General features: G+C 42.8%; 3 protein-coding genes across 3 annotated transcripts; 1 reads left to right on the top strand and 2 right to left on the bottom strand.

The window, feature by feature from the left end:
* The first annotated feature begins 13,205 nt into the window (after nt 1-13,205).
* Nucleotides 13,206-23,704, top strand: LOC141981879 (uncharacterized). The gene is made up of 2 exons (XM_074943507.1): nt 13,206-13,218; nt 23,190-23,704. Exons 1-2 carry the CDS (start codon nt 13,206-13,208, stop codon nt 23,702-23,704), a joined length of 528 nt encoding a protein of 175 aa, XP_074799608.1.
* On the bottom strand, nt 14,018-15,688 carry LOC141981567 (myb/SANT-like DNA-binding domain-containing protein 7). Its single transcript, XM_074943206.1, has 2 exons — nt 15,101-15,688; nt 14,018-14,521 (listed from the first exon to the last, which is right to left on the bottom strand). The coding sequence occupies exon 1, from the start codon at nt 15,685-15,687 to the stop codon at nt 15,151-15,153; it is 537 nt and encodes a 178-aa protein (XP_074799307.1). The 5' UTR covers nt 15,688; the 3' UTR covers nt 14,018-14,521; nt 15,101-15,150.
* A 9,877-nt stretch (nt 23,705-33,581) lies between the features above and the next one.
* Nucleotides 33,582-39,175, bottom strand: IRX2 (iroquois homeobox 2). The gene is made up of 5 exons (XM_074943207.1): nt 38,540-39,175; nt 36,569-36,974; nt 35,367-36,071; nt 34,600-34,667; nt 33,582-33,939 (listed from the first exon to the last, which is right to left on the bottom strand). The coding sequence occupies exons 1-4, from the start codon at nt 38,780-38,782 to the stop codon at nt 34,624-34,626; spliced, it is 1,398 nt and encodes a 465-aa protein (XP_074799308.1). The 5' UTR covers nt 38,783-39,175; the 3' UTR covers nt 33,582-33,939; nt 34,600-34,623.
* Nucleotides 39,176-72,089: the final 32,914 nt, after the last annotated feature.

Consider the following 72,089-nt stretch of genomic DNA (forward strand, 5'->3'; position numbering starts at 1 on the left):
TGGTATAAATAAAAGTACAGGCTTTAGTTCTGTGCCTGAACTGTGCAAGTTTCACAGTTGTTATACCGCACACTGCAAATTGTTGGGCAGTGTTGACTGACAATTGCAAAATATTTCTGCAATAGATGTTTAACATGATATGCATCACTTGCAGGCCATTAATCCTTTTGGAATAAAGTGTGTGAGGCTAATTGTTCCTGCAGGAGTGTGTGAGCAATTCCCATTTACTTCAGTGGGAAGGGTGTGGTGGTGTGTATATCTGCAGGGACAACTGAGCTCTATTTGTATAGATAGACCCGCAATTTTATGTTACGTTTATCAAAATGCACAGCTCTAAAGTGAGAAACCCATAAAATTTCCTAAATAAGATTTGTTACAAATAGTTTTTGTTAAATTCCATTCATTTTTGGATGGAATCATATGCCAATATTTGTTACTTTATATATGTTGTACCATCTCTCATCTCTCCTGTAAAGAGAATTCTACCCAGACTTAGACCTGTGTAATAATGGGAAGGTAATATATGAAATAGGAAGATATTTAATGTATTGTTTACTTCCTATTTTTAATTTTTGTGAAACAACCACTGATTGACTGACCAACTGGCTCAGGGAAAAGGCATTACAGATGCCTTTGGCAGGTTTACTACATCATGAAGTTTCACTCTAATTTGCTCATGCTCATGTATAACAATCCGTTCTATTTTCCGCTTAGGAAGGTGTGATGGGGCAGCGGCCCCTCACTGGCTGGCAAAGGGTTAATAGCAGCCCTTGGAGTGGCTGCGGAGAACCTAGCCAATCAGAGGAAGGCTTAGAAGCAGCCAATCAGGGCCAGACTGGGCCCTATAAGAAGGGCTGAAAGGCAGCAAAGAGCTCAGGCTCTCCCTGGAGCTTGAGGGAGAAGGACTGGCTGCCTGCAGAGAGAAGTATCTGGGACAGAGCAATACTGGGCAGGGTCAGAGGAGCAAGTGGAGATCCAGCCTGGCTGGCTCCCAGACTGAGGCCTTGATACAGGGGCTGTGTAGCCTATGGGGAAGTGGCCCAGGGAAAGCAGGTAGTGGCAGAGGGGAAGGAAAGGCAGTGAGTGGCTGCCAGCTATAGGGTCCCTGGGTTGGGGCCCAGAGTAGTGGGCGGGCCTGGCCCCTGACCTTTGCCCCACTGGCCACTGAGGGAAGTGGCCAGCCAAAGGACTGCAGTTTGCCCCTGAGTGATGTGCTGGACTAGGGGCTGCAGTTGGCCACTGCGGCAAAAGGCAAGGTGAAGGACTGCTGGTTCCCCCCAGAAGGGAGGAGAAAATGGAGTTTGGGGCACAGTAAGAGGGCCATGCCCTGAAGAGGACACTGTGGCCTGGGAGTGATGAGGGTTCCCACAGACAACAGAGATGGTGGAGAAGCAGTGATGGAGACACCACCAGAGGGAGGGGTGCCCTGCTGATGGACAGAGTTAATTCCCGGAGCAACCAGCAGGAGGCGCCATGGTGGTGAGCACCACCCATTACAAAAGGCAACAAAATAACAAAGTCCCAATCCTACCAATGCTTACACAAGCAAGTAGCTTATACGTTGTTCAACTGACTTCATTTGGACTATTCATCTGTATAAATTTAAATACAGGCACAGGAGTTCTCTGTGTGGTCTCGCATAGAATTATAGAAGTGTAGGACTGGAAGCAACCTTGAGAGGTCATCTAGTCCAGTACCCTGTACTCAAAGCAGGACTATATAATAATTAGAACATTCCTGTAAGGTGTTTGTATTTGTATCTGTATTACAGTGGCACCTAGTGCATACATGGAGCCCAAATGAAGTCAATTAGTTATACTGCAACAGCACCAACACTGTTCTGGACACTGTTCAAACACCCAGAAAGTGTGCCCAAGTGTCCCAAAGTGGTTACAACATAAGGACCTAATCGTCCAAACAGTTATGCATGAGATTAACTTTACCACTCTCAACTTTACCTGCTCACAAACAGGGAAGAATTAGTGGGGGAAGCAAAAGTGGATGGGAATCTGGGAGGCAGTGACCATGAGATGGTCGAGTTCAGGATCCTGACACAGGGAAGAAAGGTAAACAGCAGGACACGGACCCTGGACTTCAGGAAAGCAGACTTTGACTCCCTCAGGGAGCAGATGGGTAAGATCCCCTGGGGGACTAACATGAAGGGGAAAGGAGTCCAGGAGAGCTGGCTGTATTTCAAGGAATCCCTGTTGAGGTTACAGGGACAAACCATCCCGATGAGTTGAAAGAATAGTAAATATGGCAGGCGACCAGCTTGGCTTAATGGTGAAATCCTAGCGGATCTTAAACATAAAAAAGAAGCTTACAAGAAGTGGAAGGTTGGACATATGACCAGGGAAGAGTATAAAAACATTGCTCGGGCATGTAGGAATGAAATCAGGAGGGCCAAATCGCACCTGGAGCTGCAGCTAGCAAGAGATGTCAAGAGTAACAAGAAGGGTTTCTTCAGGCATGTTGGCAACAAGAAGACAGCCAAGGAAAGTGTGGGCCCCTTACTGAATGAGGGAGGCAACCTAGTGACAGAGGATGTGGAAAAAGCTAATGTGCTCAATGCTTTTTTTGCCTCTGTCTTCACTAACAAGGACAGCTCCCAGACTGCTGCGCTGGGCATCGCAACATGGGGAGTAGATGGCCAGCCCTCTGTGGAGAAAGAGGTGGTTAGGGACTATTTAGAAAAGCTGGACGTGCACAAGTCCATGGGGCCGGACGAGTTGCATCCGAGAGTGCTAAAGGAATTGGCGGATGTGATTGCAGAGCCATTGGCCATTATCTTTGAAAACTCGTGGCGAACGGGGGAAGTCCCGGATGACTGGAAAAAGGCTAATGTAGTGCCAATCTTTAAAAAAGGGAAGAAGGAGGATCCTGGGAACTACAGGCCGGTCAGCCTCACCTCAGTCCCCGGAAAAATCATGGAGCAGGTCCTCAAGGAATCAATCCTGAAGCACTTAGACGAGAGTAAAGTGATCAGGAACAGTCAGCATGGATTCACCAAGGGAAGGTCATGCCTGACTAATCTAATCGCCTTCTATGATGAGATTACTGATTCTGTGGATGAAGGGAAAGCAGTGGATGTATTGTTTCTTGACTTTAGCAAAGCTTTTGACACAGTCTCCCACAGTATTCTTGTCAGCAAGTTAAAGAAGTATGGGCTGGATGAATGTACTATAAGGTGGGTAGAAAGTTGGCTAGATTGTCGGGCCCAACGGGTAGTGATCAATGGCTCCATGTCTAGTTGGCAGCCGGTGTCAAGTGGAGTGCCCCAGGGGTCGGTCCTGGGGCCGGTTTTGTTCAATATCTTCATAAATGATCTGGAGGATGGTGTGCATTGCACTCTCAGCAAATTTGCGGATGATACTAAACTAGGAGGAGTGGTAGATACGCTGGAGGGCAGGGATAGGATACAGAGGGACCTGGACAAATTGGAGGATTGGGCCAAAAGAAACCTGATGAGGTTCAATAAGGATAAATGCAGGGTCCTGCACTTAGGACGGAAGAACCCAATGCACAGCTACAGACTAGGGACCGAATGGCTAGGCAGCAGTTCTGCGGAAAAGGACCTAGGGGTTACAGTGGACGAGAAGCTGGATATGAGTCAGCTGTGTGCCCTTGTTGCCAAGAAGGCCAATGGCATTTTGGGATGTATAAGTAGGGGCATTTCCAGCAGATCGAGGGACGTGATCGTTCCCCTCTATTCGACATTGGTGAGGCCTCATCTGGAGTACTGTGTCCAGTTTTGGGCCCCACACTACAAGAAGGATGTGGATAAATTGGAGAGAGTCCAGCGAAGGGCAACAAAAATGATTAGGGGTCTGGAACACATGACTTATGAGGAGAGGCTGAGGGAACTGGGATTGTTTAGTCTGCGGAAGAGAAGAATGAGGGGGGATTTGATAGGTGCTTTCAACTACCTGAGAGGTGGTTCCAAAAAGGATGGTTCTAGACTATTCTCAGTGGTAGAAGATGACAGGACAAGGAGTAATGGTCTCAAGTTGCAGTTGGGGAGATTTCGGTTGGATATTAGGAAAAACTTTTTCACTAGGAGGGTGGTGAAACACTGGAATGCGTTACCTAGGGAGGTGGTAGAATCTCCTTCCTTAGAAGTTTTTAAGGTCAGGATTGACAAAGCCCTGGCTGGGATGATTTAATTGGGGATTGGTCCTGCTTTGAGCAGGGGGTTGGACTAGATGACCTCCTGAGGTCCCTTCCAACCCTGATATTCTATGATTCTATGATTCTATGATACCAACCCAAGCAATCACATGGACTTCAACGGGTAATACTCATATGTGAAGACCTATGTCTGTAATTGTTCATAGGATTGCCCCCCCCCAAAAGATAATGAAGAACTACACTATAAAAACAAAGTCAGGAGGTTGGCTGGCGAACACTTTGTTAGTTCTTTGTTCTTTCATTTCTTTGTTTGTGCATGTATGTGTGTGTATTGTATGTTAAAAGAACATTAAAGTTGCAAAATCAAGCACTCAAAAGTTAGGAAATGCCATATTTATAGTTGCCTGTGCAAATATTGAACAGCTATATCATTCTCTGACCAACGACCATCCTGTACACTGCATGAGGTACAAGTCCTGTGGCAAAATTAGTATGTGATTTTAGTTAATTATAAGGAATTAATGCACAAGGGAGCCAAATTAGGGTTGCAGTGGCAACCTAAATACTGGCATCTCCTTAAATTTATAAGTCCTTGTCTTTACAACCATACTTTTAGTGTATGTTTTTTGCATATAATTTCCTAAAGTGGTTTGGGTTTTTTTTTTGTTTTGTTTAAAGCAGGGGCTCTCAAACTTCATTGCACTGACAACCCCCTTCTGACAACAAAAATTACTACGTGACCCAAGGAGGGGTGACCAAAACCTGAGTCCCACAACACTAGGTGGAAGAGCCAAAACCAAAGCCCGAGCCCCACAGCCCACAGGTATTGTTTTACCTATTTACAGGTTTAAAAAAGCTATTTTGTCCCATTTCAAAGATTCACTATCCTCTATTTTTAACTCTACCTGTATGTAAATCACAGTAGATATATATAATATATGTAGAGACCCTGTGCAAATGCCAGTAAGCTCAGTGGGCCAAATTAACATTTGTGAACCCCCAGACTTCTTTTGAGTAACACCAGTGATTAATTTGACACCATATGAGTTGTATATATATATAATTGAGTGTGGAATTGGCCCATGGATATCAAACATATCTTTGATACTTATTTTGAAATTTAAATTTGCTTATATTCCTGAGGTAAAAAGTGAATTGAACAGAATCTGCAGTTCTCTCTGTTCCTTCACAGGGTCATCACCTTGGATTTTAAAAGGTCATTTTCATTGCTTCTGTTGAAGTCCCAGTATATGTAGTTATTCCCCACAGCAGAGTTTGACTTAATGATAATTTAAGCGAGAGAACTGATTTAAGAAGGTCTTTTGCTTAAATTATCAGGAAACCCACCCCTTCCCCTAATACATGGTAATAAATTCGGAATATTTGGATGCAGAATATACTCCATTGTGTTAACTTTTTAACATATTGCAGTTTGGTCTCCCATCAAGGGATTAAGTTTGGGCAACTCCTACTAATTATAATGAAAGCTACATCCATAATCTTCTGCACATTGATGGAAAACTAGTCCAGTCCCTATCCCACCCCCATTTTTAATCTATTCTATCTTTAAGATTTATCTGCATAGTTAAATAGATGAAGTAATTTATCTTTTATCATTGATCTGCATGTGTATGATGTGTGAATAATATATAAATATTAGAAATATTAATCCCTTATACTAAAAAGCTGTATTTTATTCTTTGGCTATGTCTATTCTTTGCACCTCTTGCAGTGGCACATTGGTATGTGTAGCTACATGTCCCAGTGAAAAGCAGGGTATGCCCACACTCTGGTGAGTAGTTACATGTGTCAGTGAAAGGCTCTGGCAAAGGGAAGCCAATAAGGAAATGCTCAGCAGTGGGGACCTGCCATAGCCTTTCCCACTCCCTCCCCCTGCCACAACCTTTCCCCTGCTGGAGCCTTTCCCTGTGGCAGGGAAAGTCTCTGGCAGGTCCCTGTGGTGGGGAAAGGCTCCCACAGTGGGGAAAGGCCCCAGAAGTGGGGATCTGCCAGAGTCTTTCCTCACTGCCTCCCTGCTGCTGGAGTCTTTCCCTGCCACTGAAGCCTTTCCCTGTGGTAGGGAAAGATTCATGTGGGGAGGCAGCTGGAGGACACTACACTGCTAAAAGCAGCAGTGTAGATGGGGGATGCATTGTTTAGGTGACTATAGAACTATGTAGAGCACAGACATGGGTACATACCCACAGGGTTCAAACGTGCCTTTATTCTACTTGCCTAAGCAATGCCTCATTGTTCATACTGCTATTTATACTCGTGCTAGGGGTGAAGTAGTGTATGTACTCTATATGCTGCCGAAAGGAGTGAATAGTGTAGATGTACCCGTAATATGATGTCACATCTTTGAGTTACAACTTTTTAACTGTACAAATTTTCAGTTCTCCCTGAATGTAGGCATTGTCAGCATTATAGCATTTTGAAGCACTTCTCTCATCCCTTTTCTGCTTTTTACTTTCATTTTAGTTCACTCCTCCTTCCCCTCCTTTATTGTCTTCTCTAACTCGATTTGGTCACTATATGTTTGTTACACATGTACATTTAAAGCCTGATTCTGGAAAGAAGTTATGCATATATTACTTCTGAGTGTAGTCTCACAAACTCAGAGAAAAGATAGATAAGGTTGTCATATTGTCTGATATAGCATCATCCACCTCCATTTCATTAAAGACTTGCCTGGCTTTTCCAGCCAGTCAATTTGGTTAAGAGGACAGGCATCCATTTATCCTCTGGAATCTTATGGATATCACACAGTCTCTCAAAGATGGACAGGAATTCCTCAATGCAGTCAGACTCATGATGAATCAGACAGGTTTTCTCCCATTCCCTGCTGTTGAGAAGGGATGTACTCACGGGCTGAGGCTGCTCCTTTGGCTTCTGTAGGATTTCCAGATGCAGTGCGTGAGCTTCTTTCTCAGCTTCCAAATGCTGCATGCATCTCTGGTAGGCTCTTTCCTCAACTTTCTTGATTTCTTTCTTGTCCTTGATCCAGAGTTCCACCATCATTTTTTTCATGCTCACATGTTTTCTCATGTTCCAGGTGTCTCAGCCAGACCATTTCTGCTGCAGTAGCATCTGGGGCATTGAGGGGACCGGGGGGCGGGGCGGGGCGAGAAGGGGACTGAGACCCTGTTTTTTGGTCAAAATCTATGAGCAAAGCTCTCAGTTCCTGATCTGAGTTTTTCTTCTTAAAAGGATAACCCCCTTTGTGAGCACGAATGATCAAGGTCTTTTCTGACAAGACCCTCATGATTGTGATTCACCCATTGTGTCTAATCTTTAACCCTTAAAACTCTCAATATCAAATTTAATCTTTAAATAGCATTGTTCTGATCTTTAAGCTCAACTGACCTGTGGCAGGTGAATCCTGCACTGACTATGTCAATCATCATGCTGTATGGAGAGGCTCAGAACTGTGAGTGCCAATCTCAGGTCAGACTGTCAGAAAATAGGGTAGACACCGCAAACTGGTGGTATATTTCTATGATTAGATTTCACGAAGCTACCCACACAAACTGAACTTAGTGATAAAAGGTGATTAAAACCAAAAATCACACCACTTCAGGTTATTCTCAACTCCAAAGGGTCAGACACTTACCCTAGGTCATACATTCATAGACTTTTAGGTCAGAAGGGACCATTGTGATCATCTAGTCTGACCTCCTGTACATTGCAGGCAACAGAACCTCATCCACCCGCTCCTGTAACAGAACCATAACCTCTGGCTGAGGTACCGAAGTCCTCAAATCGTGATTTAAAGACTTCAAGTTACAGAGAATCCACCATTTACACTACTTTAAACCTGCAAGTGACTCATGCTCCATGCTGCAGAGGAAAGTGAAAATCCCCAGGATCTCTGCCAATCTGACCCAGGGAGAAGTTCCTTCCCAATCCCAAATATGGCGATCAGATAGACCCTGAGCATGTGGGCAAGACCTACCAGCCAAACACCTGGGAAAGAATTCTCTGTAGTAACTCAAAGCCCTCCTCATCTAGTGTCCCATCACCAGCTGTTGGAGATACTTGCTGCTAGCAGTCACAGATCAGCTATGTGCCATTGTAGGCAGTCATAGAATCATAGAATATCAGGGTTGGAAGGGACCTCAGGAGGTCATCTAGTCCAACCCCCTGCTCAAAGCAGGACCGATCCCCAATTAAATCATCCCAGCCAGGGCTTTGTCAAGCCTGACCTTAAAAACTTCTAAGGAAGGAGATTCCACCATCTCCCTAGGTAACGCATTCCAGTGTTTCACCACCCTCCTAGTGAAAAAGTTTTTCCTAATATCCAACCGAAATCTCCCCAACTGCAACTTGAGACCATTACTCCCTGTCCTGTCATCCGCTACCACTGAGAACAGTCTAGATCCATCCTCTTTGGAACCCCCTTTCAGGTAGTTGAAAGCAGCTATCAAATCCCCCCTCATTCTTCTCTTCCGCAGACTAAACAATCCCAGTTCCCTCAGCCTCTCCTCATAAGTCATGTGTTCCAGTCCCCTAATCATTTTGGTTGCCCTCCGCTGGACGTTTTCCAATTTTTCCACATCCTTCTTGTAGAGTGGGGCACAAAATTGGACACAGTACTCCAGATGAGGCCTCACCAATGTCGAATAGAGGGGAACGATCACGTCCCTCGATCTGCTGGCAATGCCCCTACTTATACATCCCAAAATGCCATTGGCCTTCCTGGCAACAAGGGCACACTGTTGACTCATATCCAGCTTCTCGTCCATTGTAACCCCTAGGTCCTTTTCTGCAGAACTGCTGCCGAGCCATTCGGTCCCTAGTCTGTAGCGGTGCATTGGATTCTTCCGTCCTAAGTGCAGGACTCTACACTTGTCCTTGTTGAACCTCATCAGATTTCTTTTGGCCCAATCCTCCAATTTGTCTAGGTCCCTCTGTATCCTATCCCTACCCTCCAGCGTATCTACCTCTCCTCCCAGTTTAGTGTCGTCTGCAAACTTGCTGAGGGTGAATCCACACCATCCTCCAGATCATTTATGAAGATATTGAACAAAACCGGCCAAGGACCGACCCTTGGTGCACTCCTCTTGATACTGGCTGCCAACTAGACATGGAGCCATTGGTCACTACCCGTTGAGCCCAACAATCTAGCCAACTTTCTACCCACCTTATAGTGCATTCATCCAGCCCATACTTCTTTAACTTGCTGGCAAGAATACTGTGGGAGACAGTGTCAAAAGCTTTGCTAAAGTCAAGGAACAACACGTCCACTGCTATTCCTTCATCCACAGAACCAGTTAGCTCGTCATAGAAGGCAATTAGATTAGTCAGGCATGACTTGCCCTAGGTGAATCCACGCTGACTGTTCCTGATCACTTTCCTCTCCTCTAAGTGCTTCAGAATTGATTCCTTGAGGACCTGCTCCATGATTTTTCTGGGGACTGAGGTGAGGCTGACTGGCCTGTAGTTCCCAGGATCCTCCTTCTTCCCTTTTTTAAAGATGGGCACTACATTAGCCTTTTTCCAGTCGTCCGGGACTTCCCCGGATCTCCACGAGTTTTCAAAGATAATGGCCAATGGCTCCGCAATCACATCCGCCAACTCCTTTAGCACGCTCGGATGCAATGCATCCGTCCCCATGGACTTGTGCTCATCCAGCTTTTCTAAATAGTCCCGAACCACTTCTTTCTCCACAGAGGACTGGTCACCTCCTCCCCATGCTGTGCTGCCCAGTGCAGTAGTCTGGGAGCTGACCTTGTTCGTGAAGACAGAGGCAAAAAAACTATTGAGTACATTAGCTTTTTCCACATCCTCTGTCACTAGGTTGCCTCCCTCATTCAGTAAGGGGCCCACACTTTCCTTGACTTTCTTCTTGTTGCCAACATACCTGAAGAAACCCTTCTTGTTACTCTTAACATCTCTTGCTAGCTGCAACTCCAGATGTGATTTGGCCTTCCTGATTTCACTCCTGCATGCCCGAGCAATATTTTTACACTCATCCCTGGTCATCTGTCCAATCTTCCACTTCTTGTAAGCTTCTTTTTTGTGTTTAAGATCAGCAAGGATTTCACTGTTAAGCCAAGCTGGTCGCCTGCCATATTTACTATTCTTTCTACACATCGGGATGGTTTGTCCCTGTAACCTCAATAAGGATTCTTTAAAATAAAGCCAGCTCTCGTGGACTCCTTTCCCCCTCATGTTATTCTTCCAGGGGATCTTCCCCATCAGTTCCCTGAGGGAGTCAAAGGGTATGTCTACACTACGGAATAAGGTCGAATTTATAGAAGTCGTTTTTTTAGAAATTGGTTTTATATATTCGAGTGTGTGTGTCCCCACAGAAGTGCATTAAGTGCATTAACTCGGCGGAGTGCTTCCACAGTACCGAGGCTAGAGTCGACTTCCGGAGCGTTGCACTGTGAGTAGCTATCCCACAGTTCCCGCAGTCTCTGCTGCCCATTGGAATTCTGGGTTGAGATCCCAATGCCTGATGGGGCTGAAACATTGTCGCGGGTGGTTCTGGGTACATACCGTCAGTCCCCCCTTCCCTCCCTCCCTCCGTGAAAGCTAGGGCAGACAATCGTTTCGCGCCTTTTTTCCTGAGTTACCTGTGCGGACGCCATACCACCGCAAGCATGGAGCCCGCTCAGGTAACCGTCACCGTATGTCTCCTGGGTGCTGGCAGACGCGGCACGGCATTGCTACACAGTAGCAGCAACCCATTGCCTTGTGGCAGCAGACGGTACAATACGACTGGTAGCCGTCCTCGTCATGTCCGAGGTACTCCTGGTCGCCTGTGTGAGGTCGATCAGGAGCGCCTGGGCAGACATGGGCGCAGGGACTAAATTTTTAGTGACTTGACCAGGTCATTCTCTTTAGTCCGGCAGTCAGTCCTATTGAACCGTCTTATGGTGAGCAGGCAGGCAATATGTCCTTCTGCACCGTCTGCTGCCAGCCAAAGATGTAAAAGATAGATGGAGTGGATCAAAACAAGAAATAGACCAGATTTGTTTTGTACTCATTTGCCTCCTCCCCTGTCTAAGGGACTCATTCCTCTAGGTCACACTGCAGTCACTCACAGAGAAGGTGCAGCAAGGTAAATCTAGCCATGTATCAATCAGAGGCCAGGCTAACCTCCTTGTTCCAATAAGAACAATAACTTAGGTGCACCATTTCTTATTGGAACCCTCCGTGAAGTCAACCCTGTAAGCCGTGTCCTCAGTCGCCCCTCCCTGCGTCAGAGCAACGGCAAACAATCGTGCATCTGAGTTGAGAGTGCTGTCCAGAGCAGTCACAATGGAGCACTCTGATTGGGCTAAAACATTGTCGCGGGTGGTTCTGGGTACATATTGTCCGGCCCCCGTTCCCTCCCTGACTCCGTGAAGGCAAGGGCAGACAATCGTTTCGCACCTTTTTTCCTGAGTTACCTGTGCGGACGCCATACCACCGCAAGCATGGAGCCCGCTCAGGTAACCGTCACCGTATGTCTCCTGGGTGCTGGCAGACGCGGTACGGCATTGCTACACAGTAGCAGCAACCCATTGCCTTCTGGCAGCAGACGGTGCAGTGTGACTGATAGCCGTCCTCGTCATGTCCGAGGTGCTCCTGGCCACGTCGGCTGGGAGCGCCTGGGCAGACATGGGCGCAGGGACTAAATTTTTGGTGACCTGACCAGGTCATTCTCTTTAGTCCTGCAGTCAGTCGTATTGAACCGTCTAATGGTGAGCAGGCAGGCAATACGGATTGCTAGCAATCGTATTGTACCATCTTCTGCCGGGCAGGCAAGAGATGACGATGGCTAGCAATCGTATTGTACCATCTTCTGCCGGGCAGGCAAGAGATGACGATGGCTAGCAGTCGTACTGTACCATCTTCTGCCGAGCAGCCATGACATGTGGATGGCTTGCAGTCCTTCTGCACCGTCTGCTGCCAGCCAAAGATGTAAAAGATAGATGGAGTGGATCAAAACAAAAAATAGACCAGATTTGTTTTGTACTCATTTGCCTTCTCCCCTGTCTAGGGGACTCATTCCTCTAGGTCACACTGCAGTCACTCACAGAGAAGGTGCAGCGAGGTAAATCTAGCCATGTATCAATCAGAGGCCAGACTAACCTCCTTGTTCCAATAAGAACAAAAACATAGGTGCACCATTTCTTATTGGAACCCTCCGTGAAGTCCTGCCTGAACTACTCCTTGATGTAAAGCCACCCCCTTTGTGGATTTTAGCCCCCTGAAGCCAACCCTGTAAGCCGTGTCGTCAGTCGCCCCTCCCTCCATCAGAGCAACGGCAGACAATCATTCCGCGCCTTTTTTCTGTGCGGATGCCATACCAAGGCAAGCATGGAGTCCGCTCAGCTCACTTTGGCAATTAGGAGCACATTAAACACCACACGCATTATCCAGCAGTATATGCAGCACCAGAACCTGGCAAAGCGCTACCAGGCAAGGAGGCGACGTCAGCGCGGTCACGTGAGTGATCAGGACATGGACACAGATTTCTCTGAAAGCATGGGCCCTGCCAATGCATGCAGCATGGTGCTAATGGGGCAGGTTCATGCTGTGGAACGCCGATTCTGGGCTCGGGAAACAAGTACAGACTGGTGGGACCGCATAGTGTTGCAGGTCTGGGACGATTCCCAGTGGCTGCGAAACTTTCGCATGCGTAAGGGCACTTTCATGGAACTTTGTGACTTGCTTTCCCCTGCCCTGAAGCGCATGAATACCAAGATGAGAGCAGCCCTCACAGTTGAGAAGTGAGTGGCGATAGCCCTGTGGAAGCTTGCAATGCCAGACAGCTACCGGTCAGTTGGGAATCAATTTGGAGTGGGCAAATCTACTGTGGGGGCTGCTGTGATGCAAGTAGCCCACGCAATCAAAGATCTGCTGATATCAAGGGTAGTGACCCTGGGAAATGTGCAGGTCATAGTGGATGGCTTTGCTGCAATGGGATTCCCTAACTGTGGTGGGGCCATAGACGGAACCCATATCCCTATCTTGGCACCGGAGCACCAAGCCGGCGAGTACATAAACCGCAAGGGGTACTTTTCAATAGTGCTGCAAGCTCTGGTGGATCACAAGGGACGTTTCACCAACATCAACGTGGGATGGCCGGGAAAGGTACATGACACTCGCATCTTCAGGAACTCTGGTCTGTTTCAAAAGCTGCAGGAAGGGACTTTATTCCCAGACCAGAAAATAACTGTTGGTGATGTTGAAATGCCTATATGTAGCCTTGGGGACCCAGCCTACCCCTTAATGCCATGGCTCATGAAGCCGTACACAGGCAGCCTGGACAGCAGTCAGGAGCTGTTCAACTACAGGATGAGCAAGTGCAGAATGGTGGTAGAATGTGCATTTGGACGTTTAAAGACGCGCTGGCGCAGTTTACTGACTCGCTTAGACCTCAGCGAAACCAATATTCCCACTGTTATTACTGCTTGCTGTGTGCTCCACAATATCTGTGAGAGTAAGGGGGAGACGTTTATGGCGGGGTGGGAGGTTGAGGCAAATCGCCTGGCTGCTGGTTACGCGCAGCCAGACACCAGGGCGGTTAGAAGAGCACAGGAGGGTGCGGTACGCATCAGAGAGGCTTTGAAAACCAGTTTCATGACTGGCCAGGCTACGGTGTGAAAGTTCTGTTTGTTTCTCCTTGATGAAACCCCCCGCCCCTTGGTTCACTCTACTTCCCTGTAAGCTAACCACCCTCCCCTCCTCCCTTTGATCACCGCTTGCAGAGGCAATAAAGTCATTGTTGCTTCACATTCATGCATTCTTTATTCATTCATCACACAAATAGGGGGATGACTACCAAGGTAGCCCAGGAGTGGTGGTGGAGGAGGGAAGGAAAATGCCACACAGCACTTTAAAAGTTTACAACTTTAAAATTTATTGAATGCCAGCCTTCTGTTTTTTGGGCAATCCTCTGTGGTGGAGTGGCTGGTTGGCCGGTGGCCCCCCCACCGCGTTCTTGGGCGTCTGGGTGTGGAGGCTATGGAACTTGGGGAGGAGGGCGGTTGGTTACACAGGGGCTGTAGTGGCAGTCTGTGCTCCAGCTGCCTTTGCTGCAGCTCAACCATACACTGGAGCATACTGGTTTGGTCCTCCAGCAGCCTCAGCATTGAATCCTGCCTCCTCTCATCACGCTGCCGCCACATTCGAGCTTCAGCCCTCTCTTCAGCCCGCCACTTACTCTCTTCAGCCCGCCACTTACTCTCTTCAGCCCGCCACCTCTCCTCCTGGTCATTTTGTGCTTTCCTGCAGTCTGACATTAATTGCCTCCATGCATTCGTCTGTGCTCTGTCAGTGTGGGAGGACAGCATGAGCTCGGAGAACATTTCATCTCGAGTGCGTTTTTTTTTCTTTCTAATCTTCACTAGCCTCTGGGAAGGAGAAGATCCTGTGATCATTGAAACACATGCAGCTGGTGGAGAAAAGAAAAGGGACAGTGGTATTTAAAAAGACACATTTTATAAAACACTGGCTACACTCTTTCAGGGTAAACCTTGCTGTTAACATTACATACATAGCACATGTGCTTTCGTTACAAGGTCGCATTTTGCCTCCCCCCACCGCGTGGCTACCCCGTAAACCTTCCCCCCTCCCTGTGGCTAACAGCGGGGAACATTTCTGTTCAGCCGCAGGCAAACAGCCCAGCAGGAATGGGCTCCTCTGAGTGTCCCCTGAAGAAAAGCACCCTATTTCAACCAGGTGACCATGGATTATATCTCACTCTCCTGAGGATAACACACGAACGGATGTTGCTTGAACGCCAGCAAACATACACTGCAATGCTTTGTTGTACAATGATTCCCGAGTACGTGTTACTGGCCTGGAGTGGTAAAGTGTCCTACCATGAAGGACGCAATAAGGCTGCCCTCCCCAGAAACCTTTTGCAAAGGCTTTGGGAGTATATCCAGGAGAGCCGCGAATGCCAGGGCAAAGTAATCCTTTCACATGCTTGCTTTTAAACCATGTATAGTATTTTAAAAGGTACACTCACCGGAGGTCCCTTCTCCGCCTGCTGGGTCCAGGAGGCAGCCTTGGGTGGGTTCAGGGGGTAACTGGCTCCAGGTCCAGGGTGAGAAACAGTTCCTGGCTGTCGGGAAAGCCGGTTTCTCCGCTTGCTTGCTGTGAGCTATCTACAACCTCGTCATCATCATCATCATCTTCTTCGTCCCCAAAACCTGCTTCCGTATTGCCTCCATCTCCATTGAAGGAGTCAAACAACACGGCTGGGGTAGTGGTGGCTGAACCCCCTAAAATGGCATGCAGCTCATCATAGAAGCGGCATGTTTGGGGCTCTGACCCGGAGCGGCCGTTCGCCTCTCTGGTTTTCTGGTAGGCTTGCCTCAGCTCCTTCAGTTTCACGCGGCACTGCTTCGGGTCCCTGTTATGGCCTCTGTCCTTCATGCCCTGGGAGATTTTGACAAAGGTTTTGGCATTTTGAAAACTGGAACGGAGTTCTGATAGCACGGATTCCTCTCCCCATACAGCGATCAGATCCCGTACCTCCCGTTCGGTCCATGCTGGAGCTCTTTTGCGATTCTGAGACTCCATCATGGTCACCTCTGCTGATGAGCTCTGCATGGTCACCTGCAGCTTGCCACGCTGGCCAAACAGGAAATGAGATTCAAAAGTTCGCGGTTCTTCTCCTGTCTACCTGGCCAGTGCATCTGAGTTGAGAGTGCTGTCCAGAGCGGTCAAAATGGAGCACTCTGGGATAGCTCCCGGAGGCCAATACCGTCAAATTGTGTCCACAGTACCCCAAATTCGACCCGGCAAGGCCGATTTAAGCGCTAATCCACTTGTCAGGGGTGGAGTAAGGAAATCGATTTTAAGAGCCCTTTAAGTCGAAATAAAGGGCTTCATCGTGTGGACGGGTGCAGGTTTACATCGATTTAATGCTGCTAATTTCGACCTAAAGTCCTAGTGTAGACCAGGGCAAAGTCCCATTATACCAGCCCCTCCATAAACTTATCAAGCTCAGTGTTGAAGCCAGTTAGGTTTTTTTGCCCCCACTGTTCCCCTTGGAAGGCTGTTCTAGAAAGTCAATGGATACTCTTGATCTCACACCAAAGACAATACAGGCAGCCAATTTTTCTAGTAAACTAATTAAAGGTCTATTAGCTAAGAAAAAGAAATTGGTGTTGTTGAGAAGTTAAAGCAGGTAAAATACATTACAAAGTGAGTCAAAGTTTGTGAGTTCAAAATGATAGTGTAAATAGAGTAATCTGCTACTTTTCCATAAGTCTGTCAGGGTTACCTGAAGTAACTTTGGGGATCTGTCTTGCATCTCTGTGGGTGTCCAAAAAGTTCGGAGATACAGGATCGAACCCTGGATCCATTCTTATAGCATGTTCCCATGTCAGCATCACAAAGGTCACATGGGAAGGCAATCTAAGTGAAAAAGAAGTTCAGGGGAGCTGGCAGTTTCTCAAGGAGACAATACTAAACACATACCTGTCAGCTATCCTGATATGAAGGAAAGACAGGAAGACCACTAAGAGGTCAATATGGCTCCATCACGAGTTTTTTAATGGCCTCAAAATCTAAAATGAATCCTACTGAAAGTAGAAATATGGACAAATTGCTAAGGGGGAGTACAAAAGAGTAGCACAAGCATGCAGGAACAAAATCAGAAAGGCTAAGGCACAAAATGAGTTATACCAGCAAGGGACATAAACGGCAATAAGAAGAGGTTCTTTAATACATTAGGATCAAGAGAAAGATGAAGGAAAGTGTAGGTCCTCTACTTATTGGGAAAGGAGAGCTACTAACTAACCAAAAAGCTGAGGGGTTTAATTCTTATTTTGATTCAGTCTTCACTAAAAAGGTTAATGGTGACCAGATACTCAACACAATTAATGTTAACTACCATGGGGAAGGAATGCAAGTTGAAATAGGGAAATAACAGGTTAAACAATATTTAGAAAATATTTAGAAAACTTAGATGTATTCAAGTTATCAGGGCCTGATTAAATTAATCCTAGGGTACTTAAGAAACTAACTGAAGCAATCTCAGAACTGTTATCAATTATCTTTGAGAACTCCTGAGCACAGGTGAGGTCCAAGAAGACTGGAGCAGGGCAAACCTATCTTTAAAAAGAACAAAGAGGACTTGGGGAATTATATACCTTTCAGCCTAACTTCAGTACCTGAAAAGATACTGGAACAAATGATTAAACAATCAATTTGTAAGCACACAGAGAATAATAGTTATAACGAATAGACAGCATGGATTTGTCAAAAACAAATCATCCCAAACCAACCAAATTTCCTTCTTAGACAGAGTGACTGGTCTACTGAATAGCAGGGAAGCAGTAGATGTGATATATCTTTATTTTATTAAGGGCTTTGACACAATCCCATATGACATTCTCATAAGCTAAGGAAATGCAGTCTAGATGAAATTACTATGAGGTGAGTGCACAACTCGTTGAGAAACCATACTCAAAGAATAGTTATCAATGATTCACAGTCAAACTGGGAGGGCATATCTAGTACGATCCCACAAGGGTCAGTCCTGGGTCTGGTATTATCAATATTTTCATTAATGACTTGGATAATGGAGTAGAGAGAATGCTCATAAAATATGTGGAGGGCACCAAACTGAGAGGGGTTGTAAGCACTTTGGAGGAAAGGATTAGAATTCAAAATGACCTTAACAAATTGGAGAATAGGTCTGAATTAAACAAGAAAGGCAAGTGCAAAGTACTTCACTTAGGATGAAAAAATCAAATACATAAGTAAATATTAAGAATAACTGGGTAGATGGTGAAAAGGATCTGGGGGTTACAGTAGCTCACAGATTGAATATGAGTCAAAAATGTGTTGCAGCTGCAAAAAAGTCTAATATTCTGGAGTGTATTAACAGGAGTGTTGTATGTAAGACACAGGAAGTAATTATCCCACTCTACTCCGCACTGCTGAGGCCTCAGCTGGAGTATTGTGTCCAATTCTAGGTGCCACACTTTAGGAAAGATGTGGACAAATTGGGGAGAGTCCAGAGGAGAGCAACAGAAATGATAGAAGGTTAAGAGAACCAGACATGTGAGTAAAGATTTAAAACAATGGCATCTTTTGTCTTTAGAAAAGACTGATGGGGGGACCTGAGAACAGTCTTCCAATATGTTAAGGCCTATTATCAGGAGGACACTGATTATTCCTCATGTCCATTAAACATAGGACAAGAACTAATGGGTTTAATGTGTAGCAAGGGAGATTTAGATTAGAATTAGGAAAAAAACTTTCTAATTAGAAGAGTAGGTAAGATCTGGAAAAGGCTTCCAAGGGGGGTTGAAGAATCTGTATCACTGGAGGTTTTTAAAAAGAAGGTTGGACAAACACCTGTTAGGTTCACTTTTTTCTGCCACAGCACACGGGGCTGAACTTGATGACGTCTCAAAATCCTTTCCAGCCCTATATTCCAATGATTCTGCGATTGATTCTCTAGGTCAGTAGTTCCCAAACTTGTTCCGCCGCTTGTGCAGGGAAAGCCCCTGGTGGGCCGGGCCAGTTTGTTTACCTGCTGCGTCTGCAGGTTCAGCCGATCACGGCTCCCACTGGCCGCAGTTCGCTGCTCCAGGCCAATGGGAGCTGCTGGAAGCAGCAGCCAGTACGTCTCTCAGCCCGCGCCACTTCCAGCTGTGCCCATTGGCCTGGAACAGCGAACTGTGGCAATGGGAGCTGCGATTGGCCGAACCTGCGGACGTGGCAGGTAAACAAACCGGCCCGGCCCGCCAGGGGCTTTCCCCGCACAAGCGGCGGAACAAGTTTGAGAACCACTGCTCTAGGTATTGTAACTCAAGTAAGTAACTGTTTGCAGCATTGAGCTGTATGTGTGTGCATACTATAGGAAGAGCTGGTAGCAACTCCTATGTTTAGGTTAACTACCACTTTCCATCAGTAATGGGTGTAGCCTCCTGATTCAATGGATGCACTCCATATGGCCATCCCAGGGACAGTCCCACTTACTCATAGTGGAGGAGGCTCACTCAGCACCCAGACCTGGCTGCTCAGAGTGGGGAGAGACCCTGTCATGAGTACAGCATCCTGCCTCTGTATCCCCACTGCCTGGAAAACAGGACATGCAGGGACATCACACCAGCTTTCTTTCCAGATACTCCTTCTAGGAGGTTTTGCTCTTCAGGCAGCACGCAACTCTGACATAATCGTGCAGCGATGTGAAAGGAAGTGGCACCACCATGATGTTGGGGCCTGGGTTATGGAGGCTGGGTGCTTCTGCATAATTGATTTTGTGATTTCTGTGGGTACAGTTGCACCCATGAACACCTGTTAAAGCTGCCCCTGCATTCCACTTAAAACTTCTTTTTTAAAAAAGCAGCAGGAATAATTTAAACACCATTGCATGAAGAAGGCCTTTAAAATTCAGCAGGAAGAAAAGCCTCCAGCTAATGAAATGCCTTTTCTGTGCCCCACGGAATTCCATGCAGGGTTTGAAAATATAAACTGTTGAAAATCATGATTTCCCTTCTCTCACTTGTGTTGCTTGGGAAAATGCTAGCAATCTGCCACAATAATAACTGAACAGGATCATCTGAAAGGCTGGCCCCACACTGCCACCAAAGCAGCAATACCTGGCAGCTGCTGGAGGTGAGGGTGTGGGAACAGAGCTAGGTGGGGCTCCTTGGGAATGAGCATATGGCCCCAGTGGCCCAACCCTCTCTCTGGAATAACAGCCTTTTCCTGCGACTAGTTACTGTAGTTAATCATGTAGTTCAAGTGATAGAGATGTGTCCTGTGGTGCTGGTAGGGTGCTGATCATGCATGATAAGGGGTTGCTACAGTTGTGCATAACAGAATTCAATTTTATTTTTTTACTTAAAAAAAAATAAGAAACTACATAAAAATACATTAAAGGAATGTTATTTTGGTTGCAAAGTCAAAAATTTTAAAATTAGGAAATGCCAGATATAATATTGCCTGTGCAACTTTATTTCTGCCCCCTTGCATATATGCATTGTGATACGCCCTTTAATTATATGTTCGCATACTATTTTTTCCACTGGGCTAGAAGTTTTAAGGTGTGCACCACCAGCGATACCTCCTCGTCCTTCTTTGGCTGTTTTCTGTGGAGCAAGGCAGGTACCTAATTCGTTCCCGCAAGAAACACCTTAGATGCCTAAGCACTCTGACTTGTGGTGGCTAGTTCCTGTTTGTGGACCGCAAAGCAGAGATAGGTGCCTCCTTGCAGCCTGGATTTAGGCATCTATCTCTTTCAGAGGGGAGGGTTTAGAGCACACCCCTCTGGTTGCCATCTCCCATTGGCTAGTTTAGGCATCTCCCCACCTAAAAAGTTTAGGCTTTTGCAGATTGCAGTCTAAAGCTCCTATATCTCCCTTCCAAACCATGCAAAATACCATAAGCTTACATTGAGACCACTTACCTTGAAAAGTACAAATGTACAAAATTAATCATTAATCCAAACAAAAACCACATTAAAAGAACATTAAGATGTGTATCTCAGGTTTACTACTTTCTCAGGCTTGGCTTCAGTAGTAAAAACTGGATTCTGCAGTACAGAAGTAGCTTTAAGTCATGGATTTTTCAGGGATATTGTGGCCTTACATTTTTATTGAGTCTAAGCCTCTAATATCTCCTGTTTTGCCTATGTATTGCAGGAAGTTCGTTTCTTCCGTAACTGGGCACTTTCTTGCTTTTCTTGGTTAATGTAAATATATCTTTCTTATTGTATGGCATTTGGAGGAATATAATTTGTTGTTGTTGGTATAGATAATGGAATGTTGATTTGAAAATGATTTCTTAGAGATGAGTCCAGCTCCCACTAAACTCAATGTATGGACAATTAAGTATGTTTATACTCTAAAAAATTGCTTTATACAAAAATGTCATTGTGGGGTTCCATTTTATAGGGTTCTCTAAAGGAGTTCCATATTAAATATATTCAACTGGCAAGAAAAGGATTTTTTTTCCTAATTACCTACCCTGCAAACTCATCATAAGATATGAAAGTTAAGTGGTTTTCTTTCTGGCTCTCATGTGATGACCAGTAATATTCTGCAGCTGAAATGTAATTATCACTGATTATGCAGGAACCAGAGAGAATTCATCCGGCTCTCCCATAGCTTCATTCTGTAGCGTTAATGAGAGTAAAAAGGAGTAAAATATATCGGTCAATATAGTGAGCGAATATAACTCAGAAGCACACCTCTGAGGGCTTATCTATATTACCCACAGGATTGATGGGCAGAGATCGATCCAGCGGGGGTCGATTTATCGCGTCTAGTCTAGACATGATAAATCAACCGCCGAGCACTCTCCCGTCGACTCCGGTACTCCACCGAGGCGAGAGGCGCAGGCGGAGTCGGTGGGGGAGCGTCAGCTGTCGACTCACCGCAGTGAAAACACCGCGGTGAGTAGATCTAAGTATGTCGACTTCAGCTACGTTATTCACATAGCCGAAGTTGCGTAACTTAGATCGATTCCCCACCACCACCACCCCGGTGTAGACAAGGCCTTAGGTGTATCTGTGGAGAAAATGAGACACTATTAGTCACTTTTCTTACTATAACAGCATTTTAAGGTCAAGTGCCTTTCACCATGTTGCCAGGTCTCACAATTTTATTTAAAGTCTCTTAATACTTGGTATTTTTCTTAAACCCCAGTTCCTGGAGTCAAGTGATTATGCAAGAATCTCAGCTCTTTTTTTAAAGTAAATTTCTAGTCCTCATATTTATGGAGAAATGCTTGAAATTGTGATCTGAGTGCACCTTATGAAAACCCAGTATTTTTTGGATTTTTTTTAATTATTATTTCTAAATTAATTTTGTGATTTTGGGGGGGCCTGAGTCATAATATTTGAATGTTTGGAGTTGGCAATACTTCTTTCAATTGTGTTTTAAACAAGCAGTGTATTTTCTCTATAAGACTCTTCCTAGCAAAGAGACCTTCCCCTCTCATGGAATAGCACACAGGAAGGGACAAAGGAGGAATAAAATTCAATGAGGATCCCCTTACACTTTGTTGCCCACAGATCATTCAGGGAGAATGGGCCACAGATTTACCCCAAGACCTGTGGATTCCCAGTATCTACAGGAGGTAAGAGCCATCCACAAAGAATGTCCTTGGGTGGGATCCATAAAGGGACTTAGGTGTTGCAACACTGAGCACCACTGTGCCTAACTTTTAGGCACCTAGAAAAGCACAAGAACAACACTGTGATCCACAAATCTTAAATTAGGCACCTACACTCCAATGTTCCCTCTACTTTTTTTCCATCCATGTGTGGAATAAAATTTGTTATGTGCACCGAGGGATGGCCGCCACCAGTAGAAACAAAAAACCTAGATATAATATATATTTTTTAAAAGTTACCATAGCAATAATTACAGGACAGGTTAGGCATTTTAGAACTCACCACAAACTGTGCTGGCTGCTGGGGAAATCTCAGAGACCATGCAATGGGAAGAGAACACTCCTTCAGACCTCAGACCGCAGCAGCTCTCTTCTGCTCCGAGTCCTGAGCCAGGCTGTCCCCTCTCCCTTGCTCTGTGGAGATGGGGTGCAGGGGAAGGGGGACACCCTGACATCAGCACCCTCCTCTTCCTCATCCCCGCTCTGCACAGCCAGCAGGAGGGTCCTGGGAGCAGCTGCAGAAGCAACGTGGCTGCAAAGCACTGTGGGGTTGGGCACCTGAACACACAATGCTGGATGTGCAATGCACTTGAATCACTCCTGGGTGGCTGCCCAAGCGCTCAGTTTAGACCGAACACAGCTACACTCTCTATATAATGAATGGGGAGAGAGAGGATCTACATGTGAATGTGATCTACAAAAGCCACCATGCTAGGCAGGGGGGCACCTAAGCTACCCAATGGAGATGCCAACAAGAAGGGTGTATTCTAAGACTCACCCCTCACACGGAGACAGGCACCTATCTAAATCTGGGCTGCAGGTAGGCACCTATTGCTGCTTAGTGAGCCACAAATAGGAGCCCATCACCTTCAGTCAGGTATTTTAGATGTGTAAGGTCTTTCTTGGGGCAATAGTGCCTGCCTCACTTGACAAGCAGACTGTTTTCAAGGTTGTAGCATCATGTCTGGTCGCAGAAAAAGGTGGTAAGAGTTTGGGAAAGGGGCGTGCTAAGCGCCATCGCAAGGTGCTCCGTAATAACATTCAAGGTATCATGAAGCCGGCTATTCGTCGTTTGGCGCGCCATGGTGGCGTAAAGCGTATTTCCGGATTGATCTATGAAGAAACCCGAGGAGTGCTGAAAGTATTTTTAGAGAACGTCATCCGTGATGCTGTTACTTACACTGAACATGCCAAGCGAAAGACTGTGATTGCCATGGACTTGGTCTATGCTCTAAAATGCCAGGGAAACTCTCTGCGGATTCGAGGGCTAAGTTTCCATCCCGCTTTAAAGTTGACATTAAAGAGTTGGGGGAGGAGGAGTGGTGGTGCCCACCTTATGACTTTTAGCCCCGTGGTTAGAATATTTGGCTGGCATGTGGGAGACCCAGATTCAATTCCCCCTTCTCTACGAGATGTGGGATTTGAACAGGGTACCTCTCACCTCACAGGAGGGTGCTCTAACCACTGGATAACAGAGGCATTCTCATAAACAGTAATTGGGCCAGAAAGAAAGAGAGAATGACTCTATAGGAGGTGGAAGACCCTGAGTCTAGTCCGGCTGCTCTAATCAATCTATCACTATTTATCCACAAATGGAACAGCTTCAGCAGGAGAGATTGAGGAAGCTCCATATCAGAATATCCCAGTTCTTTGGTCAGTGCATCCTCCTGACAGATGGAAGAGGTTCAAATGCTTTCTTTGTTCTGGCAGAGAGATGGGAATTGGATCTGGATCTCCTGCATCCTAGGTGAGTGCTCTAACCACTGGGCTAAACGTTATAATGTGGAGAACACCTTGTCCTCCAGCTGATTTTGACTGGGGCCCAATTTGGCAGGCCTGCTCAGAGGCTGCCTACCAGATCAGGCCCCGCATGTGACTTAAGCAGATGAATGCCAATCTTCCCCTGGTTTGTGAATAGCTCTGGAGTTTAGTCAGGAGATAACAATATAGATGGAGACAGCAATGCACATGCCCAGAGGCAGAATTTAGGAGACTAGGCAACTTTTACCCTGAAAATTTAGGTGCAGAATGAGTTTAGGCACCTACCAGGTTGGTGGAGGCTTTATTGATCACAGTGAACACAAAACTGGCATGCAGGCATTTAAGTGCCTTTGTGGATCTGGACTCTTGCCTCTCTGGGCTGGGTTTGGGGCCTGCCACCTCCCTAGCAGAATGGCTTTTCATCTCCAAGTGCTGATGGAAGGACGATATGCCCAGGCCTCTTGCCAGCCAGCTTGTCAAATGCCAGGCCCCAGCATCCCATGCAGTTCCTGAGTACATGGAAAGCCCTCTGCAAGGTCTCAGGACCTCAGGAGGAAGGGATGATGCGCTAGAGGCAGCTCAGTGCTTACCCAGCTCCATGCACAGATAAGGGGGGAACAATTTGAGCCCAAAATACCATAATTTTGTCCCAGCTCTGCTGAAGTGAGCTCTCATTCTTAAAGGAATACATCTCATTACAGCCAGCAGCAAATATTTAGCTTGCGAGAACAGCCCTATGGGAGGATACTGTAATTTGAAATATCTGTTTCTACCTTAACAGGTCTGAAAATCCCCCTCTCCAGTAATCAAAATGCCTGGGATAGAAATGATACAACATTTTGTTTCCTCTTTGCTGACACAATTAAACTCAATTTACATTTTCCTACAATTACAGGGCCATACCATGGCACCAGTTTGGAAGCAGAACTCCTCATTGAAATCAGTGGGGAGTCTGGTTTCAGAATCCATGGCAGGAGAGGGCCTACGTTCAGCCCCAGTCCCAGCCCCATGTGAGTCACCTATTACTTTAGACTGAAAATGCAAGAGACCCGTGGAAAGTTGAATCCCATCCATAGATAGCTAATGCATTCCTTTTCCCGACTCAGATATCTCACTGATAAAGGCTCCCAGCTGCTCTTAACTACCTCCCTTACAAAAGCAGCAAAGATCCAGACTAACACTGCTACCCCTCTGATCCCTTACAAAAGTAACACCGCTCAGGACACCTACCTCTTTAATAGTTTATAGACACTCTTCAGCTGCACAAGAAAATCCATTAATCAATTATAGATCAATTAAGGAAGAGAAAGCTGCAGCTCATTTGATTGCCCTGTTGTCCCTGCGACTCACAGATGCAGCAGCCACAAAACTTTGCAGACTGTCAGGCCTGTTATTTATTTTATTAGCCAGCGCGGCTCATTCCTTCCTTTCAGGAAAGGCACTCTGCAGCATTAGCTAGTCCGCAAAGCGGGGGGTGCGTTGTACTCAAAACAAGCACCAGGGTCGAGCCAGTAAGATGCTGCAGTTTCGTAAAACCAGACAAAGCAAAAACAAACACAAAAAGAAAAACATGGCGGGTCACATGCAACTCCAGTCTCAAGCAACATACTGCCCTGACTGACGAGTGTCTTTTAACAGGTGATATTCCCCAACCACCAACTCTGCCGTATTGTTTATGTTGTGAATCTGCGGCTCTCTCATCACGCACAGATTTTCATTTTAACAGGTTGTTTTAACAGGTAAAATGGTGGGAAATGTTTACTTTGGAAAGATGGAATTGTCTGGATAAGAAGGGTCAAAGCGGGGATAGAAATGTAGAAGCACTGGTAAGGACTTCTAGAAGTATATTTTTATTGTCTCTCTGGGGTATAGACCTTGCATTATGCTAATTACTCTTACAAATACCAATACCTAGTACACAGCAACGAGGATTTAGTGAATAATGCACACTGCCTCTTCTAAGACAAACCTGGAAAACTTGGCGATATCTCTCTCCTTCTATATTAGGTTAATCGCCGAGATATATTACACAGTACATAGGATTTCTGTAGCTTAATGAGTAGCAGGACAACTGGATTTATTTATTTATTTATTTATTTATTTTATTTGGTGTTGAGTGTTCCGAGGTGACTAAATTTGCCTTGTTGAGCCTTGTAAAATCCTGACTTAATCATGTAAACTTCTGTGTAAGCAAAATAGACGAAACTTCAAAGGGTCAAAAAGCCTTTAGGGATTTGTGCTGAGACGCCAGCAATAGATCCTAATCTGCCTTCAGAATTCTGGCTATATTTGTCCAAGGAGCTGGTACCAGCAAACTTTCTAAGGTAGAGATCGTGGGTTGATTCAGCCTTTATCCCCTTAGAGAGTATTGGCTTTGCGAGGCTCTACGCAGCGCTTCAACGCCAAGGGATCTATGCTTGCCCAAAACCCTCTAAAAATGAAGTACAGGAGTAATTTGAGATAATGACTTTGTAACAGGCTTGGGCAGACCTTGGACAGAAGAAGTGAGAGATGTTATCACCCCAGCATTCCTCTTAAAATGCAGGTTTTTTCCCCCCTGCTTATTCCCAGTTAGTCAAAGCTGCATTAACATTCCATCCAGGGCTGCTAAACAGAATCTTAATTAGTTCTGATACTCTTGTGCAAGGGGTTTATTCATTGCACTCTTAACTAATGGTTGCTGTCAGGGTAGGGTTTTTTTTTTTTTTTTCCTCTTTGGGGATATCGTGTTCTGCTGCAAAGCATGACAGAAATGTAATGTGCATGCAAAAAAAGCTTGCAGATCTCAAATCTTAGGGCTGAGGCTGACTCCAGCCCTGTCTAATGGTGAGACAATGTTAGGACTAATGAGAATAACTTCCACAACAGATATTGCCCTGCCTGTTATTTATCTTAAAATTTAATGGTGCGCTTTCTTTTTTCCTTGTCAGAAAACACTACGAACTTGCTAGTGTTTTAAAACGGTTCACACAACTCGCACTAAATTTGCATCTCTGTATTTTTATTGGTCGCCCATAACGTGGTATGAAGAGAGATCCATACGTGATGAAACATTAGCAAGTTACTCAACAGCGGTTTGCTCTTGCAGGACCTTTCTCTTTGCATTATATGTCACTTACACCCACATTTTACAGATCTTTTCCCCCAGAGTATCCTTTCTATTTATACTACGATTCTAAACCGATAACGGTGAACATTTGGACTGCTTATGATATTAACAGTGAAATTTACGTGATCTGAGCAGATAAGTATTATATGTAGTCACACACATAATTTGATGTAAACATCCCTCAAAGTTATTTGTAGTTCGCGCCTGAGTCGTGACAATAAACATCATAGGCACTCGGCACTAAAAAGAGAGAAATATAATAGGGACTACTCGCATTTGACGTTAAAGTAAAGTGACTGTTTCATTTATCAGCAACGGCCAATAATAGTTATTTGCCTATAAATCTACGTTTTGCTACACTTATTTCGGAAACAGATTTATAAGACTATAAATTACTGTTTATTTCATTCTGGAAAAAACAGATTTGCTTTCTGGAAATATGAGGCCCATGTCACTTAGCATGTTCACGTCTTGCTCTCAAATGGTAACGGCTCAGTCCAGTGAACTTGCGTAACATTGATTACTCACAAAGAGTTCAGGATAACTATCATGTAGCTAAACTAATTGAGACAATCATGCTAAGTTATAGTCAGTCTAAAAGGTACCATTGATGTGGTAATGCCTATTGAAAATCAGACATGCGACTCACTACCATTTAATTGCTCTTTAAACCTGTTATTACAATGTTAACTGGCTTAAGTATATATTGCTGCCTTTATTGCCTTGATGTGACAAATTAAAACATACACTCTGGAAACTGCATTCATTTGTGGACAGTTACAGAAAGGGGAGCTGGGTGATATCAAAGCTGTCAAGCTGAATTAATTTGAAAACGTTCATTTTGACTGCAATTCCCATTGCATTTTTGTTGCAGTGGGGAAACACTCTAGCGGCATACCGTTTTCCATTGTACTATTTGTAATGCATTAATCTTCAACGTTAAACTAACAATGTATTACATAAAATTTAGTTCAAGGAGCGGATCTGGGCAAAATAGATTTTTAGATTTTCAAACGTTGAACAAAAGGGTTCAAAGGTTAAATGGTTAAACTTGTATTATTATTATTATTATTTCAAGTATCAGGCCTGATGGATTTAACCAGACCCCCTGAAATCGTTGGGAGATGGCAAATCAGTGATTATTCCTGTCTTCCTCCATATTGTGCCTCCCAGCTGATTAGCAGCCTTAAAAAGGCTCTTCCACATTAAGATATATTACTAGAAGCAGTTTTCTGAGGAAAGTCTTAATTATTCACAAAGCACTGCATGCTTCTCCGTGCTAGATTTTTTTTTTAAATTCGTCCCCCTCTCTTCCAAGTTCTACTCAAACTTGTGCCTTTAAGACAGTTAACGTTACTGTATAACTTCCAGATGTGATTCACTTTTCAGATGCCCCACGAGACAAGCGTTGCAATGTACTTTTTTTCTCCTGCAACGTACCAAGTTCCAGAGCAGATTGCTTCCCATCTTAATCTACTAACGCTAAATTATCTTGCAGATTTTAAGGGTGGCCGAAAATCAAGCCCATTTCTTTTTTCTCCCGCGAGAAGATGGCAGGGGTTAAAATGTCCTGTTTGCCCTTTCTCTTAATCAAGCAGAGAAAAGCAAGAACTGCTGGCACCTTATGGGACTCAGACCTACTGCTGCTTTGAGCAGCCCGCACCCAACCAACTTTGATTAGCCTTTTTCCAGTTGCTGTTTATTTGGTTGTCATTTCTCCCTTTTCCTCCAGAATTGTTATTTATGCCCTGAAACGTGAACGTTGCGAGTTTTGCTATTAAATGGCGTCTTCTACATCGGGGTGCTTCTCTCCCCTGAGAGCTGGGCAGAAGGGGCTGCCAAAAGAGCGGGGGGGAAACTGTCTAAATCATAATCAAGTCAGCTTCGAATTCATTACACCAAAGCATTAACTAATTACCAGATCAGAGAGAAGAAAAATAAATATTCCTTTAAATAACTGAAGGTAATTATAACCCTGTTGTTGACATTAACGATTAATAATTGATCAGAAGTTAGACACAATAAATTGTCAATTTATCTCCGTATAAAAATGCACATACTTATTTTTCTGTACGTTTAATACAGAGCCCAATTACCGTATTCGCATAGCTGCTGTACAGGGAGCGAGACATACCGTTCGCATTTAGCCATTTCTTTATTTTTTTTTTAAAGCACACACAATTAATTTACTCAAGCACTTTATTTAGCAAAGTGATTTGACAATGCCGCCTATTGTAGTACGGTTGTGAGGAACTAAGGTTCAGGTGAGCTTCTCTCTCCTATTAAGGCTACTTATATTTCCCAGATTACAGCCATTAAAAGTAAAGTCCTGTTTCGGAAGCAAATGTCTTTTGCTTAAATCGGGACAGTCAAGTCCCTACATTTCATGGCTTTTATTTTTCTCGGGAAAATACAGTAGATCTTGCCCTGACTGGTACAAAACAGTGAAATTCGCCTGTGATTTATTCGGGGGGGGGGGGGGGGAATTGTTCCAGATTGCAGGAGTCCAGCTGTCACCTCCGCCAGACTGTTTACAGGTAAAACGCTCCCATAGAAAGGATACGTCCTGTCATAAGAACGCTCTCTGTAATAATTGTTTATGGCCAAAATATAAACTCGCTGTTAGAAATTCACCATTTTGTTGCCGTGTTTATTTAGAGTAAGCGTCAAAACAATATTCACAATTCAGAATAATTAAGTTGTCTTATTTATCTAGTATTCCCAGATCGGAATGCATAAATGCATTTGAAAATACATCCGGGACTCCTTTTTTCCCCCTTTACTTTTTGCTTTGTTTTTTATCTTCTTTATAACCCAGTAACGTACCTGAATTTCCATCTGCCGGGTTAAAGAGAAAGGCATGAATTTTACAGCACTTCATTTTTTTTTATCCTACAAGAAAAAGGATGTTTTTCGTTAACTCAATACGCAGAAGATTGTGCTTGAATTAGGGAAATATTTTAATGCATAACATTATCAAACGATATATCTGTAAATTAATATTTTTTTTGCAAACGTTAATACGCGATAAAAACCTTCGACTTAATCGAATTTCTGCTGCGGTTTATTAACTGGGCTAGGTGGAGGTTTAACTAATTTTAAAGTGAGATGTAAACAGTGACGGGAGAAGAAATTTCCGAAGCGGGATGGTTTGGGTTTTTTCGTTCTAGCTGGCTAGGAATGCCTGTAATTAACGGCTGTCTCCTCTGCCGGGTCTGGGGCCCGGTTTCTCATTCCTTACGTACCCTAAACTCTCGAGCCCGTCACTGGCAGTCTGGGAAGTGGGACGCTCAGGAAGTTCAAGATGCGCCCCTCTAAGGACAGAGGCAGGGACAGGCTTTACTGTGTGATGGCTTGTTGGATGCCGCTGATGGGCTCGGTTGTGTCTGGTAGCAGGGAGTTACAGAGCACACCCTGCTCTTTGTTTCTTTGCCTAAGATTTTTTTTTTTTAATCTCGATCTCCTCAAAGAATGTGTGTGTGTATGTGTATAAGCCCCCGATCCCCTTATTTTTTCCTCTACCAGAGCTCTTCTCTTATTAGGTCTGCATGGTTTACATGCAGAGTCAATGGAAACCGAAACGCTGGTGTCTATAACAATGTATGTTAACTCTTTCTTTAAACTCCTTATCTCCCTCAAACCGTGAACTTGTATTCAGGAGCAGCTCACATCCTTTCCTTTCTGTTTATGGCCTGTGCAGTGTCTCTCCGTCTCCCTCCCCCTCCCCCAGCCTCAATCAAACAAAGGTGGGTGAAGTTCTTTTCAACTTTCAAAGGCAGTTGGTGAGCAGCTTTGCTGAAACAATAACTCTTTTACTGAGAACAAATGGTGACATTTGAAGGGAGCAAGGAAAGGCAGTCCAAAGTGGAACGCGCCTCTGTTCCTATTTGACAACAGCACCAGTCCCTCGGGGATCCCACCTGAGATTAAAGCTTGAATTTCGGTAAATCAACTCTAATGAAACCTCTAGCCCTGGAGAAGGGAGGGTTTGTTCTAGCAGTTCCGAAACAAGCACTTACAAAGATGGGGAGGGGGGGAGAGGGGAATTGGGAGTAAATAAAGGGATGGGCGTGAGATATTAATCCCAACGGGCTGATTAGCGTCAATATGAAACAAACTGTACACAAAGTACTCTTTTATTGTCCAAGTGTCTTTCTTTCCTTCCTGAAGTAATCACACTGTTTGTGCCAACAGCCTAACACAGACACGCTTTCGTCCCGCTTTTAATTTTAATTATTAAACACTAACTGAGATTGGCAATGGAATTCTTGTCCATTAATTTTCTATTAAAAATACATTTGTTTGTCAGATCTTTTGGGTGGTGTCCATCTTGATCCGTGAGCACTCATGAATTTCTCAAAGAGGATGATAGAAACCCATTGGGTTTTACATACATAGTGAATATTTAAAAGCGAGTTCCCCAAGTCTTTCTACTTTCCTTTCCAGAAAGAAATCCAGGTCTAAATACTAGCAAGGGTGGGTAAATTATGGAAATCTTTTATAATTCTTTGGGCGTATAAACATCAAAGGAATGTCGTTAGCCTTTTCTAATCTCTGCCACAGCGTTTGGTTTTTACCAATTGCAATGTATACATTGTGTCCCCTGGAGGACCTGGGACATAAAAAGTGGGTGGTGGTGGGGGGGGGGGGGTGAGGTGGAAAGGAAAGAGTATTAACTTAGAGATGGGGAAAAGAGGCTTTAGTGCAAATGCCTCAACAAAAAATAAAAAAGTTCATCTTCATAACGTTTCCATTTTGCACAATAAAAACAGGTTTGAGATGGATGCAAACATTTGAACACAATCAATATTCCACATTTGTCTAAAGGCAAAGCATTCTCTGAAGGATTTGTCGACTTTTTGTCAAATTGTACTAGGTATTATATGCAGACACAGAATTGCGTTTTACTTATAGGCTAAAACGTTGCTTCATGTCACCCTGCAATATCTGAAGTAGGCCTGCACCGCAAAGATCTTTAGTGTACCTATCTATGGACAGCCTACAGTTTCCCAGAACTGTAATACTAATTTCTGCCTTCTCTGACATATTTTTCTTAATCATCTTGACATCTTTATAAGTTACCAATACAAGGTGTTTTTTGTTTGTTTGTTTGGTTGGTTTTTTTTTGTTTGTTTGTTTTTAAGTCCCTTTCCCTACTTAGTACCATCAGGATGTATTTTCTGACTCCAGTCTAGAATAGCTCTTTATCCAGTTAACATTCCCTGGGCTGCTGACTGAAGTATCTAAGATCACTTTCAAATGCCCTTTCTAACAAGACCTGAGCAAGAGGCCACTAATTTTCACTGAACAAAAAGCCACTGGAGAGAGATCCGTTTGTCAATATCAACTGGTCCAGCAATTTTCCATCCTCAGACACATCGGCCTATCTGAGCTGGCAGATGTTTAGACAAGATTTTATAAATTGTTCAATATCAGACCATAATGAACCCCAACTGACCATTCCAAAGCAGCTAAAAGCATCCAGGATCTCCCCTGCTGGGATCTAATAATGCTCTCATGCTGGAACATTATTAATCATGGAATAAAATAGATGAGCCTCTTGAAAAATAAGTGTATGATTGATTAAAGGGCAATCTAAGAAGCTATTATTCTTGTTTTATAACTGTAAATTATATTCACTCAATTTATCTTTTGGGGGAAATAAATGATTGTTCGTTTCTTTTATGAAATTATATTATATGGGGATTCTCATTATTTTACTGAAAATTAAAATGATGGGGTAGCTGTTTTTCTGAGTCTAATCAAGGTGGATCTCTAACAGGACTACCAAATTATAGACATAATTCATGCAATTTAGAAGAGGAAAAAACATAAAAAATAGCGTCTGGAGTATTTTGTTTTCTTGTATTTTCAGCACTTCTGGACATAACTTAGAATTAAAATAAATGATTGCTTGAGCTATAGCAAAGTAGGGTGAGTTATGAAGATCTTTTATTTATGGAAGAGGAAAATAGCATTGGGAAGTGCTAGTACTAAAAATAACTGCATCTCTGCTAGCTTGTAAAAAATGTACATGTGCATGCACCTGTGCCTTTATATCTATCTATAGCGATATATCTATACAGAACAACTCTGAGCTTTAATTAAACAAAGCATGTATTTGCAGTTTGTTTAATTGGTTTAGGCTTTTTACATTCTAAAAATTATGAAGTGAAATTGCAACTACTATCAATTTTATGATTTTTCTAAATAATTTAGTATTTTAGGGGAAAATGAACCAAAAACACCATATTGTTGCAGACTAGTCTGTTTGTTTTTATTTACAATTAAAGATATAAATTAGTAAAGAAATCTTGTTAAACAACCAAAGATTGTATAACCATTAATGTTTCAAATAAAAACCAGGCAAAATTTATTTACAAAAGTTCCAATTTCATTGCAATACAACTTGCATAAATTACTAGAAGCTTTTATATCATTACAAAAATAAATATCAAATTTGTTTCCACTTTGTAAGTACTCAAGTTCTCCAATCACATCTTTGTTATCTCTACTGTATACATCTTTTACAAATAAATTTTACAATAAAACCTATCACACCTATCGAATATATACCGTGGCAATGAAGTGATCAATTCAAGATATCCTGAGAAAAACAGATCTGTTTTCAAAAGTAACACATACATTGGGAAAACTATACTATACCAGCAAACTCACATATGTCCAACAAAATTCTGGTTTAATAATTAGAGTCTGTAGATTTAATAGTGCTCTGTGGTCTTCCTTTATACAGTGGCACAAGATGTGATCCGGATTTAGAGATTTGTTCTATATATTAGCTCGGGGAGAGATGATGGCTTGCTGACTTTTTTCAAAGCAATTGTGACACCTACCTGTGGACCAAGGAAAAAACCAGATCATCCAAAATCCTTCAGTTACACACTAACACCATTAAACTGGGGGGGAAAGGGGAGGGGACCTAAAATGCTTACTCTTTTATTTTCTTCTCATGAAAATATTAGTTTTAAAAGATCTATAGGATTTTGGTTAGTCTTAAACATAGACGGTTGTAAGGATGCCATTGCTACCAGACATCAAACAATTCAGAGATACCATAACCTCCTAGAAATGCATGCTGAAATCTTATAATTGTGCTTTTTAATTTTAAATATTTACAATGTACAATTCTAATAATATCTTAACACAAGCACCTTACCTTATAACAATTATTAGAAAATTAATTTAAAAAGAGATCTCAAGATATCTCTATAAAATGTAAGTATTCCTTTATTTTTGTTTTACATAAGGTAAAAGAAAACCTTAGGTCATATCAAGGAGTTGGGAACCCTCTAAACTGACTTACAAAAGAGTATAAAGCAGAGAAGAAAAGCTGTAATAGGGGATTTTAAAAAGACCAGAAAAGAGCATATTACTTTGTAATCAGACTCTTATGTAATGAAGCAGGAAATTAACGTTAAGCAAGTTTACAGCTGTGCAATATGTCTTGGACCTGATGCCAAATGATCAGTGTAATAGAAAATGTTCTCACTTACTTGCATTGCTGTGTGATTGCACTTCTATAGGTATGGTTGTACTCCTACTGTGCAGACGTCAGTGGGATCTGTCAAAATATAACCGTCAGTTAGTCACAGGACACAGCCAGCTAACTAGATTATACAGCATGTGAATGTTCCAAAATTCACTTGCAGAAAATTCATATCTAAACCATTTAGAACGTCTACATTAATATTTTATAATTGACTACAGTTTGGATAATGGTGGTATCAGGCTTTTTTCCCCTTTTTAAAATCAGACAATTATATTAATTTGTTATACTAATTTTAAAACTGTATGGGAAAAATAGAGGTTTTATGATAGACATAATTTGGTAATTTGGATCGTTTTATTTTCTTTAGCTTAAATCGAATAAAACTATATTTAACTCCTTAAAATTAAAAAAAAGTTAGTGTTCTGTTTTACTAAACACAATGCACAAAAGGTAAAGATAGCAGCATTTTTAAATTATATATATATTAAAGAGTTTATTTTAAACCCTTTTAAAGCTACATATTTAGCCCACTAGATTTTTTTAACTCCTCTGTTATTTCTTTTTTCTATTCCTTACATACAAAAAAGGGGGGAATATATTTTTAAATTCCCAAAATATATTGTTGTCTAGCTCCAGCTCCTTTTTCTTAAGTATTGTCGGTTTGTTTGTCTGCTGGCCGTAGTGGTGTTTGTCCAAATAAGCATTCTTTATCTACAGTGTGTATAGAAGTCATGTTGCCTTTGGGAAGAAAAGAAGCAATCAGTCACCTACCTTTCTTAGACTCATAACTAGAGGGCCTGTAATGTTGCTCTAGCTGGTTAGTGATCGTTTTCAAAGAGTCACTGCTCTGTTTGTGAACAGAGCTTGTATTTAGTACAGTCTGACTTAGTCCCTCGTTCGAAGCCATTGCTGCGGAGTTATATCTCAGGATCCCCTGGCTCTGGAGTGCGTTAAAGTTCCCATAGTTTGTATAATTGGTATAAAAAGGAGAAGTGTAATAAATGTGCCTTCCTAAGAGAGAAGAGGGAGAGTAGGCAGAGCTGTGAGAAGTAGAAGAGGGGGTTACTGAAGATAAAGCCGGTGGCTGACAGCTTTGGCCCAGGTTCTGATTTTTAAGGTCCGAGGTGGCTATTTCAGCTAGAGACCAGAGCTTGGGCTTAATGGCCTGTATCTCGGAACTGGGGGAAATCCTGTTGTCCAAAGTAGTCTTATTGGAGTTCCTTGAAGCGTCCTCGTGGGGGTGATTAAGGAGGGGGGCTTCCACTCCGGTGAGGGGGGAGGAAGTGACAGGCTTAGCGGGAAGGTCTCTCTCTGCTTCATCATCTTCATCCTCGTCGCCCTCGATGTCCTCGTATTTGTCCTTGCACTCTGATCCGGACTCGCAGAGCGTGTCCCCTACTCGGCAGGGCAACTTCTCCCCGTCCGACTCCGCGGAGCAGGAGTGATCAGTGAGCGAGTCAACCTGCAAGCTGATCCCTGCAAAGGCAGTAGCCGAACAAACAAGGGTACAGTCAGTTATATAGACTAAAGAGAGCAGGAGAGAAGCAACCACAACCACTGATAGGAAAGCGACGCTTGTAATCAAATCCTTTTATGTATAATTATAATTCTAGGAACACTCCCACCGGCTATCACTACGGCTGCATGAAAGCAGCTTCCTGTGTGCGCCAGTACAAAAGCACGACAGGCATTATTAACGCAAATGCTCCGGCTAGCTGTTTTAGGGGAATGGCTCATTGCAGAATTAGGTCAATGTAAACGGTCTTTCCTATCGTTATTAATCAGTTAAAGGTGAAGATAAGCTATTGAGGGTAAACGGCATAGAGGGGATGGGACATGAGTTTTAAATATATCCCGCAGCATCCTGGTTACAATATGGGAAGTAAAAGTGTATTTAAAAAAATTCTGGCACTTGCACATGTATCCCTTTGGGACCTTTCTATCTAGTTATAGTAAATCGTGTTGTGCCTAACCTTCGTCCTCTGCTGAAGTTTCATTGCTTTCCTGCACCTTGTCTGAACTTTCCTCCTTACTTCTCGCTCCATCCCCTTCGTCTTCATCTTCATCTTCGCTTTTGTTCCGGGGAGCCCAAGTCATTTTGTTCTCCTTCTTGAGCCTCCTCCTGGCGTTGGCGAACCAGGTGGAGACCTGGGTGAGGGTCATCTTGGTGATGATGGCCAGCATGATCTTCTCGCCCTTGGTGGGGTAGGGGTTCTTCCTGTGCTCATTCAGCCAGGCCTTCAGGGTGGCTGTGGCATCTCGGGTGGCGTTTTTCCTGTAAGCGGGATCATTCAGCTGGTAAGGGTAAGCAGGACTGCCATAGGGATGGTAACTGATGGCCCCGGTCATCCCAGTCGTATGAGCATCGTAAGGAGAGCCCTGGAAAGGGCAAAACAGTGGGTTGGCAATTTGTTATTGCTGCTAGTCATTAGTAAGTTGTCAAGAAAAGATCAGTGATTATATCTGCATTTTCTTGGATTGGTATCTCACATTCCTATTCTAATAGTAAACAAGGGTACCCAAAGGCCTTTAAGATCTTGTTTACCTCCTCCCCCTCCCAAACCGCACACACTTTAATCGCTGATCTTTTAATCTTCAGTTAATTTTAGTTCCTTGTAATTGAATATTTCCCAAAATTATTTCTGAGTCACGCAGACATTTTAAAAAGGGCCTTACAGGTAGTGCCTTACTATCTACCTTTCTCTCAAAGGTTCAAAAGATGTTTCCTTTTTGCTATAGAAAATACAACAGAGCCACCGCTTAGCAATTCACTGCACTAATGCATTGCAAATTCAACTCGCAAATCAGAAGATATGCACCGTTTCGAATTGTTTAAATGAGATGTAATTAGCATTTTAATTCGCCCTTTAACGTTTGCATTGCGCTTATTTAAGTCTGCGTAATGGAAGAAAAGTTGAAGATATTACTGAGGAAGTTGATAACTTTAAGGACGTTTAAAAATCCTAGAGAAGGGAGAGTTACGGCCCCAAAATCACCTAATGTTCTTAATACTTGACAAACACACTTTGCAACTTCCAGCCACTTATCTACTGGCTCCTCGACAGGAAAGTCAGGAGGGGCAGATCTTTCACATTGCATTGAACTGAGACTGCACGACCATTTCTGCTGAAGTATTTTACACCCAGAAAACATTTGGTTTTCCGTCGGTTTATATAACTAACCTTCCTGGAACCAATCGTAACCAATCTGGAATCTCCGACCTTAAATTCCTGATGTGTGTCTATATAACTATATATATGTAACTATGTGTATATATATATATATATATATATATATATATATATATATATATATATATACACACAGAGAGAGACACACGCAATTTCAAATGTTCCTTTTAAGTAATGACAACAAAGTGAAAGCTGAAGCTGCGGCCACCACAACCATCTTGGGTATGAGCGAAGCTCACAGATCGCAAACAGATGCTTCTTTTCATTCCTAAAATCCAGTTAAACCATTAGCACAAAACGCATTGAAAGTAACTGAAACCGCACCGGGCTCACTTCCCGGAGCTCCACTAAACGTTGGCTTGGAAAAGCAAGAAAAAAGAAATCCTCCCCTCTCCTCCCGCAGCACAAAACGCAGCCACCAAACTGCTTCAGACAATGCGGATTCTTTACTAACGGACACGCGAGCGAGGGCAGGCTCAGTTTTATGTTTGCAAGCCCCGAGAGCCGCCAGGGTCCGGTCCGAGGTAGTGCCAGGGCCCCTGTCCTCTTCTCCCTTTGCCCCGCTTGGACACCTCGGGTCTGCACTCTGAGCGTGGTGTTGGGAAAACATACGCTGGCGGCTGAGTTTGTACTCAGCGCGTGGCTGTGCAGCCCGGGCTCTGTTACTGATGGTGCGTGTGTAGGAGATAGGGGCAGAGGAGGATGAGGATGAGGATGCTAATGAAGAAGGAGAGGATTTTTCTCGGTAGTTACCATGTAGGAGGGGAATCCCGTGGCGGGGTCTGTGGAGTACTGGAGCGGGCTGGTGAAGCCTGTGGCCGCCGCCTGGGCTGTGAAAGCTGCCGATCCCGGGTAAGGGCTGAACGCCGAGCCCGACGAAGACCTGGCCAGCTCCTCGCTCCTGGGGGCCGCCAGAGCCGACGCCCCGTACGTCGGGCAGGAGTACAGAGCCAGCGAGCCGGGGGGCTGGTAGAGGTAACCCTGAGGATAGGACATGGCTTGCACGGGCGTGCACAGGAGCAGGGAGGGGGCGAGGGTGACCGGCCCTGGCGCTTCTGCTGCTCCTTCTGCGGCTTTCGTGTTCCCGCTCCCTCTCCCCGGCTGGCTCTGGGCAGCTGTGCAGAGAATGAGACGTGTCCTACTGGCCCCCCATGCACCCCGGCCAGCACCACAACGGCGGATCCGCTCAGCAGGAGAAGGGCATGGGGAGAGGGGAGAAGTAGCTGGGTAACGACAAGGGGGAGAGAGGAAGCAAGCCAGGGAGAGAGGGAGGGAGAGAGCCCGGCTCAGGAAAGTGGCTGCTGCATATGGAGTTCTGCCCGCCAGCCCGCTCCCCCAGCGCCGGCCAGCCTGTATTTTGGGGGAAGTATAGAGTCTGGAGTGAAGAGTTGAGGGAAGGAGCACTCGAGTTTCTGAGAGACATTGGAAAGCAGAGCTGTCCGTCACAGAGGCTCATCTGCATATTCCGACGGGCCCGCCCCTTCTCCTTCTCCATCTCCCCCCGCAGACGGAGGGAGGGAAGCAGGCTGTTGTAATGGGTTACAAGCCACCCTCTCTGTCTGACAGCGAGCACACTGCTGAAGCCAAAGGATGATACCGCTGATCAGTTTCTCCCAGCTCAGAGCCACAAACACGCTTGCACACACTCCATTGCAATAGGTACCTATGCACACACTTTCTATCTTATATATTATCACAGACTTGCGCACAGGGCTTGTTAGTATATCGTGGGAAAGCACAAGTACAAGTATTGCCCTGTGTATGGTGAAAAGGTGGGAAGTACACACATGAATAGACTGAGAACGCTATATGATTGTCAGTGTATGACAACAATAGCTTTCTACTTTGATAACAGTTTTTCACAAGCAGCCAAGCTACGTTAAATGTTCACATTAAATCCTCCAAGGAAGAATCTTTCAGCTTCCATTCGACTTGCTCTGGTGTTGGCTGCCTGGGGGAGAGGCCCAGGTGACCCTATGCAGGGGTACAACCCTTCTCTTTGCAGTTCGGAGAGGAAGCCTATCAGAACAAACATTCAGGGTATAATTAACTTAACAAATAATATAATTTCTGCCCACCACAAATACTGGCAGTTCTACAATATACCAGAAAGGAGAGGATGAGGTGAAGGCATTGGTCTATATTTTCTCAGGCTAACTGGTCTTGAGAGACTTTTGAGAAGTCTGTGATTGACTGTACACACAATCCTTTGGATCTGGAATTGAACTCTATTATTAGTGTACTGTGATTGAGATACAATTTGTTTCTCCTCTCCTCCTTACCTTTCTAAATCCCTGCCTTCCCATAAAAACACACCTCATCTACCAAAGGTGTATTGCACTGTACACAATCCACTTAAATATGGATTTCCCTACCAGTCTGCAGTATATCCGTTTATTACTTGCTATGTCTCTTGCTTGCATGTACTGTAGGACCCTATGTGTGTGTTCTCAGCTACTCACCCTTATTCAGTTGCAATCCATCAGTGAGAGTTTTACTTAAAGAATACAGGATCAGGCCTTGAGGTATTAATCTAAACTGTGAAATAGTAATTGTTGAAAATAACCACATTTTAATGAAATAATTGTCAAAAATAGGCAAAACACTAAAGCCTGAAATAAACTTCTACACTGGATCCTGTACACATTAAGCCATGTATTTTGTCTTCACTACATAAGTGAATGAGCATTTGTCCTTTATTTAACCAAATATAGTAGTTTAAAAAGTGCAGTCAGCTTTAAAGTTAAATTCTTTACTAAATACCCCATATCATTACAGTAGATGGGGGAAATACATCAAACCAAAGTACACTGGGGGAATCTATTAGAAACTGACAGGAAGAAAAGATCGCAATAACTGAAGAATTATGGGTCCTGGGGGCCGCCTATCAATTAAACGTGCTGCTAATAAAATAATACACTTTGAGATGCTGTTTTAATAATCTTTCTAATACAGGCTCAGTGTGCTTTCTGGGAAACTTGCAGTATTAAAACTATATAGCCAAGTATATGGATGTGTGCATGTTTTAAGCAACCTATGTTTGTTTTTGTTTTTCTTTCCCTGTGGAACCCCCTCCATCTCCGCACCAATTTTCCCTTCACCCCTGTATCCAGAAGAGATCTGGCCACTCCACATAGGGAATTAATTCCTGTGGCCTATAGGAGATGCAATCCTTAAAAAGGAAGGTGAGGGGGGAGGAGGTTAACACCAGCAGGTATTTCTTAACATTAAATCTAGACTTTCCATTTCGTGTTAAGAAAGTGATAAACAACTGGTAAACTCAATGCAACAGATTACAGAAATGATGCTTGCTTTCCTACTTGGTGATTAATACACATGTATTAAATAAAAATGGAAATTGTAAAAGCAAGTGTTTTAAATAACGTGCATTCATATTTCAGTTATGTGGAATAATCGATATCAGGCGATTACGTCTGAATATTAAATTTCTGTGTTCGCAGGGCGACTTTTTAAGTATGTGCATTTTTGTGCTTTGCTTTAGCGCTGCAGCAGCTGGAGATTTGAACATGAAAATTAATTATAACATTATAAAGTCATACATGAACCTCTCGAAGTCAAATTGCATGCATTGCAAAATATAGAATACCTCTGCATTTTTATTTTGTAAAACGAGTCTGTTCTTTCCAACAGGGGCGACGTAAGTAAGTATTTAAGCCAGCTGATTGCTTTTAATTCATCCTCTTTAATAATTAGTGGTACAATTCAGATTTGGGAATACAATGGCCGTTGTGTTGACATTATAACAGGGGATTAATGCTATTAACTGGGTGTTACAGTTATGACCTGGAAAGAGTGCTTAAACAAATACTGTGCTCCCAGGAGGAATTATGTAATTCAGTTCAGAGTATACACATACATAAAAACGCATACGCGCACACACACACGCACATCCTGGATATATAAGTATGTATTTAGAAAATGTAGATGTTGCCTTTGTCTGCATTTGTATTTCTTGTGTTCCTTGGTGCAAAATCTTTTTTATGATTTCACTAGGAAGACTATAAATCAATAGCACACCCACTAACAAATACAAAGAGCAACAGATTAAATTTTCAATATTTACATTGTGCATTGCAAAACATTGTTTTATATATAAAATGAATGATAATTCTGCAATAAAATATTAATGCAACATAGTATAATCATTTCAAAAGACATTCATGCTTTGGTTTGATTTGCATATTTTTGTATAGCTTCAGAAAAGTATGCTCTTACCCACTGCAAGGAGTATGCATTTACTTACAATAAACACTACTCATTTAACTTGGAATGTAGAAATCGAACTGCTATTGAGGTCATTTAAATATAATTTGTGATTAAAATCTGAAGTTTTGTGACAATACTGCTTTTGATCAGTGTATGCGGATTATATCTAATTTCACCCAAATTATGCTTTTTGATCTGAATATTTTTACCATAGATAGCTTTTAATCTATTGTGCTCCTTAACTGAAATCTATTTTTCCTGTTACTAATAAAAACCGTCTAACTTGCACTATTAAACAGTGTAACGGTACTACATGCACTTTTTATTGGCAATAACTGTAGCAAATTAAAATGCCTACACAGAGGCTTGAAGACTTACACACTACACATTTCTTTGGATATCTATTCATTATCGCATCGTTCGCACCCCTAGATTTTAAGCAACACTCGCATTTGACTTTTTAAATGTAAAGTTTACTTCGGTTATAGTTAATGAGCAGCTAACAAAGATTAATCCTTTTCAGGTATTTTTCATTAGAGTCCTGGGAGACAGATGTTGTGCTTTGTCATTTTTTAGATGCTTACTACGGCTTCTTGCACTAAAGCCACTCGTATGAAGTTTTAAGGCGATCAAAGATGAAAACCAGGACTGTGGGAATGGTGTCCTTCCTAATATAATGTAAACATGATCTATTTGTTCTGTGTAATAACTGACTGTGTGTGTTTATGCATAGGCTTGTGTGTTTGGTGGGTATTTACATAGGGCCCAATCCTTTAGTCTTTACTCAGGTGAAACTCCCATTGGCGTGAAGGAGAGATTTGCTTGCCTAAGGACTGCGCGATCTGGCCAAAATATATTAACACACAAGCCACACAGATAATAGCATATATGTTATTTACTCAACCGTCATAATACTGGTCACAGTAACTTTTAAATTGGACTAAATGGAATCTAGTGGGGGTTTGGGATGCGTCATAATGCCTGTCAGAAACGGCTTCCTGTGACATAACAATACAATGGACCGGGAATGGTTCTCCTTTCTTTTATTAAACGGGGGGACGCTATCCTCTCCCTCAGATAAAGTGAAAGAATTGACTATTGTGTGTTAAAATACCAACGACACACTCATAGGATGTTGTTCAGTTTGCTAGTAAAACAAGCAGTGTTTGCGACGCTGTTCTGAATAAGACGCGTTACGAGAACAATGCAGATAATGGAAAGAGAGAGGCTGAGGGGAAGGAGCCACTTTGCCGGATCTGCTTTGAGGACTGAAAGGAAGAACTGAGAAAAGAGAGGACGGGAAGAGAAAAAAATAAGGAACTTTTTGCCATCTCCAGGATAAAATCTTTAGTTCAGGCTGAGTATGGGAGGGGGCGCTGTGGCAATGGATTATCCCCAGTGCTCCGAAACTCTCACAGCATAATTGTTTATGTAAGGTTCTTCTTCCCTTGGGTTTCTTTTCATATTTTAGTAATTACTTTTATTAAAAATATTATCAAACTGTCGCCCCATGCTACATACATTAAAAGGAGGAGTATTTGAGTGAGTTAGATTCTCTCCACTTCTTGTCAAAGCTTTACTTGTCTTCTTCCTTTCTTTTCAGTTCGGTAAGAATGGATATAATAATTAGAATTTTTCAATATACACTAAAAGAATAACATGTTCTACTTAGTTTTATATCTGGGATAAGTGCTGTGAATTTGACCGACTTTCTGAAAAATATTTTTTTATTTACAGAAAGGAAAAACAATATATATATATGTATATGTATGTATATAATATACAGTGCTGTATTTCCGTGAGTGGTCTTGTAATTTTAAAAGCCAAATGAAAATTTTTGTTCTTATAAAAACTCATATTTGTTTATTTAGAATGAGAGAGGATTTTTCTTTTCCATTTTTGGGCATTATTTGTTGTGCGTTGTTCTATAAGTAATGCAGATCTTTAAAAAGCAGCAGCGATATTTAGAAAATTGAAACAGCTTCACTTAACCTCCCACGATTTTATTAAATGTCTTAGCCATTTTCTGCTTAGTGCAAAATGCGCAGTTTTCTGCGTAAGGGGGCATAAGGTAAAAGAGATGCACTCAAAACGCTTCATTGAGCCTCGTGTTTTCGCCTGGAAGCAAGGCAACATTATTTAGAGAGAGAGAGAACAAGTGTTCAAGCCACAAGTAGGCTATTTCCTTTTCATTTAAAAAGTAAATCAATTCAATATGTTTTACCAAGTGCTTTTTTGACTCAGTAAATTTCCAAAGAATATCTTCAGTGGAGATGCAGCCAGTGTATCACTAATTTTCGCCATATCCCGAATTTTCTCCTGGTACCATGCATATGTTTATCCACCAGGTACCTCATAAAGAATGACAGCACACTTGCTTTATTGTAAGCAAATATAATACCTGTTTTTCTCCGGCATTTGCAGAAGACTGCCGCGTGTATTCATGTGCTTAAGGTGCATTGCAGTTCTTGAGTTATATAAAAAAAAAAAACTGCACCAGATGAACTGCCTCCCGTAGTGTCTTGTCTTGGAAATATCTTGGAAGTGTCTGCAATTGATTTATTTGTGGAAAAGTTAAAAAAAAAAAAACTTCCCCGTAATAACTGCCATATTAAACATGACAGGTAAGGAAGGTGCCGTCTTTCTTTAGGGAAAGTTCGGGTTTGCAGTTGTTGCAGGGGAAGTTAGTCTGTATAAGAGTAAGCCCTTTACCCCCGCTTGTGACCACAACTCTGCCGCTGAAGGAAGAGGCTTTCTCCCATCCCCCCCTCTCCACAGCCTCTGGAGCCAGTCAGTCATCCTTGCCTCTGGAGTTTGTACTCAGCCAACATTTATTGAAAAGATCGGTTCAGAGTTAGTGTGAGATCTAATCCCTTCAGCGCCTGGTAAACTTTTAAAGTGGATGATGGACAGAGTAAAGGAAAAGTGGACACTTTAATTGAAATGGACAGAGCTGTTATATGTTAGGACTCATAGCGAATTCTTCTATCACAGGAGTTGACAATCACTACAGTATTAATTACACTTAACTGGTCAGGTGTTTTCGGGAAATATTTTCTAGGTAGACCTCTTGGAATGCTTTAGCTAATGTGTTTGCATAGAAACACAGTTCCTCTAACATTTCTTTCCCGGAGTTATGCAGGGCATGTGGAAAGAGACGAAATTCGTGTCATATTAAAAGTGTGTAAATCCCCTTCCGCTTTTTCCTGTAATTTCCATCATCTGTTTTATCACGGCTTTTAACACTAGAGAGCACCTGTTCACCTGGGTTGTGCATTTGTCTCTTTATTCATATATGGAATATATATGAAATAATTCATATATGGAATATATGTCTCTGTGCGCAAGTATACCCATATATCTAACATACATTCCCCGACAAAAAAACTATGTTAAAATGCAGTTACAGCTTTAGAGTATATATCGGTAATGTATGGGTAAAAATACATAAATAAAATTACAGGGAGGTTGTAATTATTCCAGAAACAAGCATTATAACCCCCCAAAATGTACGTCCCTGAGTGATGCCATGAGGGTAATGGAAAAAATAAACTATGTATAAAAATCAGTTTAATGAAATCTGAGTGCACAAAAACTAAAATGGCTTAATAATGATGGTATGATTATGTAATAATGTGTCACTAAAGGGCAGAGTTAAGGTTGTTTTGGTGGCTTAACAGTTCTTTCCCCATAACTTAATATATTTCAATTTCTTTTAAGTTTAACTTTAACTTTTAATTTCTTGGGTTTGTAATTCTTGGTATTGGGATAATTACAACAGTTTGGGGTTTTATTTATTTATTTATTTGCTTTCAGGTTACTGATATATACTCTCAGACTTAATTTTTGTTTTGTTTAGTGATTTAATTGTATGTTTTAATTAAAATTTTCATGCATAAACACATGAAAAAAGAAACCCTATGAAAATGTTTCCCTGTGGCAGATCTAATGAGTTGGAGATATGTAGTATCAACTGTAAGTCATTAAAAATTAAACAAACAAACAAAAAGAGATTTAACTTTCAAGGCCACGTTTATTGGTGTGCTCTAGCTGCTTCACCCTGTTCTGGAACAAGACAAAATAGCCAGAGCAGACTGGCCAGTGAGGCCAAGTTTACAGCTGCTTTGCATCACTGGAGCAATGCAAAGATGTCAGAGCATATTGGTGAATCTGGCCCTTAATTTGTCAGCATATAGCCACAGAATTGTTAAAACAGTGTCAGTTGGAGCAAATACAGTGGCAGCTGGCAGCCAAATAACCTACCAATGTGAAATCTAGACATATATGCAGTCCCCCTCATGCCAATGATTCATTTCAGCCAACAGAATTGCAGTACGCAAATCAGCTGAAGAGAAGGGTGTTGATTGACTGAGCTCCCTCTGATGTCAAAATGGTTCCACTTAAGAATGAACTGAACTATTGATCTGGTTCTATTTGCCTATACTCATAATCATTAGCTACAGCAATTATTAATAACTTAATTTCCTCAGACATAGTTGAAATCCTATGTATAAACTAAGTTTTAACCATATGGAAAGTTTGGAGAATCTGTACTGTTTCATTATTAAAATGATTTGGGACAAATAGAAATCTGATAGTTAGTGCTTAATTTCATAAATTATGCATTTTTTATTTAATTTTAGCACATTAATTAATTAACAGATTGTCATAAATTCTCAGAAAATTCATTCTCTAGTCTTATACTCAAAGAGTGAGTTTTGAAAGTTTGGGGAGGATACACTGTATTCTTACCAAAAGAAGCTGAATCCCTGCTTTAAATGCAAAACTTAATTTTGCTTTTACGATAGGGTCACACATGACCAACAATTCAAAATATGTCTTTATCGGGAAACTGCTGAATCACTGATGTTCCCAGAGTCCTTGGGGTCTTGATTCTTTCTCTCATCCTTTAAAACATCAATATGAAGCCATTGGGGGGATTTTTGAGATGCCATTGTCTCGAACACCAGAAATATGCAAACAATACCAAGTTCTACTTCTCCTTTACCTCTTACAGAGTTAGCACCAATTCCTAACTAACCCAATTTTGTCTGAGATCAGCACTTAAATTAAAGAAAACTGGCTGAAGTGAATTCAGGAAAGATGGAGATGATGTTGGTGAGAAGAGAGAAACACTTTGGAGAGCTATTGACCTCCCCCATATCACACTGTGAGAAGTCCACAGTCTTGGACCCTATTTCATTCCTCATTGCTTGTGGATTCTGAAAACAAAAACAAAACTCCCCCCTCCCTTCTTCCAGCTGAGATTGGTCTGAAGGCTGTGGTTTGATCTGCCAGATTGTGAAATGGTCACATGGCCATCCCAACCCACCCATCATGGTGATGGAAAATGGATATGCTGCCCTGGCAATGAGTGATGAGGAATCACCCCCAGAGGAAGAGGATAAGCCATGTACCCCCAAGGCTGGGAGGATCACAGCCATCACGCTCAGGAGGAAATGTAGGGTAGTGGTGGCTGGTGACTCTCTTCTGAGGGGGACGGAGGCACCCATCTGTTGCCCTGATATGGTATCCCGGGAATCATAGAATCATAGAATATCAGGGTTGGAAGGGACCTCAGGAGGTCATCTAGTCCAACCCCCTGCTCAAAGCAGGACCAATCCCCAATTAAATCATCCCAGCCAGGGCTTTGTCAAGCCTGACCTTAAAAACTTCTAAGGAAGAAGATTCTACCACCTCCCTAGGTAACGCATTCCAGTGTTTCACCACCCTCCTAGTGAAAAAGTTTTTCCTAATATCCAACCTAAACCTCCCCCACTGCAACTTGAGACCATTACTCCTTGTTCTGTCATCTTCTACTACTGAGAATAGTCTAGAACCATCCTCTTTGGAACCACCTCTCAGGTAGTTGAAAGCAGCTAATAAATCCCCCCTCATTCTTCTCTTCTGCAGACTAAACAATCCCAGTTCCCTCAGCCTCTCCTCATAAGTCATGTGTTCCAGACCCCTAATCATTTTTGTTGCCCTTCGCTGGACTCTCTCCAATTTATCCACATCCTTCTTGTAATGTGGGGCCCAAAACTGGACACAGTACTCCAGATGAGGCCTCACCAATGTCGAATAGAGGGGAATGATCACGTCCCTCGATCTGCTCGCTATGCCCCTACTTATACATCCCAAAATGCCATTGGCCTTCTTGGCAACAAGGGCACACTGCTGACTCATATCCAGCTTCTCGTCCACTGTCACCCCTAGGTCCTTTTCTGCAGAACTGCTGCCGAGCCATTCGGTCCCTAGTCTGTAGCTGTGCATTGGGTTCTTCCGTCCTAAGTGCAGGACCCTGCACTTATCCTTGTTGAACCTCATCAGATTTCTTTTGGCCCAATCCTCCAATTTGTCTAGGTCCCTCTGTATCCTATCTCTGCCCTCCAATGTATCTACCACTCCTCCCAGTTTAGTATCATCCGCAAATTTGCTGAGAGTGCAATGCACACCATCCTCCAGATCATTTATGAAGATATTGAACAAAACCGGCCCCAGGACCGACCCCTGGGGCACTCCACTTGACACCGGCTGCCAACTAGACATGGAGCCATTGATCACTACCCGTTGGGCCCGACAATCTAGCCAACTTTCTACCCACCTTATAGTGCATTCATCCAGCCTATACTTCTTTAACTTTCTGACAAGAATACTGTGGGAGACCGTGTCAAAAGCTTTGCTAAAGTCAAGAAACAATACATCCACTGCTTTCCCTTCATCCACAGAACCAGTAATCTCATCATAGAAGGCGATTAGATTAGTCAGGCATGACCTTCCCTTGGTGAATCCATGCTGACTGTTCCTGATCACTTTCCTCTCCTCTAAGTGTTTCAGGATTGATTCCTTGAGGACCTGCTCCATGATTTTTCCGGGGACTGAGGTGAGGCTGACTGGCCTGTAGTTCCCAGGATCCTCCTCCTTCCCTTTTTTAAAGATTGGTACTACATTAGCCTTTTTCCAGTCATCCGGGACTTCCCCCGTTCGCCACGAGTTTTCAAAGATAATGGCCAATGGCTCTGCAATCACATCCGCCAATTCCTTTAGCACTCCTGGATGCAACTCGTCCGGCCCCATGGACTTGTGCACGTCCAGCTTTTCTAAATAGTCCCTAACCACCTCTTTGTCCACAGAGGGCTGGCCATCTACTCCCCATGTTGCGATGCCCAGCGCAGCAGTCTGGGAGCTGTCCTTGTTAGTGAAGACAGAGGCAAAAAAAGCATTGAGCACATTAGCTTTTTCCACATCCTCTGTCACTAGGTTGCCTCCCTCATTCAGTAAGTTGCCTGCCAGGGGCTCGTATCTGAGATGTTATGGAGGGAGTGTCGAGGATCATCCGACCCTATGACTACTACCCCATGCTATTCATTCATGTGGGTACTAATGATACTGTGAGGTCTGACCCTCAGCAAATCAGAAGTGACTACAGGGCTCTGGGAGTAAGGGTGAAGGAGTTGGGAGTGCAGGTGGTGTTCTCTTCGATCTTTCCGGTCAAGGGTAGAGGCCTAGGCAGAGACAGATGCATGTTGGAGGGAAATGCCTGACTGCAAAGATGGTGTCACCAGGAGAGCTTCAGCTTCCTTGACCATGGGATGCTGTTCCAGGAAGAAAGACTGCTAAGCAGAAATGGGGTCCACCTATCGAGGAATGGAAAGAGCATATTTGGATACAGACTGGCTAACCTAGTGAGGAGGGCTTTAAACTAGGTTCGAAGGGGGGCAGGTGACCAAAGCCCACAGGTAAGTTAAGAACATGGAGACCTGGGAGAAGGTATGGAATTTGGGGGGAGCATGGGCTGTTATAGCAGGGATAAAGGAGAGACAAGACAGAACTGGGGGGTGGGGAATCAAATCAGTATCTTAGAAGTCTGTATACTAATGTGAGAAGTATGAGGAATAAGCAGGAAGAACTCGAAATGCTAGTAAATAAACACAACTATAACATAGTTGGCATCACAGACACCTGGTGGGATAATACGCATGATTGGAATATTGGTATAGAAGGGTACAACTTGCTCAGAAAGGACCGGCAGGGAAAAAAGGGAGGAGATGTTGCCTTATATATTAAAAATGTATGCACTTGGACTGAGATTGAGATGGAAATAGGAGGCAGACTCGTTGAAAGTCTCTGGGTAAGATAAAAGGGGTAAAAAATAAGGATGACATCATGGTAGGGGTCTACTATAGACCACCGAACTAGGAAGAAGAGGTGGATGAGGCTTTTTTAAAACAGCTAATAAAATCATCCAAAGCATAGGACTTGGTGGTGATGGGGGACTTCAGCTACCCAGATATCTGTTGGGAAAATAACACAGCAGGGCAAAGATCATCCAACAAGTTCTTGGAATGTATTGGGGAGAATTTTTTATTTCAAAAGGTGGAGAAAAGTACTAGATGGGAGGCTGTTCTAGATTTGATTTTAATAAATAGGGAGGAACTGTGAGAATTTGAAAGTGGAAAGTAACTTGCGTGAAAGTGATCATGAAATGGTAGAGTTCATGATTCTAAGGAATGGTAGGAGGGAGAACAGCACAATAAAGACAATGGATTTCAAGAAGGCAGACTTTCGGAAACTCAGGGAGTTTGATAGGTAAAATCCCATGGGTAGCAAGTCTAAGGGGAAAAACAGTTGAAGACAGTTGGCAGTTTTTCAAAGAGACATTATTAAGGGCACAAGAGGAAACTATCCCACTGGGTAAGAAAGATAGGAGGTATGGCAAGAGACCACCCTGGCTTAACCAGGAGATCTTCAATGATCTAAAAATCAAAAAAGAGTCCTACAAAAAGTGGAAACTTGGTCAAATTACAAAGGATGAATATAAACAAATAAAACAAGTATGTAGAGACAAAATTAGAAAGGCCAAGCCACAAAATGAGATCAAACTAGCCAAAGACATAAACAGTAACAAGAAAAAACATTCTACAAATACATTAGAAGCAAGAGGAATACCATGGACAGGGTAGGCCCATTACTCAATGATGGGGGAAAAATAATAATAGAAAATGTGGAAATGGCAGAGGTGCTCAATGACTTCTTTGCTTCGGTTTTCACCAAGAAGGTTGGTGGTGATTGGACGTCTAACATAGTGAATGCCAGTGAAAATGAGGTAGGATCACAAGAGGCTAAAATAGGGAAAGAACAAGTTAAAAATTACTTGGACAAATTAGATGTCTTCAAGTCTCCAGGACCTGATGAAACACATCCTAGAATACTCAAGGAGCTGACTGGTGAGATATCTGAGCCATTAGCAATTATCTTTGAGAAGTCATGGAATTTGGGAGAGATTCCAGAAGACTGGAAAAGGGCAAATATAGTGCCCATCTATAAAAAGGGAAATAAGGACTACCCAGGGAATTACAGACCAGTCAGTTTAACTTCTGTACCCAGAAAGATAATGGAGCAAATAATTAAGCAATTAATTTGCAAATATCTAGAAGATAAGTCACATCAGAAGATATTGGTTGATAAGTAACCGTCAGCATGGATTTATCAAAAACAAATCATGTCAAACCAACCTGACAGCTTTCTTTGACAGAGTAACTAGCCTTGTGGATGGGGGGGGGAAGTGGTAGATGTGGTATATTTTGACTTTAGTGAAGCTTTTGACACTGTCTTGCATGACCTCATAAACAAACTAGGGAAGTGCAACCTAGATGGAGCTGCTATAAGGTGGGTGCATAACTGGTTGGAAAATCATTCCCAGGGAGTAGTTATCAGTGGTTCACACTCATGCTGAAAGGGCATAACGAGTGGGGTCCTTCAGGGATCAGTTCTGGGTCTGGGTCTGTTTAATATCTTCATCAATGATTTAGATAATGGCATACAGAGTACACTTATAAAGTTTGCGGATGATACCAAGCTGGGAGTTGCAAGTGCTTTGGAGGATAGGATTAAAATTCAAAATGATCTGAACAAACTGGTGAAATGGTCTGAAGTAAACAGGATGCAATTCAATAAGAACAAATGCAAAGTACTCCATTTAGGAAAGAACAATCAGTTGCATACATACAAAATGGGATAGGAGTATTGTGGAAAGGGATTTGGGGATCATAATGGACCACAAGCTAAATATGAGTCAACAGTGTAATGTTGTTGCAAAAAAAGTGAACATCATTCTGGGATGTATTAACAGGAGTGTTGAAAGCAAAAGATGAGAAATAATTTTTCCGCTCTACTCCACTCTGATTAGGCCACAACTGGAGTATTGTGTCCAGTTCTGGAAGCCACATTTCAGCAAGGACGTGGACAAATTGGAGAGAGTCCAGAGAAGAGTAACAAAAATGATTTAAGGTCTAGAAAACATGACCTATGAGGGAAGATTGAAAAACTTGGGTTAGTTTAGTCTGGAAAAGAGAAGACTGAGTGGGGAGATGATAACAGTTCTCAAGTACGTAAAAGGTTATTACAAGGAAGACGAAGAAAAATTGTTTTTCTTAACCTCTGAGGATAGGACAAGAAACAATGGGCTTAAATTGCAGCAAGGGCGGTTTAGGTTGGACATTAGGAAAAACCTTCCTAATAGGGCTGTCAAGCAATTAAAAAAATTAATTGTGATTGATCGCGCGATTAATCACACTGTTAAACAATAATAGAATACCATTTATTTAAATATTTTTGGATGTTTTCTACATTTTCAAATATATTTATTTCAATTACAACACAGAATAGAAAGTGTATAGTGCTCACTTTATATTTATTTTTGATTACAAATATTTGCACTATAAAAAAAAAGGAATAGTATATTTCAGTTCACCTAATACAAGTACTGTAGTGCAATCTCTTTATAATGAAAGTCGAACTTACAAATGTAGAATTATGTACAAAAAATAACTGCATTCAAAAATAAAACAATGTAAAACTTTAGAATCTACAAGTCCACTCAGTCCTACTTCAGCCAATGGCTCACACAAAAAAGTTTGGTTACAATTTGCAGGAGATAATGCTGCCCACATCTTGTTTACAATGTCATCTGAAAGTGAGAACAGGCATTTGCATGGCACTGTTGTAGCTGGCATCACAAGATATTTACATGCCACATGTTCTAAAGACTCATAGGTCCCTTCCTGCTTCAGCTGCCATTCCAGAAGACATGCGTCCATGCTGATGATGGGTTCTGCTAGATAATGATCCAAAGCAGAGCGAACCGACGCAAGTTCATTTTTGTTATCTAAGTCAGATGCCACCAGCAGAAGATTGATTTTCTTTTTTGGTGGCTTGGGTTCTGTAGTTTCTGCATCAGAGTGTTGCTCTTTTAAGACATCTGAAAGCATGCTCCACACCTCATGCCTCTCAGATTTTGGAAGTCACTTCAGATTCTTAAACCTTGGGTCGAGTTCTTTATCTATCCTTAGAAATCTCACATTGGTACCTTCTTTGCGCTTTGTCAAATCTGCTGGGAAAGTGTTCTTTAAATGAACAGGTGCTGGGTTATCATTTGAGACTGCTATAACATGAAATATATGGCAGAATGTGGGTAAAACGGAACAGGAGACATACAATTCTCCCCCAAAGAGTTCAGTCACAAATTTAATTAATGCATTATTTTTTAATGACCATCATCAGCATGGAAGCATGTCCTCTGGAATGGTGGCCAAAGCATGAAGGGGCATATGAATGTTTAGCATATCTGGCACGTAAATACCTTGCAACACTGGCTACAAAAGTGCCAGGCGAATGCCTGTTCTGACTTTCAGGTGACATTGTAAATAAGAAACAGTCAGCAGTATCTCCCGTAAATGTAAACAAACTTGTTTGTCTTAGCAATTGACTGAACAAGAACTGAGTGGACTGAGTGGACTTGTAGGCTCTAAAGTTTTACATTGTTTTGTTTTTGAGTGCAGTTATGTAACCAAAAAAATTTACATTTGTAAGTTACACTTTCACAATAAAGAGATTGCACTACAGTACTTGGATGAGGTGAATTAAAAAATACTATTTATTTTGTTTATCATTTTTACGGTGCAAATATTTGTAATAAAAACAATAATATAAAGTGAGCACTGTACATTTTGTATTCTGTGTTGTAATAGAAATCAATATCTTTGAAAATGTAGAAAAACATAAAAATATTTAATAAATTTCAATTGACATTCTATTGTTTAACAGTGCTATTAATTGTGATTAATTTTTTTTAATTGCGGTTAATTTTTTTGAGTTAAACACGAGTTAACTGCGATTAATCAACAGCCCTACTTCCTAACTGTCAGGATGGGTAAGCACTGGAATAAATTGGAAAGGGAGGTTGTGGAATCTCCATCACTGGAGATTTTTAAGAGCAGGTTAGACAAATATCTGTCAGGAATGGTCTAGATAGTTAGTCCTGCCACGAGTGCAGGGGATGGGACTAGACCTCTTGAGGTCTCTTCCAGATTCTATGATTCTATGATCCATCTTTGTGACCTCCAAGTTGGATTATTACAATTTACCTAGGTATGAGTAAAGAAAATTTTAGGAACTTAATTTAATAGACCATCTCCCTTGACAGCCACATATAGTAAAATAATAAGATACTACATATGAGATGTTCCTTCACTGTAATTTTGGTGAGATTATTTTTAAAAAATATTGTTACTTTTATTTATGTATGCACACTTTAAAACAAAACAAACAAACAAACAAACAAAACAACAACCATTAGCAATGCTCTTGCAAATACTGGTATCATATTTTTTTATACATACACATACCCAGAGTGATTTAGCCACCTAAGCACTTTTGAAAATTTTAACCACTGAAAAATATGTCCACAAAACCTAAGACCTATTTAAACAGACCCACAAATGATCAAGCTATAGTATTCTACCAGCTAAATTGACAGTCATTCATGGAGGACAAAAGTACTAATTTTATCATGATAAGATCAAAAAGTATGGATTATAAATAGAACTCATCTCCTGATAGCATGTTCTCCTCCGGAAGCAAATGACAGAAACGTTTATTAACTTGGAATTTAATATCCTGTTTTCCTTGTTTTGATTGCTTGGTCTGCTCGGACCTGATTAGTGAAGTTTTACCTGTTCCCACTCTTTTAATTGGGACATATTGATTTTTGTTTATAGAATTTGTCTTCGAGATAGTTAATCTGTTGACACTGAAAATTAACGTGTGGACATGCCTGATACTATCTGTTTTATTTTTTGGTTTTCTTCCTTTCCCACTCAAGCTGCTCATGTACTGTATATAAGATGTGTCTTGTTAAAAAGGCCACCCAGTACTTAGTATTGTCACAACTGCGCACTTAGGCCAAAATCCTTTTCCCAGCTTCCAGCCCAAGTAATTCAGTGGGCCACTAGGGAGCTTCATGAGGGAAAGAGGAAGAGGGATCCTTTCCCCTATTCTCAAGCTCAGAGAGGCTCCAGACAGAGTGAGTGAAGCACTAAGTGAGTGAGCAAAGAGTTGTTTGGACAGTGGAACTTGGAACTGAGGGGGAATAGGCTGTACATTTGTGATTAGTGAACTAAAGTGAATAAAATCTGGGAAACAAGCAATATCAAGAATGTCCTTTCTAATGTAAAAATACAGGTAGAAACTAGTTAATCCTACTGACGACTTACAGAATAAAAAATACAGTTTAACTTTGGAGGTTGGAGGACAGCAACAAAGGAGGCTACTCAGTTTACTGTGCAAGATGTAGCATGTACTTCTGTTCACTTCATGGCCAAATGGCATATAGATACACCCGGTGCAAGCAGCTTGTGGCTTTGAGAGAGCAAGTTTGATATCTTGATACCAGAGTTGCTGAACTGGCGGAGCTCAGAGAGACACTGTATAAAAGACAGTATACAGGGACATTTTAGACAGCATGCAGGCCCACCTCAGAACTGGCTGCCCCAATCTAAAACTGAGAAAGCTGGTCTCATGATGGGAGGGAAACAACGTCACATTGAGAGGCCAATTCCTTTAGTTGAGACCTGCTTTCTGACAAAGGTAAAAGGCTTGTCTACACCAGAGACTTGGACCCAGATTTTTAAAGGTATTATGAATTGCTACACTCAGGGTATGTCTACACTATGAAATTAGATTGATTTTATAGAAGTCGATTTTTAGAAATCGATTTTATACAGTCAATTGCATATGTCCCCACTAAGCACATTAAGTTGGCAGAATGCGTCCTCACTGCCGTGGCTAGCATTGACTCACGGAGCGGTGCACTGTGGGAAGCTATCCCACCGTTCCTGCAGACTCTGCTGCCCATTGGAATTCTGGGTTAAGCTCCCAATGCCTGATGGGGCAAAAACATTGTCGTGGGTGGTTTTGGGTACATGTTGTCAGTCGCCCCTCCCTGCCTTCCTCCTCCCTCCGTGAAAGCAACTGCAGACAAACATTTCACGCCTTTTTTCCTGGGTTACCCGTGCAGATGCCATAGCACGGGAAGCATGGAGCCTGCTCAGCTCACCGCTGCTAAACACCTCGCACATTATACTGCAGTATGTGCAGAACCTGGCTAAGAGACGGCAGCACAAGGACGATTGTGAGGAGGACATGGACATAGACATTCCAGAAAGCACGGGATGTGGCAATTGGGACATCATGGCGGCAGTAGGGCTGGTTGATACAGTGGAACATCGATTCTGGGCCCAGCAAACAAGCACAGACTGGTGGGACCGCATAGTCTTGCAGGTATGGGGTGATTCTCAGTGGCTGTGAAACTTTCATATGTGTAAGGCCACTTTCCTGCAACTCTGTGAGTTGCTTTCCCCCATCCTGAAGAGCAGGAATACCAAGATGAGAGCTGCCCTGACAGTTGAGAAGCGAGTGGCGATAGCCCTGTGGAAGCTTGCAATGCCTGACTGCTACCGGTCAGTTGGGAATCAATTTGGAGTGGGCAAATCTACTCTGGGGACTGCTGTGATGCAAGTAGCCAATGTAATCACTGACATTCTGCTATCAAGGGTAGTGAGTCTGGGAAATGTGCAGGTCATAGTGGATGGCTTTGCTGCAATGGGTTTCCCTAACTGTGGTGGGGCGATAGACGGAACGCATATCCCTATCTTGGCACCGGACCACCTTGCCAACTAGTACATAAACCGCAAGGGGTATTTCTCAATGGTGCTGCAAGCCCCGGTGGATCACAAGTGACGTTTCACCGACATCAATGTGGGATGGCTGGGAAAGGTGCATGACGCTCGCATCTTTAGGAACTCCGGGCTGCTTGAGTAGCTGCAAGAAGGGACTTACCGTACTTCCCAATCCAGAAAATTACTGTTGGGAATGTTGAAATGCCAATAGTTATCCTTGGAGACCCAGCCTACCCCTTGCTCCCATGGCTCATGAAGCTGTACACAGGCACCCTGGACAGTAGTCAGGAGCAGTTCAATTATATGCTGAGCAAGTGCAGAATGGTGGTAGAATGTGCCTTTGGACATTTAAAAGCTCGTTGGCACTGTTTGCTGACTAGGTTAGACCTCAGCGCAACCAATATTACCATTGTTATTACTGCTTGCTGTGTGCTCCATCATATCTGTGAGGGTAAGGGGGAGACGATTATGGCAGGGTGAGAGGTTGAGGCAAATTGCCTGGGTGCCAGTTTTGAACAGCCAGACACCAGGGCAATTAGAAGAGCACATCGAGGCGCGCTGTGCATCAGAGAGGCTTTGAAAACCAGTTTCATGACTGACCAGGCTACGGTGTGACAGTTGTGCGTGTTTCTCCTTGATGCAAACCCGCCCCCTTTGTTGATTTTAATTCTCTGTAAGTGAACCACCCTCCCTCCTTCAATCACAGCTGGCAAAGGAAATAAAGTCACTGTTGTTTTGAAACCATGCATTCTTTCTTTATTAATTAAAAAAAAAGAGAGATAATTGATAAGGTAGCCTGGGTCGGGTAGGGTGAGGTGAGGGAGGAGGGAAGGACAAGGGCACATTGCTTATTGTAGCCATACTACAAAACTGTTTGAATGACAGCCTTCTGTTGCTTGGGCCATCCTCTGGAGTGGAGTGGCTAGGTGCCCGGAGCCTCCCCACCCTACGTTCTTGGGTGTCAGGGTGAGGAGGATATGGAACTTGGGGAGGTGGTTGTACAGTGGATGCAGCGGCAGTCTGTGCTCCCCTCCTAGAATGCCATGCAGCTGATCATAGAAGCGGCATGTATGGGGCTCTGACCCAGAGCAAATATTTGCCTCCTTTGTCTTTTGGTAGGCTTGCCTGAGCTCCTTGACTTTCATGCTGCACTGCTGTGTGTCCCTGTTGTAGCCTCTGTCCATCATGCCCTGTGCGATTTTGGCATATATATTAGCATTTCTTCTTTTTGATCAGAGTTCTGCCTGCACAGATTCTTCTCCCCATACAGCAATCAGATCCAGTGTCTCCCGTTCGCTCCATGCTGGAGCTTGTTTGCGATTCTGGGGGGACTGCATGGTCACCTGTGCTGCTGAGCTCGCCACGCTGACCAAACAGGAAATGAAATTCAAAAGTTCCTGGGGCTTTTCCTGTGTACCTGGCTAGGGCATCGGAGTTGAAAGTGCTGTCCAGAGTGGTCACTTTAGAGCACACTGGGATAGTTCCCGGAGGCCAATAACGTTGATTTGCATCCGAACTACCCCAAATTCGACCCAGCAAGGTCGATTTTAGTGCTACTCCCCTGGCCAGGGAGGAGTACAGAAGTCAATTTTTAAATCCATTTAGGTCGACGGAACGGGGTTGCTTGTGTATAAAATCGACCTAATGTGGCTAAATTTGACCTAACCCTGTAGTGTAGACCACGGCTCAGCATTGCAAGGCCTAAGGGACCTAGATGGCCAACCAGAGTGGAGCAACACTTAAATACCTTTAAAAATCTGGGTCTTGGACCTTGTCTACAACTGGAAATAATATCATTTTAGCAATTGGAAATCAGCAATTGGTTTGTCTGAACGTATGCTGACCATGATTTATATGTAAGTGCAGGCTCGGACAAACTATGGCCAATATTGGTTCAACTAATCATGGTTTACTCCTGCTTTGACTAGGTCTTCATTATTTGTGCATCTGTCTATTTATTGAACTAGATGAAGCACAAATAATCTTGCCCATATGCTCAGGGTTTAGCTGATCACCATATTTGGGGTCGGGAAGGAATTTTCATCCAGGGCAGATTGGAAGAGGCCCTGGAGGTTTTTTGCCTTCCTCTGTAGCATGGGGCACGGGTCACTTGCTGGAGGATTCTCTGCTCCTTGAAGTCTTTAAACCACAATTTGAGGACTTCAATAGCTCAGACATAGGTGAGAGGTTTTTTGCAGGAGTAGGTGGGTGAGATTCTGTGGCCTGCGTTGTGCAGGAGGTTGGACTAGATGATCATAATGGTCCCTTCTGACCTTAGTATCTATGAATCTATGAATTCAGTTTGTCCACACTAGGCATGACTGAATCATAAACCAATTGTCTTAAACCAATTTAGCACTGAAGCCTATCCCCACTGGAGGTCATATGAGGAGTGGAGCTACAATCCCTGTTTCACAGCTGCCTCTGCCTCCCATAGTTTGCTGGCTGACAGTTCCCACTTTGTCTCCCTCTGCCATGCCCTTTCCATATATACTCCCCCTTGACAATTCTTACCTTGTAAATAGCATCTGGGCTTACAATAATGCTTGCTTCCTTTCACATAGTGTAGTGGGGGAAGGTAGAGACTAACTAAAACCCAGTGGAGGTTAAGCTTGGGCATAATACCACAAATTAGCATGGTAACACTAAACTTTAAAAAGGGAGATTTAAAAATATGAAAAAGTTAGTCAAAAAGACTGTAATATTTAAAAAAGTGTATAATTCTGGTCACCCATGTTCAAGAAAGAAGAATTCAAGTGCAGAAAGTAGCTACCAGGATGATCAGGGGAATGGAGGGCCTATCTTAGGATAGGAGACTAAAATAATTTGGCTTTTTTACCCTAGAAAAAAAATTGCTGTCTATAAATTCATTAAGGGGCAGTAACCACAAAAAGGAGAAGAGCTATTTAAACTAAAGGTCAAAATGAGTATAAACTGGCCATGGATAAATTTAGGTAACAGATTGGAAGAAGGTTTCTAACCATCAGAGGAGTGAGATTCTTGACGAGCCTTCCAGGAGGAGTAGTAAGATCAAAAAATATTTTTAAGATAGAGTTTGATAATGTTATCAATAAGATTATATGATGTGGTTGCCTGCAATAGCTAGGGAGTGGACTCCATGACCCAAGAGGTCCCTCCCAGGCCTATGCTGTATGTTCATATGTAAAGAATTAAAATCAGCTCCTATACCAGAAAACAGGTATGTAGTAAATGTTGTAGCTATGTGTAATGATCTTGGGAAATACAAACCTTACTTCAGTACCAGGTAAATTGGTGGAACTGATCTTTAAAAATAGAATTATAAAATACCATTTTGAACATAGTACTATGGAGACAAACCAATATGACTTCTATAAAGGAAAACTGTGCTTCTTTAAGATATTAGAATTCTTAGAATTCTTTGAGTATGATAACAAAAGAATGGGTAAAAGAGAATTGGTTGCCATAATTTATTTGGACCTTTGATAAAGTTGAACACATGAGTCTATTGAAGAAACTAGGTTCATAAAAACTAGGACCACTGCATGTTCTCAGGCAGGATGACCATTGTAGAACAATGGAGCAGGTCCTCAAGGAATCAATCCTGAAGCACTTAGAGGAGAGGAAAGTGATCAGGAACAGTCAGCATGGATTCACCAAGGGAAGGTCACGCCTGACTAATCTAATCGCCTTCTATGATGAGATTACTGGTTCTGTGGATGAAGGGAAAGCAGTGGATGTATTGTTTCTTGACTTTAGCAAAGCTTTTGACACGGTCTCCCACAGTATTCTTGTCAGAAAGTTAAAGAAGTATAGGCTGGATGAATGCACTATAAGGTGGGTAGAAAGTTGGCTAGATTGTCGGGCTCAACGGGTAGTGATCAATGGCTCCATGTCTAGTTGGCAGCCGGTATCGAGTGGAGTGCCCCAGGGTCGGTCCTGGGGCCGGTTTTGTTCAATATCTTCATAAATGATCTGGAGGATGGTGTGCATTGCACTCTCAGCAAATTTGCGGATGATACTAAACTAGGAGGAGTGGTAGATACGCTGGAGGGCAGGGATAGGATACAGAGGGACCTAGACAAATTGGAGGATTGGGCCAAAAGAAATCTGATGAGGTTCAACAAGGATAAGTGCAAGGTCCTGCACTTAGGACGGAAGAACCCAATGCACAGCTACAGACTAGGGACCGAATGGCTCGGCAGCAGTTCTGCAGAAAAGGACCTAGGGGTGACAGTGGACGAGAAGCTGGATATGAGTCAACAGTGTGCCCTTGTTGCCAAGAAGGCCAATGGCATTTTGGGATGTATAAGTAGGGGCATTGCCAGCAGATCGAGGGACGTGATCGTTCCCCTCTATTCGACATTGGTGAGGCCTCATCTGGAGTACTGTGTCCAGTTTTGGGCCCCGCACTACAAGAAGGATGTGGATAAATTGGAGAGAGTCCAGCGAAGGGCAACAAAAATGATTAGGGGTCTGGAACACATGACTTATGAGGAGAGGCTGAGGGAACTGGGATTGTTTAGTCTGCAGAAGAGAAGAATGAGGGGGGATTTGATAGCTGCTTTCAACTACCTGAGAGGTGATTCCAAAGAGGATGATTCTAGACTATTCTCAGTGGTAGAAGAGGACAAGACAAGGAATAATGGTCTCAAGTTGCAGTGGGGGAGGTTTAGGTTGGATATTAGGAAAAACTTTTTCACTAGGAGGGTGGTGAAACACTGGAATGCGTTACCTAGGGAGGTGGTGGAATCTCCTTCCTTAGATGTTTTTAAGGTCAGGCTTGACAAAGCCCTGGCTGGGATGATTTAATTGGGGATTGGTCCTGCTTTGAGCAGGGGGTTGGACTAGATGAGCTCCTGAGGTCCCTTCCAACCCTGATATTCTATGATTCTATGAACAAAGTATTTTGATTCAAAGACAGTACTGATTTATATAATAATGTAATAATATTGGTAGTGTCATAGTTATCTAATTGTTTTTGCATCTGAAAATGTGGGTTGCTTTTCTGAACACTGCTGCACACTGAGCAGGTTTTCAAGCACATGTCCACAGTGATGCTCCAGTCATTCCAATCCCTCATCATACAACAGCTTTTCAATGACTCTAATCATTCTCAAAACCCTTCTCTGTTTTTGTAAGCATCCATTAAAGTTCACTGGCTAATTAACATTTTGGCCAAAAGAAGCCTTTGTTAAAGATTCAACATGCTCACCTCTTCAATTAAGCTGTGAGAACTCACAGTAAGCATTCCTGAGATTCCCCAGAGGTCCTTCAGTGAAACTGGCAAGCACCAAATATGACATACCAAATATTTCTCTGGTTAAAATGAGCAGATTAAACCAAAACCAAACCAAACCCCAAAACCTTTAAAATAAACTTTCTGGACTTCTTCATCCATCAAAAAGAAATAAAAAAGGGCACAAACCCATGTTTTCAAAATTAGAAAGATTTGTCCCTCTCAAGTAAAACAGAAGGGAGACAAATAAGGGACAGTCCAAAACTCACTGAAATTAATGGAAAGCCTCCCATTGACTTCAATGGGCTTTGTTTATAGGGAGCTGAATGGATAGTTTAACTCATGGAAAGTATTTCCTGGGCAGGATATTCTCTCCCTAAAATGAGTCTGATTGTTATGTACTGAAAATCTTCCCTCTGTTCAATCATTTCACTCCTTAAGTGATCTCTGTGACTTTCTGGTGATGCTGGCAGTTATTTCTAACTCTTAGACAGGAAACACTCACCATGCCTGTAATACTTTGTGGATTAAAAATTGCTAATCATTTTGATTAAAAGCGTTTAGAGATGTTTTCTTTTAAAATGTCAGGCAAGATACAATGCTGGAGCAATCCAGATTATGTCTATTGAAGTCAGTTTATATAACCAGTTGAGGATTTGGCATACTATTTTTTATGGGAATGTATATGCAGATCAGCTCCGCCTCAGAAGGTCTGGCTTCCTAAGCAGGCTACCTGACAGGAGCAGCAAAATAATTAAAAGGGAAATGTAAAATAATTTTAAGTTACAAAATATGCTTTGTATGTCTGTTTTTGATTTTTGTTTTTGACAGATCTAGGGTTTTGGTGGGCTTTTCTGTTTGTGACTAAGTTAAATATTTTGGGCCAAATTCTGGTGAAAAGTTCAGTGCACACCTACAAAGGTGGAATTTGGCTATGTATGTCTGCTTAGAATAGTTAGGGAAACTGTTAACAGTAAAACATAAATTTGACAAATTTCATTAAATATTTTCCATTTTTCATCCACCTTAGAAAGACAGAGAATTCATAAATACGCTGGTCAAAATGTGTTGGACAAATATTACAATTTTCATTATGCTAATTGATTATTAATATTTCCATTATTTACCCATCCCTAGTGTTTTATAGAAGAGGTCAGAACAGTGGGCCCATTCTGGTTTGAATTTGCACATATATGCAGCAGAATTTGTGGTTTATCACATGCCAAATAAAACACAGCTAAAGAAGGGAGAAAGTGATAGCAATGATTAGCTGTGTCCCAGGTCTGGTTCCCTCAAACCCATGGAGAGGTTGCTCTACAGGATCGCTGAGGTGCTCTCTCAATGAGTCATGGAGTGATGTTCTGCAGGGAGAATGGTCCGTAAATCTAAGCTAGTATGTGGATTGGCCTGACTACAGCCCCATGCACATCCAACCCATACAGATTACCTTTGTTTCTTGCAGGAATAATCCACACAGTATCAGCAGGGCTAGAAGGCTGTGTTTGGGCATGGCTGGAAGATTCCCAAGAGCATTTCCACTACCTGGTGACCAATGGCAACATGACAGCTGAGCCAGGTGTGCTTCCACTTCTGGACAGGGTTGCCCAATGAGCTATGTGGAAGGAGACCCCTTTCTGCAGAGCTGACCAGTGACCCATGAGATCTGGCCATGTGTTTCCTGTAGATCCGAGGTCTCTACTCTTTCCCAGGCTACACCCTATTCCCTTTATGCAACTTACAAGAGGAGGCTGTTGTATAAAAGAGGGTGAGTAAAGCCATGGCTGTTTGTTAGAGTTTGCTCTTCTCCCATGTTTGTTTACACAGAAGGAGAGCATATGGACCACAATGACTAACAGCCCATGTGGGATTAAGGGCCGAGTAAACCTCTATCACTGACACAAGAACTGGATTTATTCTGGGATGAATCAATGCCAATGCATTATTCCCCCTTTGTGGATAATTCTCTGTTTCTGTCTTCTTCACCCCCTATCAAAATAATTCTGATTGCTACTAGCTAGCTCACAAGTGCCAAATCTATCATCTGTGTAGCACATGTACACTATAGAATTTCTGAGTGCCTTTGTGGATCCACATGCAGTTCATGCCAGTAATTTATGGTGGGACTAGAAGGTTATATTAGAGAAAATGCATGGTACAATTGGGAAACTTTCGTATCACTTTTACTGCTGTGTCTTATCTTCTTTTTATGTTCAGGTGTCTTTTTTCCATGGAAGGGTAATGGAGCTGACTGGTGATTACCTCATACAATCATTTCTGGAGTAAATTCTTTGGGTGCTAAATCAGCTGGCCAGCACTTTTTGTGTACTAAGCAAGACGAGGTACTGTAAAGGGAGTTAAGTTGCCCTTTCAGAATGATTGCTGCCATTGGATACCTGCACTTTGTGCTTCAGCCAGCCAGCCAGCGGAATGATTCATGTGATACCCCTTTAACAAAAAGAGGGAACAAATATTGGTATCAAGGACATCCAAACGATTTTAAAGTATTTGAAAAGGAGAAGACAAATGCAGGTGAATTCCTTGAAAAGACAAGGGAGAAACTTAATTATATCAATTATAATAATAAGAAAAGGAGGACTTGTGGCACCTTAGAGACTAACAAATTTATTTGAGCATAAGCTTTCGTGAGCTACAGCTCACTTCATCGGATGCATTCAGTGGACTAATTATAATAATAAGAATCTCACTTTCCCATTTAAATTTGTTTGACACTGTTTCTAGAACTACAAGGGAATTTTTTAAAGCCACCTCCAGATTCACAACAGCATAAAAACATGTACAATCACACAGTAAAACATCCTCTTCATTGCAAAAATACACATAAAAACATGTGATAAAGCAGCTTCAGCCTAGCAAAGCTGCACATAAATCTAGAAATAGGGAAATTCTGAGGACACAGAATCTGTGTTTTTTGGACGGGGCAAGCAGATCTTGGTCCCTTTCCATAAAAAAAAAAAAAAAAGAAATGGCAGGGAGCAGCTTTGTGCTGCCACCAGCGGTGTGGTGGCAGATATATTTCCTATAAGCCCTTGAGAATGACTGCTGAGGAAACACTGAGGTGCAAGCCCCTGAAACAATAACAGAAGGACTAAGGGCCAGATATTCATTGCTGATCTCAGGCAGTAGAATGGAACCAGATTCTGGCTATAAATGGCCAGCTGTGAAATCCCCAGTGGGGATACTAAATATTAGATTTAAAATGTATGTTGAGTATTGTAATCAGTATGATGATTCTCTAATATAGTCAAAAATTGTGGACCACAGCCTCTGTGCCTACACTGGAGATTTGCTTTTAAATATAATTTAAGTTGCAACCTTCCAAAATCGTGGTGCATGGGAACATAATGTATCATTTATGTTCTAACAGTGTAGGCCAGATTATGTATGGTCTTTGTGTGAGGCTTCAGCATGCAAAGAAAGGAGGAATGTTCAAGGAACCTCTCACCTGTTTGTGCCATCCATGCAAGGACTAGTCACAACAGGAGCCCTTTTGCTCTGTAGAGCTCTACTTCTTCTAGATTCTGCAAAGGGGATAGGTGGGACACAGAGTAGATGGGGCCAAGGGTCTGCTCCTCACCACTAGTAAAAATAGCAAACTAGGTAGGGAGGAGAGCACATGCTACATACACCCTCTTTAAGTGCACAGAACCTGCCTAGACTCCTTGGAGTTCCTGGGGAAGCAGAATGCCACCCTAATTTCCCAACTCAGCATTGTTCCTAATATTGGTCTGTAGTTTAAAATGACACTGTAGCTCTAAATATGGAGTTATCACATTCCTTTTGCCTTGCAATTAAGGTACATGAATATATACATGTGCATAACTGAAAAGAGTGAGAACAGAGCTCTAAATTTAGCAGTTGTGCACTTGGGATTTCAAAGCTGCTTCAAGTGCTATTAGTACTTTTGGCAGCTCAGATTTATGATAGTGACATGATGGTTGCTGTGGAACTCTCTTATTGTCTGGACACCTTTGCCTGTGAACTCTTTGTCTTGGTTTCTTATGTGCCCTGGTGTTCAGCTACACATTACGTTTCGGTTTCAGTATTGCAATCATAATGCCACACAAATGGTAAAAGCACCATAGAGAGCTGCATTTCATAGCCTAGGGTTTTGCACCATTCCAAACTCATCGTTACAAACCAGTGTAGCATGTGACTGCTGCTGGAAGAAGGCGGCACAGCTGGCAGTTGTGTGGATGAGCAAGCACAATGACTGAAAACATTATTTAAACGCTGGTTGGGGAGAGAAAAATATGCAAATAATTTCTTTGGCACTGTTTATTTATTTATTTTGGAGCTTGCCCCATTGTTTATCATCATGATAGTTTTTGACGGACCATGTATTGTGGTTACTTTGTATTTCAACTTTTATTTATGAGTGTGTGTGAATTATGATGTGAAGGATTCCTTTGAAACTACTAACAGTAAATGGCCTGTAACCTTGATATTTGCGCAGTTCATCATATCATATTACATCTTGTTTAAGATAAATCTTATCATTTCTGAAAAGATGGATATAATAGATAAAAATGATATAATAGATCATACCACACCATCATTTGCGGCAACAATGATGTTTTCTGGAGTTGCCCTGGGACACAGGGACTAAGCTATGGCAGTAATCATGGCTTGTTTTATACAAGGGTCATCAGATTGTTCAATGCATGAGCTCGGAAAAGGTTTTCTGGAAGTCTGGTTAGCAGTCAGCTTGCTCATATAAAGGGTTGTGGGCAAACCAAAAGCCCATTCCATTTCCTTATCCTTTGTACTTTTCCTCCCCCACCTACATTTTACCTCTTGTAATCATGACAGCTGGTTGAAAACACCTAACTGAGAAGAAGCAGTGTGACCCCAATTCCTACTGCAACATGGTCCTGCCTGAGTGTACCACTGCCAATTCCACATTACCCCACCATTACATCACCTTCTTTGGTGAGATGTTTAAAATGTAATATTAAATGTCCCCTCATACAAATGATGTTTCACATGTTCATGGAAGCCTTAGTTGCATATGGCCAGAGCCAACTCAAACTATTCTCAAACTAGCATTCTACTAAGGCAAAGGTTGTAGGTGGAAGACACCTCTGTCTACACAGCAGGGTGAGCCCATGCATGAAGCAAGATGGATTGTGTCAGGATGCAGTTTGCAGTTCTCCAGGAAAGCACAGCAAGTGAGGGGACACTGGGTGTACCATGATAACTGAAACTGAAGTCAGAGGGCTCATATTCCCGGAGGGACCGTTTTTAAGGGGACATCCGTGGAACAGGAAATGTGGGGAATTAGGTTGGAAGCAACTCAGCCACCTGGCCAGAGCAGTCCACAGATTTTAATGAAGCTCCACTTGTTCAGTAATCTGTGTTCAGTATCACTCGCTGTGAATGAAACATGGTGGCAGCATCTGAGCTGTGAGTTCTCTGAAGTGCAGCAGCTGGCATCATGAGCCATGGAAATTGGTCTGAAGCCCCCTGGAGCCCTGGATTTTGTAGACACAAGCCTAGCCTAGTGATGGACTCAGTGGAAGGAGGAGTTCGAGCTGTACACAGACCTGGCTACACAGGAGGATGACAACAGCAGGAAAGTAACACTATTAGTTTATCTAATTGGGGAACAAGACAGAGAGATCTGCATCCTTCTGAAACTCACCACTGCCTCAAGCTTCACAGCAGTACGAGGAGCCAATGGGACTTATAGCTCCCCAAATCACAATGAAACTGGAGTGACGGCATTTTTCATCAGACACCAATCTGAGAGGATGGTATAGATCTCTGTGTTACTGCCTTATATACATTGCCTGCTACATGATATTCTGGGGACTTGACACATTCCCTAATTCAGGACAGTCTGTGGCACTTAGGATGACTCCTGCTCAAGTGACTGCTCTAGGAAGGTGATCCCATGTTAGAGAAATGCTTAGACCAGGGCCTGCAGCAGAAGCCCCAAGAGAACAGATGAAAGCCTAAGCAGGCCCCAACCCCCCAGAAGCACATACAGTGAGACAACAGCAAAGGAGAGTGTGTGTGTGTGGGGGGGTTTCTTTATCCATAGTGAGATGCATTTACTGTGGGAGACAGCATGTGTGGGTAAAGGAGAAGTGCTCTGTACTAGGACAGCATTGCAGAGAATGTGACTAGTTGAACAATTTTAGCAATTTGTGTAAGAGCAGAGGAAGGTATCCGAAACATTCAGTCAGACTTGTACAAGAGGGGGAGAGTACATGAGACAGTGGTGTTGACATCATGATTCCCTCCTTGAGTCTGAGAGCGTATTGTTACCCCAAGAACCGACTCAGGGATCTCAGAATAGCAAGATGTTGACCTATTCATCTTTTCCTGCAAGGTGAAAGGAGGGGGTCCACCTAGTAGAATTACCAGGGTTTACCAAGGATGTCCCTATGCCCTTCAGGAAACTCTCCAGAACAGACTAGATCTGGTCACTCGTGGGAGGACACGGATGCAACCCCCTACTCAAAGGATTGATTGACACCCAGGCAGTACTTTTCCAAAACAAAGTGTTTTCTTTATTTAGAGAAACCAATCTTTCCTAATGCAGTTAATCTTAACCTAAATTAAAACAAACATAAATCCCTTAGCACAGGTATACAAGCTAAAGTACCCAATACTGTAATGTTATACAGTTGGAATGGCTTAAGTGATTATGTTCTGCACATGGTGATCAGTCACATGCAGGACACTGATAGCAATCTTAATAAACTCTAAACTTTATACATAGTAACATAAAAATACATACCATAGACACTCATCTTTATTATCCCAAGCATCGCTGGTGATCCTCGAGGTCGAGGATGATCTCTTTCACATGTTTTATTTTTCATGGGTCCTTTGGTGACTGAGGAGTTCAATTCTTGAGCCACAGGTTCATTGGCAGACATTGCAGGTGGCGTTGGAAGACAGGGTTTGCTGCGTGACAGTTGTCTTTTCTTTCTTTTCTGGCATTTTTCTGCGACCAGGGAAAGGCGATTTTCCTCAAAGTGGACGTTCCCTTTCTGACAAGTCTTCGCCAGTTATCCCTATCCTGGGCTGCTGTCTCCCAGTGTGTGGTGTTGATGCCACATCTCTTGATGTTTATCTTGAGGGTGTCTTTAAAGCATTTCTTTTTGGCCTCCCCGTTTCCTTTCTCCTGTGGTGAGTTGGGCATACAGCAGTTGTTTTGGTAAGCATACATCACACACAGTGCCCACTCCACCTCAGCTAGTGCTGGATAATCAGGGCCTCAACACTGAAGATTTTGGCCTCTGAGGACATTGACATTAGTGTGATGATCCTCCCATTTTATACTGAGGATCTTCCAAAGGAAGTGCTGGTGCTGGTGTTCCAGGTTTTTCAGGTGTTTTCTGTCGGTCACCCAAGTCTCACAGCCATAGACGAGAGTTGTGATCACCACCACTTTATAAACAGAAAGTTTAGGCTGTGTTCTGATGTTGTGATTGTTGAAGACCAAACAAGATAGCCTGCCAAAGGCAAGGCTGGCACAGTGAATTCTGTGCTGAATCTCGACATCTATGTCTGCCCTCTGTGAGAGATGGCTGCCAATATAGGCAAAATATTCTACGTTTTCCAGTTCTTCTTTGTCAATGTAGATCTTCCTTGCTGGGTCTGATGATTGACTGAGGACTGGCTGGTGGAGAACTTTTGTTTTGCCAATGTTCAGAGTTAGCCCTAAGCTTTTGTAAGCTTCAGAGAAACAATTAATGTTTGAAGATTCTCCTTTGAGTGTGCAACTACAGCACAATGATCTGCATACTGGAGTTCGGTTATTGTTGCCAATATTACTTTAGTTCTGGCATAGAGACGAGAAAAAGAGGTTGCTGTCAATCCTAAATTGGATGCCAGTGCCCTGTGGTAGATGGTCTTGGGTTAGTGCTTTCATGGCTGCTAAGAAAATGGAGAAAAGAGTGGGTGCCAGTACACAGCCTTGTTTTACGCCCGTTCAGATGACAAAGGGCTCAGAGGTAGAGCCACTGCCCAGGATGGAGGCAGTCATCTGGTCACTGAGGAGTCTTACAATGGTGATAAATTTGCTTGGTGAGCCAAACTTTGACATGATTTTCCACAGAGCTTCATGACTGACAGAGCTGAAGGCTTTGGTCAGATAGATAAAGGCCAGATACCGCTCCTGGTGTTGCTCTTGACATTTTTCCTGGATCTGCCTCGTTGTGAAAATCATGTCAGTTGTGCCTTGTGATGATCTGAAGCTGTACTAAGACTCTGGAAGTACTTCCTCTGCAAGAGGGAGCAGGCGATTCAGTAAGATTCTAACAAGAATCTTCCCAGCGATGGAGAGGAGGGCAATGCCTCGATAGTTGCCACAGTTGGCCCTGTCCCCCTTTTTGAAAATGGTGACGATGTTAGCATTATGCAAGTCAGCAGAGATTTCTTTGGTGTGCCAGATTTTGAGGAGCAGCAAGTGAAGCTTCTTAGTCAGCGGTTCTGCCCCCATTTTCAGTACTTCAGCTGGTATGCCATCAGGACCTGGTGCTTTATTGTTCTTCATTTGTTCAATTGCTTTGCAGACCTCCTCGGGTGCTAGTGGGTTGGCAAGAGTTTCCCAAATTGCATGCGGAGGGATGGAGTCAATGGTGTTGTCAGTCACAGTCAATTCTCGATTTAGAAGCTTTTGGTAGTGTTCCTTCCAGCACTCTTTGATGGATTCGTTATCTTTAGGAAGGGTACTACCATCTTTGGATCTCAGAGGTGTGAGGCCACATTAGCTTGGTCTGTACAGGCTCTTTATCTCACAAAACCAGCTCCGCATATAAGATCTGTCAGAGAATGTTTGGTTTTCTTTTGCTTTGTCCTCCCACCATTTGTTTTTGATTTCTCGGATCCTCCTTTGAACTTCAGCTTTGAGCTAATGGAAAGAGCTCTGCTTCTGACTGGATAGTGGTTGGTTTTGCCAGACACAGAAAGCTTTTCTCTTCTGGTCCAAAAGGGCTGTAATCTCAATGTTGTTGTTGTCAAAGCAGTCTTGATGGCAGCGGGTAGCAAGGCCAATGGATTCCTCGCAAACCTCATGGATGGTCTGTTTTAGGGCTTCCCAGTCTTCTTCAACACATGGGTTGTCATTTCCAGGTGTGCATAGGGTCAGTTTTTCACTGAGGAGTATTTGGAAGTTCTCTTGGTGCACTGAGGATTGAAGTCTTTGGATGTTGTATTGTTGTCTGTATGATTTGGATTTCTTTTTATGTATTGATGCAATCCTGATAGTCATGACTGATCTCACCAGGCGGTAGTCAGTCCAGCAATCATTGGCTCCTCTCATGACATGGATGATTTAGACATCTCTTAGATCCTGTGTTCTTACAATGACATAGTCTAGGAGTCATAGTCACTGTTTTGAGCAGGGGTGTTGCCAAGTTGTTTTGTACTTGTTGCTTTGCCTGAAGATTGTATTTGTGATCACAAGGTTGTGCTTTGCACATTTGCTGAGTAGAACAATGCCACTGGAATTGGTCTTCCCTACTCCTTCCTTCCCAATGGTGCTAGTCCATACATTAGAATCTCAGCCAGCTCTTGTGTTAAAGTCCCCTGAGAGGATTATTGTATCTGTTTTTGGAATGGATGACAAAATTTTATCAAGGTCAGTGTAGAAGGATTCTTTCTGTTCTTCTTCAGCATCAAGAGTTGGTGCATATGCACTGATGATAGTTGCAAATGACTTATTGACCAATTGGATGCGGAGGGGTATAAGGCGCTTGCTGATGTCGATGGGGCGCTCAGTCAGGCGGTTGACTAGAAGGTTTTTGATTGCAAAGCCAACACCATGTTGCTTACTGGTTTTTCTTTTCAGAAGAAAGTGTAACCA

Source organism: Natator depressus, chromosome 2 (genome assembly GCF_965152275.1).
Source record: "Natator depressus isolate rNatDep1 chromosome 2, rNatDep2.hap1, whole genome shotgun sequence".
Taxonomy (NCBI): domain Eukaryota; kingdom Metazoa; phylum Chordata; order Testudines; family Cheloniidae; genus Natator; species Natator depressus.

Bases quoted from the DNA above. Each gene is read 5' to 3' on its own strand.
- LOC141981567 (XM_074943206.1), bottom strand. From the start codon at position 15,687: ATGCAGAGCTCATCAGCAGAGGTGACCATGATGGAGTCTCAGAATCGC.
- IRX2 (XM_074943207.1), bottom strand. From the start codon at position 38,782: ATGTCCTATCCTCAGGGTTACCTCTACCAGCCCCCCGGCTCGCTGGCT. The intron at 36,072-36,568 runs GTTAGGCACAAC...CTGCCTTTGCAG, and splicing joins AACTTCAGCAGAGGACGAAG to GGATCAGCTTGCAGGTTGAC. The intron at 34,668-35,366 runs GTAGGTGACTGA...ATATTTTGACAG, and splicing joins TAGTTATGAGTCTAAGAAAG to ATCCCACTGACGTCTGCACA.